This window comes from Balearica regulorum, chromosome 14, assembly GCF_011004875.1.
Source record: "Balearica regulorum gibbericeps isolate bBalReg1 chromosome 14, bBalReg1.pri, whole genome shotgun sequence".
Classification (NCBI taxonomy): Eukaryota; Metazoa; Chordata; class Aves; order Gruiformes; family Gruidae; genus Balearica; species Balearica regulorum.
Window position 1 is genome coordinate 7,466,471 of NC_046197.1, and position 70,826 is coordinate 7,537,296.

At 39.3% G+C, this 70,826-nt stretch overlaps 4 protein-coding genes across 6 annotated transcripts in view; 1 reads left to right on the forward strand and 3 right to left on the reverse strand.

The window, feature by feature from the left end:
- The window catches only part of MAT2B (methionine adenosyltransferase 2 non-catalytic beta subunit), a 12,815-nt gene extending 9,828 nt beyond the window's left edge, over positions 1–2,987 (reverse strand). Inside the window, exon 1 of the mRNA XM_075766659.1 lies at positions 2,801–2,987. Coding sequence (XP_075622774.1) covers positions 2,801–2,863 — 63 coding nt within the window. The 5' untranslated portion in view covers positions 2,864–2,987. The remainder of the gene's footprint in view (positions 1–2,800) is intronic.
- Positions 2,988–7,887: 4,900 nt separating this feature from the next.
- HMMR (hyaluronan mediated motility receptor) lies at positions 7,888–22,530 on the reverse strand. The gene is made up of 18 exons (XM_010306154.2): positions 22,384–22,530; positions 21,096–21,194; positions 20,398–20,474; positions 19,523–19,603; positions 18,585–18,773; positions 18,207–18,293; positions 17,579–17,679; positions 16,309–16,383; positions 15,136–15,314; positions 14,178–14,326; positions 13,650–13,864; positions 12,949–13,065; positions 11,962–12,120; positions 10,143–10,295; positions 9,933–10,032; positions 9,522–9,698; positions 8,831–8,993; positions 7,888–8,052 (listed from the first exon to the last, which is right to left on the reverse strand). The coding sequence occupies exons 1-18, from the start codon at positions 22,463–22,465 to the stop codon at positions 8,033–8,035; spliced, it is 2,223 nt and encodes a 740-aa protein (XP_010304456.2). The 5' UTR covers positions 22,466–22,530; the 3' UTR covers positions 7,888–8,032.
- Positions 22,531–22,614: 84 nt separating this feature from the next.
- On the forward strand, positions 22,615–27,832 carry NUDCD2 (NudC domain containing 2). 2 transcript variants are annotated; one of them, XM_075766663.1, is made up of 4 exons: positions 22,615–22,872; positions 23,643–23,691; positions 24,811–24,962; positions 25,885–26,206. In XM_075766663.1, the coding sequence occupies exons 1-4, from the start codon at positions 22,693–22,695 to the stop codon at positions 25,966–25,968; spliced, it is 465 nt and encodes a 154-aa protein (XP_075622778.1). In that variant the 5' UTR covers positions 22,615–22,692; the 3' UTR covers positions 25,969–26,206. The 2 variants fall into 2 exon arrangements, with proteins under 2 accessions (XP_075622778.1, XP_075622777.1); XM_075766662.1 differs by having other exon boundaries at positions 22,617–22,881; positions 25,885–27,832.
- A 694-nt stretch (positions 27,833–28,526) lies between these two features.
- CCNG1 (cyclin G1) lies at positions 28,527–34,628 on the reverse strand. 2 transcript variants are annotated; one of them, XR_012837773.1, is made up of 8 exons: positions 34,414–34,571; positions 33,416–33,679; positions 32,104–32,357; positions 31,439–31,517; positions 31,258–31,356; positions 30,832–31,026; positions 30,536–30,751; positions 28,527–30,115 (listed from the first exon to the last, which is right to left on the reverse strand). XR_012837773.1 is itself a non-coding variant. In XM_075766661.1 (7 exons), exons 2-6 carry the CDS (start codon positions 33,677–33,679, stop codon positions 30,835–30,837), a joined length of 888 nt encoding a protein of 295 aa, XP_075622776.1. In that variant the 5' UTR covers positions 34,414–34,628; the 3' UTR covers positions 28,527–30,115; positions 30,832–30,834. The 2 variants fall into 2 exon arrangements, 1 of the variants encoding a protein (XP_075622776.1); XM_075766661.1 differs by lacking the exon at positions 30,536–30,751 and having other exon boundaries at positions 34,414–34,628.
- Between the last annotated feature and the right edge of the window lie 36,198 nt (positions 34,629–70,826).

Here is a 70,826-nt window from a genome sequence, read left to right on the forward strand (position 1 = left end):
ATCGCTTCCAAACTACTGTCTGTCACCCTTGAAGTTAAAAAGCTTTTGTTCCATAAGGGTAGATGCAGAAGTGCATTATGGAAACAGCTGGTCCCAAACTAATTGCTTAAAGTTCCCAGCACACTGCATGCATTTTCCTCAACTCTAAATCTTCAGGCAAAGAATGACTGATTCCCACCAGTACAGGATGAAAACGAGTAATTCATATCTGGACAGTTTCCTGAAAATGACCAACTACAGCAAGTGATGTTTTTAAAAGTTACCTTTATCTTTACAGTCAATTTGACCTCAGAACACGAGTTTATTGACAATTTTTAAGGCTGCGCATGTTTCTCTGAAAAGCGTAAGCCAGAACATGCAAGTACTGTTCTCTTTTTTTGTTATGAGTTCTTTATCTTAGCCAAGTCTGGCTAGAGCATCGCAGGACAGATTATCAGCGTTTCTACAGCCAGAGGGTACCCGCTAATAAATATCAGAGACCTGCTGCAGAAAACAGAGTTGAAAGGTTCTTTATTAAAGATAGTCTGTGACATTTTTAAAGCGGCCAACTTTGCATCATTTCTAAAATCTGACATTTTAAAGTATTGTTCATCTAAATTTATTTTGCGTATCGTAAGGAGGATATTACATTAGCAGCACAGCTTCAGCTGAACACAATCACAGCTATACCAAGTTAAGTCCAGTTTGCATCCTGTTCCTCTGTCTGCAAGACTGATTTTAGTCACTTGTTTCTGAGAAACCAAGATAAGCGATAGATGCTTCCCAGAAATTCAACACAAAGCGACTACCAGTTTAAACAGATTTCACCTTGCCAGAAGTTAAACATCCTGGTAATACAAAACCTGCACAGATTCACTCTGTCCCTGTGCGTCGCCTTGCTCCTTGGCAGAACGCCACCCAGCTGCAACAGCGTTTCTGTCTCAGAAACCATGGACAACCGAACCTGTGAGTCCAAAGGACCTCCAAGGTTTAATGGTTCCCCCCACACTGTTCGCAGATGCTCTCACAGACTCGGGGAAGCTGCTGCTGTTGCCTCACAGCTGTCCACAGCAGGCAAGTGAGCACATATTAACTGTACCATATAACTCAGAGTAGCAACCAGATTGTCTTTAAAAGTTAGCAAAGCTAAAGATTTAATTCCTTTTACTTGCTTTGTCTTGCAAGGAATTAATAAATCTATAGCTACTATCTAGGAGTATTGGGGTTCTGAACTTAAACTACATATGGTGTAGTAACTTCTCGTTGACTTTTGTTAATTTACATACTTAAATATGGCTGAAGTATTAATAACATAATGCACCTAAAAGATAAGACTGCTCTTAGTTGTTATCCTAACGAGCTAGAAAGTACGCTTAGAATTTGCAGTAATTTTATAGACAATTACTGTATGTAAAGAATAAAAGACCTTCTAGAATTCAGATGTTATCCTTTTGCCTACAAGTTTTATAAACTTAAATGCAAGTTCTTGTTCAGATTAGCCCATCTGCTAACAAATCTTTTACACAGGTTTCTCAGCTAAGAAGCAATCACGTTCAGTCACCAAACATGCTAAAAGTTCTCTTGGCAACTAACTTTGAATACTACTATTTAAATGCAGGATTTTGAGCTTTATAACAAAGCATCCAATTTCATTTTGCTTTATCTAATGTTCAATACTCACTAAGAATTAATGTAATAAAAAAAATAACGGTACTCAGCAGTCTCATTCACAGAAAAATATGCAAGCAACAGCATCGTAAGATTAGAAAATAGCACTTATGAGAGCTAAGATTACTTTGTAGACACTACCAAAATACAAAATACGAGCATAATTTACAAAAATAGTAAAGCGTGATGCATTTGAAGGTGAAGAACAGGATAAAAAGTACTTTTTAAGTTTTATATAAAAACTGAACTTGACAAAATTACAATGAACTCAAAAATACCAATTTAGAGGAACGCCCACTAAAAACCGGAAGCTACTGGGGTAACACAGATTTGCAGTGTAACAGGATGACAAAAAGGTCAGGAGAGGGGAGCAGGGCGGTCACTACCAGACTGAGCTCCGACAGCACCGGCAGGCGAGAGGAAAGCCAGCAGGGTTCCTACCGTCCCGGGCCGAGAAGCGAGGCCAGATTAACGCTGACAAAAAGCTGTTACGCGTTTACACGTCAGGCGCACCTGCCGCAGTCAGAGGCCGATCCTGTTGAACGTTACTGGTAATAAAAGGCGACAACGGAAAGTAACAAACCTAGCGAGGGAAGGCCAGGTGGAATTGCTGCAGAGTGGCGGTCCCTGTTACAGACAAGGCTTTCCTGTGCAATAGGGCCGCGGGGACTAAGCGGTTTAACGATGAAGCGGGCTTAACAGACAAAACTTCCTGTACACCACGAACGCAGCGTTACGGCGATTAACCTAAAGGCAACGCAGGGGGATGCAAAATTAACCGCGTTTCCAGAGCTCGCGGATAATCCCCCGTAGGGGAAAAGGGAAACCGAAAGAACCGTCCCGCGAAGGCGCTTCTTCCCCTGGCGCCGCGGCCGCCCCGAGGGAAGGCGGGCACGGCAGAGCGGCCGCAGCGGCCCCGCCGCACTGCGCCTCCGCACTTCGCCGCCAGCCCGGCGGGACGCGCCGCCCCGCGCTCGGCACAGGCCCCGCTCGGCGGCACCACCCGGCAGGGGAGGGGCGGCCCGGCCCGGCCCGGGCTGTGCGAGGGCGGGACCGGCCGAGCCCGCCGCGGGGAGCCGGGAGCCCCCCACCAGCCGCCGTCGCGCACTCGGCGAAAACGGCCCCACCGCGGGCTCCCGGCGCCGCCGCTCACCTCCACCAGCTCGCAGCGCCCCGGCACGAAGTGGATCTTGAGCTCCTTCTCCCGGCCGACCATGGCGGTGGCGGCGAGAAGCCCCGGCGGGGCCTGGGCCTGCTCCTGCTCCGCCGCCCGCTGGGGCTCGCCCGGTGCTGCGGGAGGGCGAACGGACGTGCCGTGCGCCGCGCAGCAGGGCGCGCCCTCATTGGGCCGCAGGACCGCGGCCGACGCAGGCGCCCCCCCACCGCCGCCCGCTCATTGGCTGGGGGCGCCAAAGGGGGCGGGGCCCTAACGAGGCTTTAAAGTGACGGCGGCGGCCACAGCACTTAGGGGAAGGCGGCGCGTGCCCGGCGGCGCGGCCCCGCGCGCCTCGGGTGGGCGGGGGGGGGGGGGGGGGACGGACACGACGGGACGAGGCAGCGTCGCCTGCCCCGCGCGGTCGCTGACGGGGAGCGGGCACGTGCCGCTGGGTACCAGCGACGGTCCCTGCCCCGCGCCCTCCACTTACTCTGTTCATCCCCGGCCGGGCGGAGCGCAACGCCGCAGCCCTCGCCCCCAGCCCGACCCCGCGGGCCGCGAGCCCCGCGCTTCCGTCTCCTGCCGCCTCAGACCGCCGGCGGCCGCCGGGTGGATGAAAGGAAGGAGCCGGGCCTGCCCTTCATAAAGTGAAACTTCACCATTGGACTAAACTCCTTTCTGTGGCTGTAAGGGAGAGGGTTAATGTAGCTCTGGCACAGAGACATAGAAATTATTTCTTTTCATAGCAGTGGAAAATGCTGCACATCTTCCTCTGCCTTCAGCTATGGCTTCATACAACAGTGACTGGTGCAGGCCAAGGGGAAGGGGAGCTGCTTACAGTACTGATCCCACAGCCATAAGCTCATGTTTATAACAAAGTTTATTTTTCTAAAAGCAAGTTTTTGAGGTAACACTAATCCGTAGAGAAAGCTTTTTACTGTAATACTTCTGAGCCACACACCGACCATGTGCCAAACCTGGTTTTTAACAGCAGGACTAAAGGTAAGTAGATACATAAGAAGTATTAGCCAAGACTTCTTTACCTACCTTCACACTTATGGCTTCACCTGATACAAATTTATTGCAGCTTGACTTGATTAAACCAGTATTTAATGGGTAATCAAGGCAGAAAACCAGCTGATACCACAGGAATTAACATAAAGAGAAATCAGACAGTCTATTAAAAATTGAATCGAATCATACAGTAAGTGACCTTTGCTTTTGACAAACAACTGACATAGGACAAAAAAAAGTATACACATATAAACCACTTTAGCTAGCTTCTGCCCCATTGGAATGTGGATGCCCTATTTTTCCTGTGTCATAAGCTATGGATTTGTAATTCCCTTCCACTAATGTTAGAATTCTATTAAAAATATCAGTAATTCACAACTTGAAATCCAGAAGAAAAACCTACAAAGGAGTACTGGCCTGTGGGGCAGCAGGAAGGTAACCACTCCGGGCACAGAGTGCCACCCCCCTCCTCCCCACACAGACCGAAAGAGCTCACTGTTCCAAGTGGAAACAGAAGTTTTGCCTCCCAGTCTTAGATTAGAGCAGGAGAAAGACAGAGAAAACATTAACACTGGAGTCTCAAGCTAGAACCATGAATTGGCCTGTAAAATATCTTCACTTTTCATCAACAGTATAACAGTTGGAAAAAACTGTAATTTGTTACCTTCCTAACAGAAGATAATCTACTTTTTCTTAAATATTTACATTGAATGTAAATACTTACATTGAATGCAGTAGCATTCTAGCTTATTTTTTCAATTTTTTTATCATCATTACATTTATTTTGTGAAACACTGATTTAATGGAATAGATAAACCAAAATTTTATTCTAGTCCAGATCAGTCATTTAAGCATAATGCATCGCTGGGTGACTAAATGCACCACTTGTTAAATTAACATTTCAGACTAATTCGCAGAGACTAAAGCATAATTAAGTCTCTCTCCCCTCCTGTTTCCTTTTCCCTGCATTCTGTAATCAAAGTGTGGCAGCAATCTATTAATGCAAATATCCGAACCTTACCTGCTCCATTTCCACCAGCATTTCAGGCATTGCCTCAAACTACAGAAGGAATTATCAGCCTAGGAAATGATTGCAGTTCAACTGCGCATTTCTCCCTTTGTCTGCTTTTGCCTGCAGAGAGCACATGGACTGGAAGAAGCAATAGCTCAGTTGACCTTTGAAACCAACACGCTAATCCAAGCCCTGTATCACTTGTGGCTCTGAATCCTGTTAAGCTTTTGGTTTATTCCCAGTGGTACCATTTAAGCAGCTCAGTATGAACTTAAAATTTGACTGCATAACAGCCAGCAGGAGCAAGTGCAAGCATTGTGCGTATAAGATGTATTCAAAGCTCTGGCACTGCGCTTTATGCGGTTTTCCTTTTATAGCAAACAGGAGGAGGGCTCTAATTAGGTCAGCCAGGTTGAGGATTCTCACAGCTCTTCATTTCACATTTAAACTAAGCACAAACCAGAACTTGCTACAATGCAGTGAGATAGATGATCAGAGAAATATTTTCTTGCTAAATTATATATTTGTTCAATAAAAAAAAGTATGTGCCACAACATGAAAGTAATTGCTTCCTGCAGTGAATACTTAAGTCAGTTCAGATACCAGTATCAAGGTTCCAGTTTTCAATATGCATTTCATATGTGCACAAAACTAGCAAAGCCACTTAGACTAAAATTGGCACAAAGCACTCAGATTTTCCTCTTTACTTCCACTCCCTACTTCTCTCCAGTGTGCTATACATCATTTTTAAAGCTAAACCAAAAATTGACCTTGCTGCAAGGCTAACAATTATTTACAGGAATTTCCCTATTCTTTCTGTCCATGTAAGCATGCTCCTGACAGTCCAGAAAGGATTTAAATTGACACTTAGACAAAACTGCCAATTAAGCTAGAAAGTTTAAAGAATGAAGGCTGTATGAAAAAAGTATGTAGCCATCATAAAAGCGTAGTCCTGTGATATCTGCAGTATTTTGCTTCACCTGGTACATTTTCACCCTTTGACAAACTACCTTGATGCAGGACACATCGAACACCAAAACCGAGGTTCAGTTAAACACATACCTTAACTCAGAGTCCCCATTTCCATGTGTGAGGTTTGTGGAACCTTCTATTAACATTCACTTGCCGTAATCTCTCTTGAAAGAAAACACTCATATACATTTTAAAAAAAACACATTAAACTAAGGGTATCTTTCATTTTTTGGCACAAAGGGTTTTCAGACATTGACATTCTGAAGAGTGATTGTGCCTTTAAAATCCCCATATGATTAGAACAGCACAGAAAGTATGCAGCTTTCAGCAAGCCCACATGGAAGATGAATGCCATCTTGTGAGAAAACCCCAGGTATACCAGCTGTAGAGCGTTACTTGTGCTCTTCCATTTCCAGTTCTTTACAGATTTCTCCTCCACACCCAGTTGCTCTTTCCCCTGCTACTCACTAGATCATGTTCAGTTTAACCAACCCTTCCTGTTGCATCCACTGATAAGGGAATGTACAGGCTGTGTAACACCGTGTTCTCATCAAGTGAGTCAGACTAATGCACACTTGCTCTATAAGTTTGGGTTGGTTTTGGTTTTGTTTTTTTTTTTTTTTACTCCATTTACATCTTTCAGACAAGAAAATTTTTATCCTTTTCTCCATAAGGAGAGAGATCCAGTATTCAATTCTTTCAGCAACTTCCTTATTAAAATATGCCTCTCAGCACTTCATACAAACTGCTAAATTGAACACAAAGTATTTCTCAACTCAAATACCTGAAGTTAATACTCATCCTCCATCTTCAGAAGTTCAAGTAATCCAGCAAATACACAAAGATGACTTTAACAGACAAGACCTAGCAATTTCTTTCCTTGGACTTCACATGCATTTTTGTTATCTCATTTCCCAGGTATTATCAGTTGTCTGTAAGCTTATAACATCCGTATAAATACAATATATTCATCATGCTAAGCTTTGTATACTGTCTCTCTGCCACACCCCTGTGCAGGATATTTGTAGATACAACAAGAACAGAGTTCCACATTTCACTCAAGTTCCAGTATTTACTTTTATATTACGATGAATTCAGAGGAAATGACAGGATAAGGGAATTGCAAGTTGTATGTATTGTACTGTTCAGCTAAAAAATTTCCTATAAGATTACAAAATACATCATCTTTGAGGCAAGACTGACATTGGGCTTTGTTGTGAAGATTTAAGACTAGAACAAAGAACTATAGGTCAATTACACTATGTAATTTGATTTTGTTTTTTATCCCTGGTTCGTGAAGGCCATAGACAAATTCTTTAATTAAAAGTTTTTATTGTGCTAAAGCGTTCCTCATTTTAGATGCAGTTAAACCGATTCTTCCTAGAACTCAAGTCTGTACAATGAACACACATACGGGGGGTATCCTCCCACCCAATTCAGACAAGTTCTGCTGTTATTCCCCTTCACATAGCATCGATCAATTACAACAGCTGCCTACAAAGATATTAGAATTTAAGCGTCTCCAACGAACACAGCATTCATAAAATAGACATTTCTCTTAAGACACTAGTCTTAGCCACAGTATGCAAACATTTAGGCAAATGCAGTCAATTTGAGTTTGACCTGAAAATCCTCTTCTGAAGATCAACAGCTGCAATATGTAGCCCCAGGACTTAAATTAGCACATGCTGAATATAGATCCCACTAATACCAAAACTAACTGTACAGTCCAATTTTCTACACTGGTTCTATATTATGTAGGCCACAGAGGAAAAAGGGGCTCTTGGCAGGATTTCTGTCATTGGTATTGAAACAACCATAACAGCAAAAGTAATTTAACACAAAACTGTAATCGTGAGATCTAATTTCATGAAAGATGCGATCATCCTTATTCTCCAGTGCTTCTTCACCTTTATCTGAACTGAAGCTGCTCTGCCAAAAACAAGGTAAGCAGCTTCAGCATACAAAAAAGTCAAAGAGTGCACACTTGTCAGAGTTCGAGAGTGTAACGATGTTACCAGGAGTCTGGAGCATAGTCACCTAGGGGTTCTCAGTAAGCGTATGACCAAGCAGTTTTTCTAAAAATAGATCAATTTAGACAATTTCTCTAGTACTCCTACTAATTTGCATTATATACAGCATCCAAGTTCACCTTGAACAAGTAGTCCGTTGAAGTCTTCTGTAGTACATTAATTTATTGGTGATTTATTTTTCTTAAGACCAGGAAGAGATTAAATTTTGTTTTTATTACCTGCAATGGAAAAACATTACTAAGTCTGGGGTTTTCACTATTACTCCCACCACATTGAGTAATTATTTGTCTGCTGCAGGGAGGAAGGCACTAGACTCCATATCACAGGTAAGCCAGAAATTCTGACCTTGGAACATACAGTAAAGTGAAGGTCTGGTTGAGATCTATACCCTCCCACACTCTCCTGCAGTGCTTCCCTTCGTGCACCCCTACACTCTTGCCATTTCTTGCTCCACTCCACATCCATCGGCAGGCCTTTTGCATCCTACACCTTTACATCTACAGCAGTCTACAGTCCTGCCAGGTAGCAGCTAAAGAACCAGGGCTCAAACCTCTGGCCACGCCACTTTTACTCTACCACCCGTGCAGGAGACACTGCCTATCACCTGATTAGCTGTAAGGGGAAGGTGTACAACAGGAGAAAAATTGTAGGCAATACACAGTAACAAAACAAAGTTCACATCTTGCAAGATCATGTAAACCAGCTAATTCTCTGTAACCCACACCTTCCTCTTCCCTGCTACCAAACTTTCTGTTGCCTGACCTGACATCCCACCTGCTCAGGTCAGGCTGTAAGAAACTGGGCTGGAAAGCACGATAGCAAACAGTACGCTAGAAGTATCCTGTGGGTGCAGCCTTCCAACATCTGCTGTGGAACACACAAGAGATGCCATTCTCCTTCCTTCAGCAAATGCAGCAGACTATGCAAGACTATCATACCTTCTTTGGTTAAGTTTAAGAGGCACAAGGACATGGTTACATCAATATCTAAGCTTACCTTCTTTTAAAGGAGTTTTTGGAGGAATATTTTCCTTGCTATCATGCTGGAAAGCTTTGGAAGGATCAAAACGCCGAATGCCCTGAATTAGACATAGTTGCTCCTGAAGATCTCTGTTGGTTTGCTTTTCTTTTGCTAGCAACGCACGTAGTTTTGAGAGATCCTAAGGAAAACATAATACTTGGAAGTTAGATTAAGAACAGGAGAAAAGCCTGCTTCATCATTTTCTGAAGTAGCCCCTTTGAGTACTGCCAAACGGACATACACAATTATTGGTGGCATTAACAAACCGAAACCAAAGAGACACAGGTGTAGAGAAACCAGCACCATTGTGTAATTGCTGTATAACACCACTAAGCAGTACAGTAGCCTCAAACTGTCAGGTGCTTCTTTCAGCAGATAGTTTACTAAGTCTAGAATCTCCAAAAGAGGTAAGAAAAAGCAACCAAGCTAAGAGTAGGGGTAGTTATTTACACTGGTGATCCCTCTGTATATACTCAGTTGAAACTAAAACAGATTCTCTTGCTGTTTCTGGAGGCCAGTGGTTTGTTCTAATCTCACTCTTGCATGGAATTTAAGAACCATAGACAGCAAGTCATTTGCAGGATTAGTCTATAAATATTTACAGCAACAAACAAAGGAATCAAGCAAATGAATAACTTAGAGATTTCAAACTTTTCATTTCACAAACCTGCTTCAGGTGGGTATTCTCTTCCTTCAACTTCATAACATGCTTGATTTTTTGCTTCTGGTTCTGGTGGCCAAGTAGTTTAGCATATGCATCGCTTAGTTTAGTCAGCTCTTCTTGGGCTGCACCATGCTCATTTAAGAGAGCGCTCTTCTCTGCTTCAAATGCATCTAGTTGTTGCTGAAATACATATTGAATCTTTTAGAAATCTTTAATTAAACATAGCTTTTTACTGAATTAAAAATCTACAAAGACAGACTAATTTGGGAAGGAGAAGAGCTAGTTCAAGGGAGAGTAACTTAGGAAACTGTTGCAGGATAAATGACTTAGAACAGGCAATAGAACGCAGAACTTGAATCAACTGCACAAGTCTTAAGTTAACAGATACTAATAAATATCTACTTCATAACACACCTGAAAAGGCTTAGTTTTGTTATGTAAATCTTCATATAGATTACGCCAAGTCTTTATCTCTTCTTTTAAGCTAGAGGTCACATCTTCATTTATGGTTTTCCTAGAAAGCAAGAAGTGGAGTTTCATTATGTTCATTGTTAGCTCTCAGCACTTATTCACACCAAAACTTTAATGTACTATAATATGCAGGTTTAGTTTGAGAAAAGTCACCTTGATCTTTCCACTTCAAGTTTTCTTTTCAGATCTTCAGTTTCCTCTTCCAGTTTTTCCTGAAGTTTAGTCATCTGTGCAAGGCAAGACTCTTTTGTTCTCTCTGTTTCTGCTTCTTTTAGTGCAAGCTTTGTCTGGACTTCTAAAAGCATCCTGGGGAAAATACCATCCATCCTTAATGAACCCTTAATTATTTTTTTTTTATACTAGTCTAAATCTGAAAACACAAATATCCATGATTGAAAAGCTGTTAGAAGAATCAAAATAAAGGTTTGCACAAAGCATGCTACAAGACAAGAACAACAATGCAGAAAGCAATCAAGTCCAAGAGGTACATGGTTTTCAACTCCTCCTATGGGGAAAGCAAGCAGTGCTTTTGAAGCAATGAAAGACCATGTATTTCCTGTTCATGGCTGTTTAATGCCAGCAGCTTTTAGTGGAAGACACTTTAGTAGTTAGACTTTACATGCAGAGGTTTACTCAAGCAGAAACTAGTCAAGACTGTTCAGGGTGGATGTACTCAGGAGTTCAAAAACTCTACACCTAAAGCATCACCTTCCCTCTCCAGCCTCAGTTGCTTCTTTTATCACCTAGGTGGAGATTAAGAATCTCTTCCCTGCCAGCAAATCAAAGAGGAAATAACTCTTCAGTTATTTTTCTTTTACCAGCTCTAGTGGAAGCTAGCGACAATATTAAGCAGGGGGGGAGGAAAGAAAGGGCAACATTTTAAGCAGCACAGGTGTTTTGAAATAAGCTGGGGAAAGCTGTAATTGTCCTTTGGACAATGTTAATACACCAGCTACGGGTCAAAAAGACAGCAGAAGGCGTACAAACCTCTACAGAAGCATTTTATAAATCAGCAAAGAGAGAATTAGGAAAATCAGAAATGCCCAGTTCAGTTTGGCCAAAACAGCATTTTCGTGCAGTTGAGTAAGTCTGTTATCCACATGGAAAAAGATTAGAGCATAGTTGTTGACCCAAATCTAGCTTCAACTTCAGAAGCTTGCTGGGAACCACATTAAAAGAAGCAGGGAAGGAAATCTTCCAGCACACACACACTGTGTTCCATAACACAACTCATGTACAGGCAGTTACCACAGTTGCCTCATACAGGTGGTTGTACGCTAGGACCTTTTAAGGCCAAACTCCCCTACTTCCTCAAATAGTCAGTTACTTGCCCACAGCAAGGGACTTTCTCATGCTCTGTGCCGTGAGCTAGATGGAGAACATACACCATTAAGCTGCTGTTAGCCAGTCAGAAAAACATGTCCTCAGCTAGTAGCTTAAGACAACTTCTTGGGTGTTACTACTTATCAGCTGCATTGTGGTGCTTCATATTAGGCAGAGAGAGGAACTTTGTTTACCTCACTGCAGTGTGGTAATTCATGGATGGTTAATTGGCATCTGCTTGTGAGCAGAATTTGAGGTGACGCGTTATTCAGAGTGGTAGAGGGTGAGCTTTGTGTTAAGTATTTATTTGTCTGCCCGTGTGGATCATATTTGTGGAACAGTCACTGTAACTGATATTTCTGACAAAGACTATTTTCCAACATAATTCAGTTAAGTATTTTCCTTTTCCTAAATGTTCCACATAAAGGGAAAAGTCAAAGCAATTGAATTAACAGATCCGTTTTCTAATGGATATAAACTTAATTTTTGCCTGTCAATATTTTCAACACTCTGCACTGGGAAAAAGAAGAAGCTTAATTTTACACTAAATACCAATTTTATTTGGTAGAGCACTATGTTAAGTTCTAGTTAAGAAGGCAAGCCTTAGCAGGCATTCTTTAGCTTAAGAAAAAGTTTGTCTGTCTAGTACCTTGCACATTCTTCTTTTGCTTTATTTTTAGTGTATTCTGCTTCCTGAAGCAGCTGTAGATTATCTTGACCTATTTTTTTTAGGTTGACAACTTCTTCTTGCAGAGAGGTGTTCTCCAGTTTAAGACTGCACATTTCTTCAGTTATTGTCTTCTTGTAGCTAGTATTACAATGCAAATAAGAAAAATCTTGTTACTTTAGACAATACACAGATTGACATGTTCATGCCTTACAAGAGCAACACAAGTTCGCGTTAACAAGTGTAAGAGATGTTATGATCTGGACGCACGGCAGTGTTCTGACACTGGTAAATCCAAAGTTTAAAAAAAACCCCAAAACATTTCCATAAAGCCATAAGCAGTAACACTACAACAAGTTCTGCCATACAAATATTTTTTGCATATTGGTAGATATTTTAAACACAAAAGACCTACTATATCTGAAGCTTATTTTAAACACCAAAAGACCTACTATATCTGAAGCTTGCATTGGCAAATATCCCACTTGATCCTTTATGGGTGCCTCGCATACTTTGCGATAATAGTATCACTTTTTACATACTTCCACAACCTGAATATTTTGAGAAGAAAGATCTGCAAGAACTGTAGGAAGATAATCTCAACTCAGTACAAGTTTTGAGCCTAAATAAGAAGTCTTTTTGCAAGGGATTTTAGTGCAAAGATATCATCACTAGTTACAGCTCTCATTGAGATTCAAGGGCACTTGAGTATTCCAATTGGTTACACTTCAGAAGAAGAAACATTCAGTTTCCTGAACTAGATAGTGGGTATGTCATTACACTTGACTAGTACTCTAAAGGAATACACCAACTTCTTAATGTCATCAAATACTCCATCCCAAAATCCTCTTCTCTAATACTGTACCAACATGCATATACAGTGTTAAGTACCAAGGCACAGGAATATGCAGCATTTCATTGTAATCTTATTGATAATCCCTGTCCTAGAACTTAATGAAACTTAAATACCTTTCAAACTCAGCAACAGTCTGCCCGAGTTTACGCAATGTATTGGTATGCTCTTCTTGGATTTGCAAAACAGCATTGCTATGCACTTCATTGATTTGCTCCAACTCAGCATTCTTCCTGAAATAAAAATTCAGCGTTCCACAGTGGAGATAAGTACATCTCAACACGTTACCAAATGCTGTTATCAGTTACAGAAAGCTTACAATGGCAGCAATAAATTAATTGTGATAAACCAGTAACTTCAAGTATTAAAGTACAATCTTCATAGCAGATTTAACTAAGCATTTCCCCCAGTCTTATTTTCCAAGATAGCTACAGAAGAGATTGAACATCTAATAGTAAACTTCCAATACATGAATGGAACAAACAACTTGCTTGAAAATCTTTCCTAGTCATTGCCCTCTCCAGGACAGAAACATCCAATACAACATGCCTGTGGCTTACCCTTCACAGCAACATCATATTACTACAGTACTGGCATTTCAAGCAAGTCTCAGCACACTGATTAAACAGTTTTATTAAGATGATATTAAAGTGATACAAGTCACTCAGCTGGATTAGGTCTAATCAACCAACAACCAGCAAGAAACAAATTTAGATCAGGTCTCCTGAAAATCTGAATTAGGCTCAGAAGCTTTGTTTATGCTGATTTAACATTTTTCCTTTCAAAGCTTTAGAATAAGACAATTTATTTCACAAACCCTTTCAACTTTACTTCCATCTGTGCAAGTTCAAGAGCTTGAGATTTGATTTCTTGTTCCAACCGCTTCACCAACTTTTCAGCTTTCTTCTCCTTAGCATGTAATTTATTCAGCTCATTCATTGTGTCACTCAGTTCTTCTTCAAGAAGACGTCTCTCACTTGTTATCTCATCTTGAAACTCTAGTAACTTCTGGTGCATTGATGCAGATGACTCCTGCATGCCAGAGTACCAGATTTTAAAACTACCAGTACTTTTCTAGAGGTTAAAACACTAATTTGCAGTGTTCAAATTTTAAAGCACAAGAATAAGGTCAAATCTACAGGAAGATCCAAAATACCCATCATACCAGCTATGATTGAGAGCTATTAGACCACACACAATTTCTGCTGGCCAGCACCCACTTGTACATTCCACAGATTAGACCATTATTAATATAGTCATCTCATGTATAACCAAAATCAGAACTGTCAGTGCCAGCCACTGGGATTAGAGTCTATTTTTAGACTAATTTATAGTCTGTATTTACCTTCTCTTGCTGCAGCTGAGACACCATCTCCTCATGTTTCTGAAGCAGTTTTTGGTGTTCTTGTTCTTTTAAGCTAATTTTTTTTTTCAGGTCTTCTATTTCAGCATTCATACTTATGAATTTTCCGCTGCTCTCAGACAACTCTTTCTCTGCATAGAGGAATCAGCAATAACACAAATTCCCTTCTCTGTCTTGAAAGAATTACAAGATCTATTCTTCATAGTACTTCCATTCTAGCTTTAAAGTTTGAGAAGGGGAAAAAAACTGAACAAGAAGCCCAAAACAAAACCACATCTTTAACCCATCTAGAAACTCCTCAAAATTGGCTTAAAGTACACCACTTTAAAAAAATTTTAACAGTGGGAATCTTTGGATCAAGCAATTAGCCTTCATCAGAACAGCAGTATGGCTGGGGAAAAAACAATTAAATTATTTCCCCAAAGCTTCTTCCACATAATACCAGCACATAAAAGCCAAGCAGTTACACAGAGAACTGAGTACCCGTGTCAGGCTGCAAGGTTGCTCATTTTGGTGGAGAGGAGGGGGAAGAGGTGAAGAAGGATTCCTAGACACATTCCCAATACCTCAATGAACTTGTGCACAAGCTGCTAACAGTGGATTGAGGCAATATCATACTGCTTCTCAATGAAGAGTGAGAAACAAGTCATTTATGTTCAGCTTTCAGATTAAAGCCATTCCTACTATGCAAGCAATTTTCCTTTCTGTACTGTCTACCTTAGTTACCCTCCATGGAAATAGAAATTTAAGACTTAATAGATGTCAGATTCAGGGTAGTTTCCATACTCTTCGAAACATGCCCAGCTGTTTTCAGCTGGAGCTCAGAGACATGACTTAACTTGGAATAAACCAATCTGAATTGATATTTTAGAACCTGAGAACCTGTAAGACATGTCAGTGATCCTACATGTGTGAAGAGCATACAAGCACTACCAGTTACCTTTTTCTTGTTCAAGCATTTGACACCTTTCATTAAGTTCTTCTATCAGTTTAAATGATTCTTCCTCTTTTATTTTGAGGGTATCCCTCAGGATCCTGATATCTTGGTCTTTCTTTATCAGTGTCTTCTCCATCTGGGCAACATCTAGTTTGTATTTCTCAACTGTTTCTGCAACAGTGCTGTAGGAGAAGATTCAGGTATTTGTTACCACTGAATTTTGTTTGCATGCTTACACTTCAGCACAAAAAGAAGAATGCATAGGACTGTTGTTTCCAACAGGAAAGTTGCCTTCACCTACTTTGGCAGACACAAGTTTTTCCGCATTAAGACAGGTGAACTAAAATTAAAAGCAATTTAAACATTGAGATGTTTTGTTTTAAAAGAAACTTATACAATCACACAAATAAAAAAGGTTTGATAAAAACAGAATTAATCACTATAATTGATTTACAGGTGACTGCTACATGCAGGGGTTTTTTTACAAAGCTGAGTTTTGACAGAAGAGCACAAACATTAATAAACCAGATTTTACAAGAATAAGTAGAATCTTATCATATATATAGTCAGTTAATGAAGAATCTCTTAATGAGTAAATTGACAGTGGTGGTGGAGGACAAAGAGTGAACTAGTTTAAACACTTTTGTATTTTCACAATGTTCTGAACTAGGGACACAATACTGTGAAGACTGATTAGTTTCAATCAGTTACAAACCACTGGATTTGAGCATCAGACTGATGCTCACACCTACTTAATTCATCACAACTCTTAAATGCAAATTAGAGTATTGCAAAGTTCACTGGAAGCCAAGATTGAGGTGGGCTTTTTTTCCCCCCTGTACTGTACATTGCTCCTACTTTACAGGAAAAGGAATTATCTTCATTTATGTACAAATAACTCAGGCTAAAAACATGATTTCAGGACCCTGATTCTCTGTAGTATCACTTAGCCCAGAAAAGAACAGAGCCATTTAGAAAGACCGTTAAAATAATATCTTACGACTCCTTTCCATTCTTTCCACTGTATGGAAAAATATCCGATTTCTTCCCCCCCAGCTCTATTTTAAGACTGTTAAATAGGATAGTTGCCAAGGTTGTACTTCACCAGTCATAAGCGAGGGTTACTCTTACTGCCTTTTAACTTACCCAGTTCAATTCAAGAACATTTGTTGTTACCTGAGCTCTGTAATATATTCCAGGAGTTTTTCAGTGTCAGACTTTTCTTCAACTTTCTCTCTCTCAGTAGCAGACCTAAAACAAGGAATTTTTCACGATGGCTGTATTTAAACAAATCAGAACTACGTGTAAACTATTTGTTTACAAATAAGCAAGTAGAAGTAACCATTGCATCACAACTTGGTAGTAATACATACTTTTCATAATCCAGTTTGGCTGACAAACTGGTATTGGCTCTAAGAGGTGATTCTACCTTATTTTGATACTTGTTCCATATGGTCGTCTTATTTGTAGTAAAGATGCCAAGCCATGTTCTGCCACAAGCTAGAACAGCTGCATTAACTCGACAAATTATCATTGCCTCCCTTTGTGAACTGCACTACTTGCATTATTTGCTTTGTGTATTTTAACTCTAAATTAAGTATAACAACTCTGCTAGTATTTGAGCACTTGGATGTTAAGTAAATGCAGAAAGCATAAGGATGCTGCAGCGCCGATCATGCAAAATTGACATAAAATATACCTTACAAGCTCATCCTTCTTAAGTTGCCATCCTCAGAAATAGCCTATATGTTAGTACACTGTTCCTGTACAGCAAATGACATTAGTTGGGCAGAACAGAAAGTGTAGAATTGGAATTCACTCTCTTCCTACATACAGCTGTTTCACCCAAGACACTTTGCAGTTGCCTTTCTTCAGAGAATGAAGCAACTTTGAGGCACCACAACTGCTCTTCTATACACAGCGCTGGTGAACACACCTGTCTTCATTGAATCTGTGTCAACTGCCCAGCTACTGAATTTGGATCTCAACTCCAGGTCCAATGCTTTTTCATTCTTGCTTATCCCTAACTTACTAGTGTAACGGGCCAGACACTGAAGTAACCAATCTGCATAAATGTCTTGCTCCAAGATGAACAACAATTCTGTTCAAGATATATCTTCCCTCTCCACCCTACATCCAAGAAAACTCTACCCATACCACATTGGAAGACAAAGGGTTGAGATGGTATGATTTGTCTTTTAGAAAAAGGTTAGATACACTAGAGGAACAGTATTTTGTATGTTTATTTTATAATACTACAGCAGTTCCTAAAACTTCATTCCATCAGATTTATTCCAGGTCACAAACACTAATAATTTCTGTTCCCTGTAGGGACACAGCCTGTATTTTTCCTGAACTACATGGTTACTATAAGGTATAAATATGTAGGCACAGCTAGATGATAAAATGTCATTCATCTAAGTAAATACCCTTCCTTACTACTTACAGTTTTTCTTCTAACTGCGCTACTTTTCCTTCTGAATGCTCAAGATTCCTTTGCACTTCCTGCAGCTTCATTTCCATGTTTTCCTGCTTTGCAAGTGCAGTCTTAAAAAAAAAAAAGATACAAATATTACCACCAAAATAAGATTTAATAAGAAAAATTCATTGTCTAAGAGACAGGGGTTAATGGAAATTAACTCATAATTACAATTTAATGATAGCACTTGTTACTAAGCTAAATGTGATTCAAAGTATTCCTCTGTAAAGACATTAGTCATTTGTTAAAACAACCACCACCCCTCCCCAAAACACACAAATGTTTAAGAGCTTCAAACTATGCTTAGAACCACTACTGTTCAAAGCAATTAATAGTCTGACCAGCAGGTTATTATTTTAACAAAGGTATTTCTAGGCTTCCTTACTTGAACTCACGTTTACTCTGCACATCAACAGCAAAATCAAGAACATTCATTGTTTGATCTTTCTTTCTCTATTTTCACTCTACATAAAGTAGAGGAAACTACCAAGTTGAGGACAGAAACAAAACATGATCTGCAGTTCCGTTCTAAGCTCTTCATTGTCTGTTATGAACAGCTCAGAATTACTATCCTATGCAGTGCAAGTGGCCTTACCTTTTCCTTAGCATCTCTCTTGTTTCTGAGCTTCATTAACTCCACGCATAGGCTGCTCATTTTCTTCTGCATACCATCTTCAGACAGCTTAGAGATGAATATAAAACCACTAAGCACAACTCCTTCATATGAATTACTCTTCCCACAACCTTTTAAGTGTCCCACTGCCACCCACAACACTGATCTCTACCTGTCCTTGCAACGGATGTTAGCAAGGAAAGAAGCACACAAGCTCCCAAACCAGACACACTCCATCCCTGTGTCAATGAAGGGGCATGGGGGATGTGAAAACAGATGCTCATCAGCAATTAGATTTTTCTCTTGCCCCGGGAACTTAATAGCAGCAAAAGCAAAGCAAATATACATTTGTCCAAATACCTTTGACTTTAGTAGTTCATTGGTTCTTGTTAGGTCCAGAAGCTGTTTTTTCAGGCATGCAACATTTGCCAAAAGAGATGTTTTCTCCTGAACTGCAGCACTCAGCTTTGCTTCAATTTTAACAAAATCCTCATCCAGAGCCTGAAGTTTTTTGTCCTGCTCTCCACGCTCTCTCACTAATGCACGAATCTAAAACCGAAAAGGTATTTTCTTTATTTCCTACTATTCTTCTTCTTCAATAACGTCATTAGTTTATGCCTGTGGTTTTCTTGGAGAGGCTAAGTATCCAAACTGTATTAACTTTCATTCAGAATATATATCTTCAACTCTGTCATTCACAGGAAAGCAGATAACAGAATCACCACAATTCTCTATCATTACACACCACAGATTCACAGTCCTAGCATTTCATCTGACTTATTTTATGTTACAGAGCCTGTACAACATGTTAAAGCTAGAACAGTCTTAGCTTCAACTTGCAACAGACAGCAACTCTCCTCTTTGGCTGTGGAATAGAAAGACAGAATGTGACATTTGAGACACATGAAGCATAGTTAGTACTCAGAAGTGTACTGATAAGGAAAAGCTAGCTGCCTCAAACTTTAATGTTACATCAATTATTAAGCAAAAATCTCAGCAAAGAGTGATTAAATAGAACCTTTTCAGGGTAGAGAAACTAGGACTTGGTTCTCTTTTTAAGAAGAAACAAATTGGATGCATAGCTGTTGACAATCACTTGGAATTAATATAATTCCATTAACAAACTCAGTGTTTCCTACATACCATAACATCTGATAATCTCTGCTCTGCACAGAGCTGTTTGCAAACTACTTGTATGCTGTGTTATGCAAAAGAGGCTAATTTTGCCAGCTTGTATTTTTTTATTAAGGTAAGTGGGAAACATATTACAGGATTGCACTCACATAATGTATTCATACCTCCTTCTCCAGTATCTTCTGTTTCTTTTTCTCTTTCATAAGGATAAGATCTTTTTTAGGCTTCAGAGATCTATTAGCTGGCTTTTGAAAACAGATATATTAGAAATATTTAAACTGATCTCTAGCTGCATACTGTTTAATAACACAGTTAAATATAAGAGCGGATGCCTTCATATAGACAATACTATTAAAGACACGCACACGAAAAAAAAGCAAACATCTCTCTCCCACACATAAAGATGACAAGTATCACGTTATGATGGGTTTTACCATTGTACTTGTCATAAGCATTTCTCTGAATGGACAGCTCATAACCACTGTGACAGGAAGGAGATTAAGAAAGTTTGAGACATTAGCACCACCTAAACTCCATAAAAAAACCCACTTTAATCTCTTCACCACGAGTTTGTTTGCAGAAGTCATCCTACATCATGAGTAGTAGTAAACTAAATTAGTAAGTCACAGTTATAGTTTTTCAACGCATGCTACACTGAGAAGCTATATATACAATAGTATCCCCTCTTTGTTTCTTCCACCACTAGGTTTCTGCTCTGCCTTGTCCACTGTATGAAAACAGAAACATGATCATCTTAAAGATAAGCAGCCGCACCATAATTATATTGCGAGCAAGAGGCAAAATAACCCAACATTGTAACAAAGACAACAAGCCACTCTGTGGTCTCAAGTAATCATCACATTATTCCCAAAGACACTGGAATTTCATTTTTCCTTCTTAGTTACAGGCACAATAATATGTTTCATAGTTTACTCAGGTAGACTAATAGCAATTGTATAAACAGGCTATATGATTTAACTAGTCATAACGAGGTTTAGCTGGAATTTAACAGTGCTACAGAACCACAGAAGCGTCTTACTGTTGATCCAAGAGATGCAAGTCTCCTTCCAGTTACAGGGGTAGGTGCACTCATCTCACTGTTCAGATTTGTCTCACCTGCAGAAGGATGCAGAAAAGCATGGTGAAGGAAGACAGCGTGCATGCATGCGGTGAGGGAAATTTAACCAAACTAAACAAAGTTAATTGGCTTTTTATACAAGACAGAATGTCACCTGATTATTAGGCTATCCACTTCACAACCCAATGCCAGATGCTTTCTTACTGCAACCAGGTAGTTCAGTATTAGTCATCTGAGCCCTTGACAGAGTTTAGAGAGACTACCAGATGACAGACAGTTTTGCAAATTCAGCTTCTGACAAGCTTCCCCCCCACCATCCAGACCTATGCTGTCAGTTTTCCAACTAAGGGATGCTTTATATCTGAAAAAACCATGAAAATATCATCCAAAACAAGGTTAATAAAGTAGTTAAATCATTTATTTGATCTTCAGAGGTCCCCCTAATTAGAAGTCACATATAAAACTATTCTTGGCAGATTCAGTTAGAGGTGTTTTTTACAGCTGCTATCCCCTTGAGCTGGAAGGTAGGCAGCGAGCCCGTGCACCAGAAAACAAATTTCTAAACCAGAACAGAGCAGTAACAGCACGTAAGCATTAACAGCAGTAGCATTCAAAGATATTATACCGTTGTGTTCCATGCAACTTATAGGACTACTTACTCTTCTGTTTTCTAACCCGTTGACATGTTTCAGAGGGCAGAGAACTTTTCAGTGCATCTGAAGATTTAACATCATAGGATCCTCGCAGAGGGGTACATACTAGAAATAAGATTTGCAGAACAGCAGAGAACTATTAAGGTAAACCATAGAGTTTTCAATTTCATTGAGTTGGGGCTGGTAACCCATCTAAGTTAAGGCTGCTTTAAAAAAGAAAAAACCTCAAAAACAACCAACAACTGGAATCTCAGTTCTCCTCATCCTCCCCATACACATGAAGAAAACATACAGAGCACATGGTTGGAGAAAGGCTTGGTTTATTACACCACTAATAAAACTAGAAACTGATTTACATATACAATATTGCAAGGCATCTTATTACTGATAGCAGTGGATTAACTTCCATAAATAAAACCTCCAAACAGTCAGAAGAACTTAATGCTAATTAGTGAAAAAGCCAGTCTAAAGTGTTAAAGGACAAAAAGCAAACTTAACTGGTTTGTGGGTTTTTTTTTAAAACATCATATTCAAATTTAGAAGAGACTACTTAAATGTTATCGAATGCCAAACTCCTCCTCCAAAAAGTGAGGTTACTTAAATTTGTATAAAATTTAAAAACAAACAAACAAACAATTTTAAGGGAAATAGCAGACCAAAACAAGATGGCTACAAGTTCTTCATACAATTATCATTATAGTCAGGTAATCTTAAGCCCAGTAAACACTTATCTACTTACTTCAGCTTTCTGCAAATGAGAGCCATTTCATTTAATATAGAAACAGGTGACAGCAGCAGAGGGGCATTCAGCTACAGCCAAAAACTCATTGTGAGAAACTTTTACATTAGGAAATACTCTCACAGTAGCAGTACTTCAGTTGTGACTAGTTCTGTACGTTTCTCTTGTATTTTTGTATCACAGAAAACTAGCAAATAGTAGTCTGTCATTGGTTTATTTACCGTATACATACATAAATATTCACTGCTATATTTAGTAGCCATTTACCTACGACCGGGATTCGAGTCGAAATCAGATTTTTTTTTTTCCTTCCAAAGGAAACAGCCGCAAAGGCTTGGACAAGAGGTCCTCCAACACACCGTTACAGGCAGCTCCCCTCACAGGGCGACTATAAGCAAGAGGACTAGGACACCGAGGTAGTCCCTCTTCAGTCAGACACGAATCCCTCTTCCTTCAGACACCACTACCGAGAGCTAAGGCTAAGGCTCTCCCTCTCCCCCGCCACCCGCTCCCAGCCGAAGAGAGGAGACCACCAGGAGACCGCCACGCACATACCGGAGCTCTCGTTGAAGCGCCGGAGCGGAGCCCTGGAGAAGGCCATGACGGCAGCCCAGGCGTAACGCGGCCTCCTCAGCATTCAAAGGGACCAACGGCCCCCACCACGCGCCCCGGGTAGCCAATCACCTCCTCCCGTTCGAGGCTCGCTCAGCCAATCAGCGCCCCTCGAACGGAGCACGCGCACCCCCGTCCCAGCGATACGCTCGGGGGCGGGAGCATAGCCAGGGCCGAGCTGTGCGCGTGCGCAGGGCGTGCCGCTGGCGGCCGGGCGGTGAGGCGGCCTGAGGCGCGGGGCTGGCGGGTCCCATGTCGGCTCCTTTCGAGGAGCGGAGCGGGGTGGTGCCCTGCGGGACGCCCTGGGGCCGCTGGTATCAGACCTTGGAGGAGGTGTTCATCGAGGTGCAGGTGCCGCCGGGCACCCTGGCTAAGGACGTCCGCTGCAGCCTGCAGAGCCGGCACATCGCGCTCTCCGTGCGGGGCCAGGAGGTGCTGCAGGTACCGGCCGCCCCGGCGGTGGCGGGGCGCGGCCCGGGGGGTGGCGGGGCAGTCGGCGGCGCCGCGGTGCGAGGGCGGGGATGGCCGCAGGGAGCTCCGCTGCGTCCCGAGGGGGTTAAAATACCTTTCTGTCGTGGTGCGCTTTCTTTTTTTTTCTTCTTTAAACATCTGGATTTCGATAAACTAAAAGTGAAAATTATTAGAAGCAGTTTTGTCGAACCACACGATCTTGTAAAGACTACAGGAAAAATGAAGACAACCAATTCACGTGGCTTTGCGTTCTTCTGTTACAGGGATTTGGGCAGTGTTTAAGTGCATAGCCTCCCTCCCTGCCGAGAGCCAAAAAACTCACGTCAAAAGCAGATTTACTTTCACATTGGTAATGAACAGTTCCTCGTAGCGTTGTGTATATCCGTTGCATCATAGCTGTACATTACCCTTGGCAGAAACGCTGGCATTTTCATGGCAAGTCTGTTAAAAATGGCATTACCATCTGAGAAAAACAAGCTCTTTCAGTGAATTAAGATACCGAAACAGTAACAGGTATTTTTACTGTATTAAATGTTTCAATAAAACAAACAACCAAAACAGTTGTGTAACAAAAATAATTGATTGTTTGTGTGCAAGTCTATACTTATAGGGCCAGATAGTCCTATTCATTTTCAGTAGAAGATAAGTTGGGAGTAAAATTTCACTATTCAATATGAACTGGATACTGAACAGGTTTTCCTGTTTTGTAATATTGTATGTGTCTTTTGCAGGGTAAACTTTTTGACTCTACAGTAACTGATGAAGGAACGTGGACGTTAGGTAATAACCTACATCTGAAATGACATTATGAGAGCAGTAGAACTTCTCAAAATATGCTGCAGAAGAGTTTACCCCCTTGTTTTTAATGGGAAAGATTACTTTCTTCCCTGTATGTAGCTTTGTAAAAAACTAATTATTGCCAGGTGAAGGAACTGAGGTAGTACAAAAGCTAAAGCTAAACAATTAGGGTACAGTTACATGGTCTGTATCTCTCCATAATTGTTACTTTTCTGTTTGTGTTTTTTTTTTTTTTCTCTATATTTTCGGGATGGGTGACAAAACCTATAGTCCAAGAGCATCAAAAAGCAATCTAAAAATCACACTAAGGTACCTACAGATAATAAGCAAAAAAAAAATCTTCTCTGATCATTACATCATAAATATTGTAAAGTGTTCAGAATATTTTGGCTTTTGGCAATCACATTTGTGGACTGTGCCTCCCACTTAATGTTTTCCTATGATGGATTTTGTTTTTAATATTTTTTCTAAATATTGATTAATAATTTAGTAACCTAAACATTGTGCAGTGAAGCCTACTCTTTTCCAGTATACAAATAATCTTCAAAATACACTTTATAATGCTATATTTATTGAATTAAGTAGAACTGAGCATCCTATGTAGTCACTTTGAAATGTACTTCCAACATATTGTCTATAGGCATACTGTCTGTGTTTAAATAAATTGCTTATACCTCCATATGTTGCTAAAACATAGGTCTGGCTTTTATTGATAATAACTCTCTGTAAAGCCTGACCTTGAATCCTTTGTTATTGCCTTAGCTGAGCTATATATATTAATAGATTAAATCTTCTTTCTGTTATGAACCTCTCTAAAAGGTTAGTTTATATTTGCAACAGAAGTACTTAGGAACTGTGGTTTAATCCCTTCAGCTTTTTACAGGCCAGAAAAGGGAGAGGTGGCAGTATAGGCTATCTTTGCTTCAGCCTTTCTGTTTCTTGTTAATATTTATTTATTTATCAATAACCCTGTGGCATTGACATTAAGAATTTAAATTACTTCACCAAAAAAATCCTGTGCTTGTTAATGGTGAATTCACCAAAACAACAACAAAGGACTGAGTTTAATAGTTGGTTTATGTCTCTGTTTTCATTCAACAGAAGATAGGAAGCTGATACGAATTGTTCTAATGAAGACAAATCGAGATGCTGGAAACTGTTGGACATCTCTGTTAGAAAATGAATACGCCGCTGATCCTTGGGTACAGGACCAGATGCAAAGGAAACTTACACTGGAACGATTCCAAAGAGAGGCAAGTTAAAGGACCATAATTATTCCTTGTATTTTGTGTTTACACACAGAGGTTATGGCCATGAAAGCTGAGCAAAATTGTTCTGCTGTCCATTGCCATAGAAACATATACTGTAGTTCAATATATTTAGAATGCTCACGAGGCTTTATCAGTGTTATTCTGTCTCTAGTCTGTCTGAAGGTTTTGTGAAAAGGTGAGTTTAGGAGGGGGTATTGCTGTTTTAGGGTTTGTTGCATAATACAGCCTTTCACTTAATAGAAATAGTGTATAGCCTCACTTATCATCTAGAATTATGACATAGCCATATTTACAACAAACTTCTAACATCAAGCTCTATTGAATATGTGTGTTTAGAACATCAAATGAGGTAGTCAGCTGGAAAATATTTTTCTTGCCCTTTTACTAAAATTGCCCAAATTGTTTTGAGACACCTTTAGCACGCAACTATTCCTATGCTCGTCTGCAGAGTTTTACAATTACAACTTATTACTTATCAGCTGAATCAGCACACTACATACTGCCACAAAGAACATAATTTTTATAAAACTTTTTATCCAGCATGGCAGGTACTTCTATTTTAAAATAGTAATTTCAAGGGACACCAGAAGCCAGAAATTTTTCTTAAACTTTCCTTAATATTTCTTTACTGGGGGATCTAACTGCTTGCGAATTTGAGAAGAGGATTACAAAGTCACTTCAGCAGTAGGCAACCAAACTATGACAATTCAAGGTGTACTTGATACATTTTCCAAGAATTTCAGTGCCATGACAAATGGGTGACAAGTTGATTGTTATATGTCCTTGTTACAATAGTAGAATATTAACAGAAACAGTTTTGGCCTTTTTTTTTTTTTTGGTTGGTTGGGGATTTTTTTTAACCATTTTTATTAAGAATAACCTATTAAACTTTTATCTCCATCAGAACCCTGGATTTGACTTCAGCGGGGCAGAAATTTCTGGAAATTATAGCAAAGGAGGACCAGACTTTTCTAGTCTTGAACAGTAAACTGGTTTTATCTGTGTTCCTTGAGAGGAATTACAAATTACCCTTCAGGACTGGAATCATGTAACTGGTGAAGACTTCAGTGATCTCTTCAACGGATTGTCGTCAAGTAATTATTTCAGTGAAGAGAAAGAAGATCTCTTCCAGTAGAATGAAGACAAAGTCTTACCAGCTGATTTATAAGCTGAGGGACAAACTATAGAGAAAGGTGTACACAAATAAGTAACATCTTTAAGCAGAATGTTTGGTTTGGGTTTCTTTTTTAGAGACACCATAGTAAACTAGTCAGTTATAAATACACTACTTGACTTTATGCAAGAATATATTATTCACCATTGAAGAACAGATGTTATAAGCAAGGTATTTAATATTTTCTCTTAACTTGCAACAAGAAGGATATTAGGATGGCTACAGTTACACTTTCCCTCTGTAGCAGCCCGAACTGATAAATGTCACTGCAAAAAAGAGATTTAAATAAACTACTATATCTTACCTCAAACAAGGTTTTACAATCCACTGTGCTGTCAAATATAGCACTAATGATTAATACATGCTACCAGGTAAGCGATACTAGAAAATTGAAAGGTCAGGTGAAAGTGTGGATATAAATAATTTTATCTGTTAATGTAATATAGCCTATCAGTATAAATATTTAAGATTTTGGAAGTAAGAGAATATAATGACTTTTGAAAGGAATGGGAAGTCCTAAGCAGGAAATGGTATCTTGCATCTATTCATTACCAACATATAGCACAAGTTGTTGATAGTGTATCTGAGAAACTCTAGATTTTTGTAGATTGTTTTAAATTTAATAGCCACATTTTAAACTTAGCTTGCATGATATATTTTGCATGTGCCAATCATGTATCAGGAATTTTCTACTCATTGTTAAGGATGCAGCTGAAAAGCACTTCAGCCGCAGCATTAGACAGGATGAATGCTGTGTCAAACAGACCAACAGAGGGAGAACACGTGATTGCCAAATCCTATTGTTTTCTGAACTCTGAAACTACTGCCTATGCTACAGTCCTAAGCAGAAGTGTCACTGGAGATAAATTTCCAGCAGCTGTCCATCATACTGCTGAGCTTTATTTCTACAACTGCATCATTAGTTCAGTTAGCATATGGCAAAAAAAAAAAAGCAATAGTTGAGGAAGAATGCTTTCACTATGATTACATCCAGTGCTTTCTTGTTGTACGAGCAAGCAAGCATTAATACTCCTCAAGTAATCACATGTGCTCTTCCTACCCGTGTCATTTTTACATAAAGTCAAGTCCATACATTGTGCTTGGGTTTCAGAACCTGCCTCACTATCCAAAGCATAGTGTGGTATCAAATGCTACTTTGTGGCTTTGAAGTTTTGTACCTTTACCATGATCCTAGTATAGAAGGTGGATGGTATAGTTAAGAAATGAGTGAGACTGCTGCAGAAGTAACTAAAGACACAGGGAAGAGGAAAAATGGTTAATGTTGCATCAAAATGCTAGAATACTATCCAGTGTAGTAGTACTTTTTTGTTACAGCAGTTGGTTTGTACAGGATTCTAAGTCTTTTGCTTATAGCAGTTTAGAATGGCATGTGGCAATTCAGTGCATGAATTTACATTTACTATATGCATTTTCAAAGCTAAACTTTATTCCCCTATTTTCTGCTTTATGAAGTAGCATGAGTCATCATACAGCCAAGTCCAATGGAAAGAGGACAACTGTGAAGTATGTATCCAGGCATGAAGGCTCTGAATTGTTTTAAGAGGAAAAGTTTGAACTACTTGGTTCGCTACTTCTGTTGTCTACTCTAAGTTACAGACCTCCAATTTTGGAAGAATCTAGATGACAATAAAGAGATTGATGCTATGACTTTCCTTAATTACTATCTACTCAGTTCTCGGGCTATAGTTTAACAAATGGTGGTTTGTGTTCCATCTCGCAAGTCTCAGTGGGACTCACTCCATTGCTTCTTAGACAAACAGTACTCCGTATTTGACAGATACATAAGCATCTGGTTCAAGATCAGCTCGGAGTAATGCCACGAGGTTGCTCTCTTTATCAAAAGGACTACAGCTGCCTTGAGTCAGGCACAGAAATGTATAGCTAAACTTATCCCTAGTCAAACTGGGATGCTCAGATCAGTGCAAAAACTCCAATCTTGGGATTAGAAATTTAAGTGCCAGATTCTTTTAAGTGAACATTGTCCTTTTATTTACTGCAATGTATAGAAACAGATGATAGATACTATTAGATAAATAATGGAAGAGGGTTGAAGTCAAACTTGAACAGTCTAAGCTACTTAAGTCAGTCTTTTCAATCTTGACATTTTCACATTTCAAAGGATTTAGAGTAATTGAGGGCAAAGCTGAAATAATTTTAATGAAGTACCTTAAGTTTTTCCTGGTGGTTCTCTAGCCTTTCCTTTTTTTTCACCTCTTAAAAAAAATTTTGAGGAAAATTTCCATCATCTCTTACCTCCTGCCTGTTAGTTTTCCATGTACTATTCAGATAAAGTCACTTTATAGGCTTCCTACTAAGATGTTTTATAACAAATAGGAAAAAAAGTTACTCAGTTAAACACATTTCAATGTTTAATTGAAAGGTACATATCTTAATATTGAGACATGACAACACCATTAGAATTGCACATTGCATCTTCTCCGTCTCTCCCAGCAGGCTGACCGTACCTTTGTGAGAATCACTTGTATGCTTTTCAGAGGCCAGCACAATGCAGATAGCACTGGCAGATGCAAAACCCAATTACGTGTTACACAGATGCAATTGTTCCCTTGAGTTCACGAGAATGCTTGATTTGTCCAGTACAGAGCTTTGGTATGAATTCTTCTGTGAAAAGTTTAACTAGTTTGAGATAGGTAAGGAAAGATTTTCCCCTCAGCTATTCCTGTGAAGGGGAAGGAGTTGGTTGGCTAACATCTAAGCCCACGCTCTATTCAGAACATTCTGATCTCTCCTTCTCCACTCAGTCAGTCAGTTATGGCAATCAGTAACAGCCTATCACTAACAGCCTCTGCTCCACAGTGATGCAGAAGAGGTCATTAGCAACATTTCCCCAACACTTCTTTTCATCTTACATACAATAATACATTCTTACTATTCACTTCCTTGTTAGCACTAGAAGCACAATACGCCTCAAGTACTGATCTGGTCTTCTGAAAAACCAGTTGTATTTAACAAAGCTTACCATTAAAGAGATCAGAGCTGAAGCAATCTTCAGTGTTTCTCAACTAGATTGCTCCTATGTACAGGCCAAGATGGGGCTTTAGCCCTGCTCCTAATGGACCTGTTCAGCATCAGCATTTACCTGCCGTACAGTGAAACTGTGGAAAACCAGTGTCCAGTTTGGGGGAGGTGACCCAGTACTTTCCCTCAGCCTTCATTAGGTATCATGAAGTTTTTACGCTCTATGAAATAATTCGTAATGTTAGTAAACTATACACCTCTTACAAAATACTAAAGTTATTGATGCTGTGTTAGTGAGCAGCTTTTACAAGGCAATGAAATAAGGTTTCTCTTTTCTCCTGCTCTAGCTACCTGACACGTCCAGTGGGTATCACATAGCCTAGTTTTTAATGTGTGTCTATGGTAGACGGCCGGTGTCCTGCCCAGCAGGAACATGCAGACACACGACACTGCCCAAACAGCGCGTCAGATGGCCTGACAGGCATTTGCTATTGTCATCAACATTGAGCGGGATTAGTCTTTAGTTTGATTGAGACACTGCAACACTGTGCTACTACTGCACATGAGGTTTTCCTAGTGTCACGTAATCTTAGTAAAGTGAACCAGATTTTTAAAATTAAATATATATAATTCTGCATCTGCAGTTACAGTGAACCAAGGTGAGACTACACAACCCGCTCTACAAACTATAATGTGTTAAAATTCCTTGCATCGATATTGTGGTGTTTCACAGAACAGTAAACAGTCTAACAAGTAAGACTGAAAACTGATACTGAATATTGTAATCATCATGAGAAGAACTTATTTGCTGGAAGGATCTTTAGTCTGAAGTGTTACATATTCTCTCCATGAGTAGAGTTCTTCATTAGTAAGATCATGTTTCAGACTTTGTCTCTCAACTATTATTCATGTGTCTTTTGATAAGGTCATAGAATGGTTCTCTCCTCATTTTATTGTACTCCTGTAAAAAAATAAAAATACCAGTCAGCTGAAGGGCTTTCTACAAGAGCCAAACAAAGCATCAGATTTTAATATAGCAAGACAATAGCAAGACGGGTGTTATAGAAAACATGTAGCTTTTGGAATTAAAGTCTAGATAAGGAAGTAGTTCACAATTTCTACAGAGTAAAAAACCAGTAATATGAATAACTGAATTACAGTTTTTAGACTTTACTAAATGGGCAGTTATACAAGTATAACTTCTTTATAAGTATATACTTTATACAAGTATGTATATACTTTATAAGTATACAAGTATAACTTCTTCTATAAGTGGTTTAAGGGAACGATTACAAGGAACTCATTCTAACAGGCAACTGTTTCCTCTTAGCTGATTCTTTTTAGGATAGGAGCAAGCCAAGTTTTTTCTCTGCCTTTTTACCAGTTTTACTCTACATTTTAGTTTGAATGAAGTCCCAATGTCTGTAGAACACTTTTCTGCTCCCACAGCACACCAGAGGATCAGTTCTTTCTCCAGCGTTCATATATTAGGTTGCTACTTCTTTAGGTACAGCACTGGCTCAAGCATGAACATGAGAATAAACCAGCCTCTATGACAGGCCTACTACGTTTATGTTACACATCTTCAAGACGTTACCTATATGGAATAAAAAACTTTGAGGTAGTTAATAGCTAATTACTTCTACATTATCAGAAGTTGATTTTAGAAGGAGTTACCTATTATGAGCTGGTCTCTGGGATAGTAGGAAGGTGCGTTATTCTGTAGTAGCTATGTTTAAGCTGCCGTGCTGTACGTCCAGACACAATCCATTTTAATTTCTGGACATTTGGTTTGGAACATTTGCTTGAGGAATATTCTGTAAGGCACTTTAACACCAGTTCCTTCCAGAAGGTCAAATCTCTGCTGTTTATCTAAATAGGAAGACAGAATCTCATATGTTAATAACTTACTAAATCCTTATTTCATATATGTACTTTCAACTTCTTCATATAAGATAGAAAGCCAAAGGGGAAAAAAAACAACACCCAAACAACAAAGCCCCAGAAGAAACCAGTATGCCAATGGGCTTCTCCCTTCCCCACTGCGTAGGCCCTTGAATGCATTTTTCTTCCTTCCTCCCCTTAAACATTATCTATACATACCTTGGAATGCAACTGCAGAAATTCCAATGCCTCTGTCAACTCCATTAGTTTTTGTTCTTCTATTTCTAGTGCCATAATAGACAGTGCCAAGACAGAAGGCTGGAGAGAGAGAAAACATTTTTAAACACTGCTTTGTTAACATTCAGTAGTCTCATCGTCTTTGAGAATTCAAGACGCTTACCTTGGCTTTAGAAAACATGATTCTGCAGTGACATGCCTTAAGCTGGGTCTCAAGTCTCTCAAAATTAAGGTATTTTCTCCTGTAATAAAAACAGATGAGTGAATGTAGAAGAACGCAAACTTGATCGAGGTGGCACCACCCTGGGAACTCAGAGAAGCAGCGAGAATGTTCGTTATCTAAACAAAGGCCTCATTTGTCCCAGAACTTCTAGGGTTACACTAAAACAGCTGTTCAGTTTTGGACATCCTAGTGCCAAAAATAAATCTTGTGTTACTTTGGGGAGAGTTGCTTTGTCAAATACGCTTACCAACTAGGAATTTTAACACTTACTATCAAAAGGAATCTCTTTCTAAGCCAGATTTTGAAATCTTTGCAATGAGGCAATACTTAGTGCAGCATAAGCAGAGATTTATTATACCATCATTATTGAGCAAGTTTGGTTTTTGGCTCAGAGACCAATACTCTTTAGATAACTTTATGCAAACAAAATTTAAAATTAAAATAATAAAGCACAGATATTCACATTTATGATATTTATCAATAACGGGGAAAGTTTGTTGGTTAAGTATAGAAAGGCAAATACTCGAGTAATTTCCCTGCTTACTTCTCTACGTAGGCTTCCTGATCATATGCACTCATAGCAAAATAAGTATTAGATATTTTACCTTTCACAGCTTAAATTCTCATGAATGAGTGAATGATACAGTTGTAGAAATTGGAAGGCTGTTGTGGCTTTGACTTTCCAACATAGCTTCTCTAATATGATTTTCTCCATTCTCATCATATCAGAAACAGTGAACCTGTACTGGCTTATTCGAATTAAGTCAGTGGCTAAGGGAACGTTTCTCTCTTCTTCTGATGCCTTCACAGCCAAGTAAAAGCAGCTGAGTCCAACACAGCCCAAGTGTTTAGGCTGTACCTAAAGAAAAGTAAATTGTTGTTACTTTCAAAGAGGAAGGCCTTTGATCAGTCATTTCAACACGTAAGTACCAAACTATGTAGGCATCAGTGTATTTTAGGAAAAAAATTATGGGGGGGTAGGGGATGTGTGTTCTGGTTTTTTGAAGATTGAGAAATCAGTCTTTCATGCACTTACATTCATATTTTTAATTAACTAAAGGCGAAGACCATTACACACTAGAAGTTCTGCCTCATTCATCTAAAAGGCAAGATTGCAGAACAATATATTTTGACTGAGGCATAACTGATTTCTTAATGAGGTTCTACAATAGTCTAATCACAAGCTTTTAGGACTTAAAGTTGTACATATTGGTTTATGCAAAAAAAAAAATGGGGTTTTTACTTTTTTCTATGTATACACACACATATATATCTATACATATATAGAAATATATAAACTGAGTATTTTATTCCATAGACATTACAGTCCCTATTTTTACTGCTTTTACTAGCTCCATCTAGCTTTCTCATTTTTGTTTTAACACACAAGGAAAACAAACTTTTGTTCTTGACCAAATAGTATAGTGGTAATCCTGTCTTGTTAGACAATTAACAACTACCCAGGTCAGCATGACACATATGCATGGTAGAAGGAAGTGCTAGCTAAACGTTTTACCAGATTCTGAGTGCTGAACAGCATCAAGCCTCTTGATATACGTAAGGCTTACAGGTAGTTTGAAACAGCAGTAAAAGAAGCAATTTAAGGTGTTTTTGTATATGTGCAACAGGCAAGACAATCTGTCTTGATCTAACCCATTAGTATAGCCTGCATTTCCAAGCCTATAGGCATCCTCAGGTTGAAACTGATGCCCTCCTTCTTCTCCAGAGGAAACAGCTTTCTTAACAATACTAAAATCTGAACAGGGAAAGACATTTTTTTGCTCTTGCACCATCAGAATCTCTGGAAGGAGCTTAACCTTTAGCCATCTAAGCCCAAGATGTTCTAACTTATAATAGGAACAAGGTTGCAATAAGCAGAAGCTAATGACTGAGAGCTTATAGTTTAAAAAGCCTTACCTTCATTTTTGACAAGAATCTATCTAAGAAATTCACAGCTAGTGAAAACGTCTCTGTATGGAAGCCAAAGAACTGAGTTAAGCTGAGGAGATCTTTCACTTCAAAGTCTCGCAGCCTTGCAGTCATTCGGAGGCCATTATCATGAGCAGATTCAATTAGTCTCAGGCCAGCAGCCTTTGGCTGGCATCTTAACTCCTGTTCCAATAGGGCTGTGAGCTGGTACAGCAGTTCCTGAGCTTCAGTAGTTACAAGCGTTTCAATCATCTGTAAGGAGAAACAAATATAAGTGTATGAAACAGCTAAAAGGGGAAAAACTTACAAAGTTACCGTTGTCTCTAAAGAAAAGGTAGAAACTGTCTTTTCTCTGTACATAGGTGAACTGCTCATTTGTGAGTCTAAGTACTTTTGCCAGTAAGCAACACGTCTGGAACACTCGGAACAGACACGCCAGCTCGGGCACGTAGAGCTGCATCAGGCAGCGAAGCTCGCCCTGCACAGAGCAAGCTGGGCCTGACCAGGCCGGTCAGGTGGGAGATAGGGTGGGTGCAGTCACCCTTCTGCTCACCATAAGACTATTTTTCAGCTCAAACTTCAGAGTTACCCCGCCCACCTCAGGGACCGGGCGACACCACAACTGAGCCAGCACCAGGCCAGAGCGTTTCAGGCCCCGGGTAACCCCACGTACAGGGGCACGCAGCTGTGCCCGCACCCCCCACGCCCCGCAGCGAGCTCCCCCCTCCCGGCAGGGCCCCGCCGCCGCAGCTGGGCCGGGGGGCGGGAGGGCGGCAGGGCCCAGCGGGGCCGCGCACCGCGCACGCGCCGCCTCCCCAGGACATGCCCGGGCCTGCCCTTCGCCGCCTCAGGGGCTCCGCTGGCGGGCGAGCGGCCTGCCAGCTCCGTCGGCGGGACAGAGGGACCACGGCCGCCCACCGACAGGCCCGAGAGGGCGCAGAGGAGCCCAAACCCCTCGCTGGCGGGGCCCGACCCCGCGCCCTTACCTTGTCCGTGTCGTCCCGCTCCCTTCTCTCGCGGGGAGGGCCCCAAGCCGATGTGACTTGCAATGCCGAGGGATCACTCTAAAGCACTGCCCGGTTCCTCGAGCACTAGCGACCACCGGCAGGGCGCCATACAGCCACCGCCCCGCAGACAGCCCACCAGTCCCGTTCCACACCGCCCTGGGCTCCGCTCCGCCTAGCCCTGGGGGCGGGGCTGAGGTGGTGATAGACTTCTGGGCAGTCCAATCACGGGGCGTGGATGGGGAGGGGGCGGAGCGCCGTCGCTAGCTGATAGGCAGGGCCGGCGCCGTGGCGGCCTCTGGTGGCGCTTCTGCACAGCACCATCTGCCACGTCCCGGCGCCGCCTAGCCGCGAAGGCGGGTGAGCGTCGCTCTTTAGCTCCCAGGCCGCTAGGCGGGCTGCAGAGCACGAGGGACCGTGTCCTCGCGGAGTTCCCGCGCTCCCGCAGCGTTCTCCGCTGAGCGTGAGGGCTGCAGTGCCGTTCCCCTGTGGTAACGGCCGCGGTAAGGTCCGGTCTGGCCCCGCCACCCCCCCGCCTGAGGCGGCCGCTCGTTAGAAAGCTGAGAGCTTGCCGGCCGTGCCCCCAAGCCCTTGTCCAAGTGATTTTAAAATGCTTTTTACAGCTTCTTGCTGGGTTTTCAGGTCAGGGGAGTTGAAACTGTTTTCCTGGTGGGAGCTGGCTGTGTCATTGCTCCTGCATCTTACAAAGCTGAAATGTTTAGGTATAAAACAGGATTTTTTTTCTTAACACTTTCCAGTTGCTCAGAAATATTTTTGTATATTCATGGAAGGTCAAGGCTAATAGAAGGACCCAATCAATCTCTTGCTTAAAACAGCTGAACTGGCAAGCTTTGTTTGGGATTCAGGCAGCTGTTTACAAGCACACCTGCCTTCATCTTCCTTGTTTGTATGTGTTTGGTCAAGGGAAATAACAAATATTTTTTTCTGCTCAGAAAACTGGCAGGAGTTACATAAGGTTATGTTAAGGTGAACATGTTGCTGGTGAACATGTTGCTTGTGAACGTTGATTCTAGTTTGTTGTAGGTGTCAAGTCATGTATAAACTTACTTTGTTTGAGATGAGTAGTTATGTTACAAGATCTGGAAAAGATACGATATTGTTGAAAAACAAAACAGAGTTTAAATCTATTCCAGGAGCAGAAAATATTCCACTTCTGAACTGACTTTAGGCAAGTAAAGGGAGTTGCTTACTGTAGAGAGCTTCTGTTTAGGGCATGCTCCAGGCCACAGAGTTATTCATTTATTTCATACATGTTCATTATCTGTTATTTTATCAAAAGTGAATACCAGCTTCTTATAAAGGCTGAGAAATGGCTGAAGGAGGTAATTTGCAGACCCATAATGGATGCTATGTCTTTCACATGGGTTAAAGGTGCTTAAATATTTGCTTTTTTAAAACTGTTGTGTTGTTTCTCCTTCAGTCTAAAATGTTCAAGGTATTTTGTGATGATTACTATGAATTGGTTGAAAGGCTTAAATTTCTCTTAAGGAGTGAAGTGATATTTTCTGTAGTACAAGGTTTTCAGAAAGGCAAATATTTTAGCTATATTTGATCTTCTGACTCCTCAAAGAAAGCATCTGTTTACATGTGACTAATAAATGAGGTGATATGCAGGCCTAAACTTTTTTTTTTTCCATTAAATACATAGATATTGGAGATACATGCATCTTGCAGGTGGGAGGAAGTTCTCTGAATCTCAAAAGGGCTTGAAAGAGTTCAAATCCAGATGGGCTTTATGGTTTTTGGAATTTGTCTGGGGAAGTCCAAGATTTCAGTACAGCCTCAGGGATAACTATCCTGAGAAGGATGCTTTTTTTCAGTGAAGTCTATCAGCTTGCCTGTTGTTCAAAAATTTTCGTGAAAGGAAAGTTGAATGATTTATTTAGCCTTTAGGCACCACTCCTAGCTAGCTTTACTGATAGTCTGCAACTAAATGCACAAGTCAAAGAAGTCATCCTATGCACTTTGAGACAGTGTTTTTCTGTCTCTACATTTTCTGTTTATGAAGGTGTTTGTTTTGCATTTGCTGTAAGCATTATTTCTAAAGTGCTTTATGCCTTTTTTTAAAAAATGGAGGGAGGATGAGTTACACTTTAATTGGTGGCAAATTGCAAGCAGCCAACACCTGTTCCAGGCAGTATTTTACCCTCCACTATAGCACAATGCTTTCTTTATAATACTCATAACATTAGAGCTTGTCATATCTGCCAGGAGTAGAGGGCAAGATGAGTTTAAAGCCCTTTGGGTTAAATTAGCATAATATTTGTGAGACAAAAAGAAAGGGCATGTATCTAGTCACACAAGACAGTTTAGCTGATGTGATAGATAATACTGCAATTGTTCAGAACAGGGTACTTCTGTTAGCTAGGGGTATGTCTAATATAGTTGCACCCAACAATGAACTATGATCTGGTGGTGCATAAATTCTGATCCCTTCTACTTGAACAGCATCGTGGATTTGCTGTCAAAGGTAGGTCTTTGCACTATAGCTATGAGAAACAGCAGTTGTTTTCATAGTCTTTATATGTCCTGGAGTAATGCTGTGGAATTGCTTTCACCTTAAAGCAGACTGTGTGTAAAATAAAGATTAGTTATAAGTTATATTTTTATTCAGCAAAAATTGATCATTTCTGTAGGTTTTTTACTGTTTAGAAACATTGGCTAAATACTACCAAGAGTAAGACTCACCAAAGTAACAGTTAGCCTGAGTTCCTCTAAATAAGGTGATCCAAACTCAATATTAAACGCACTTTGTACATCCTCCCCTTTTCTGTGTTAATGGCTGTTTTTACCAGTATTCATTGGTCTACTGTCATACAAGGAGAGGAAGATGAAGGAGCAGCTTTCCTAGGAAGCCTCTGCAATTGTGTTCCTTCATTTGAAGGAGTGTGAATGTAAAACAGAGGGACTGCTTCATGCATTAATGAGCTTTATCATCTTATTTACTCAATATATGCATCAAAAGCTGTATTCATTGTACTTTCTTCCATTTTACTTCTCATTGATTTATTATGGGTTTCATTTTCCCTATGACTTACCTTTGGAAATTAATCAAAGTTGGTTTTATTAGAAGAATCTTTGTACTTCATAAGGCTGAAACAAATGACAAGAAAGGCAAGACCAGAAAGAAGCATGGTTAGAGATGCAGAGATTAAGGAAAATGTGTTTTGCATAGTAAGTGTTTGGATTTCTAGAAGGCTCAGAGGAAGTCAGCATGAGGGAACTTGAGGGAGTCCTTGGGTGTGAAGGTGGAATGACCAAATAGTGTGTCTGTCTTTCCCTTCTAAAGCACCATTCACTTTCATAGAATGTAATTGTTAGGTTTCCACTTGCTGTCTGTTTAACTTTCTTCCCCAGACCTTTGCTAGTTATTGGTAGAGTGAATGCATGTCAAAACAACTGGTTTGACCCTCATTATAATGACCTTGGTTTGTATGTCTATTAGACAAGAAAAAGTAATCTGCTCAAACATGAGGGTGGAAGCATCAATCCCAAATCTCATGCTGCAGCTCTTCTGAAAGAAAATGGTTTTCTGTGCTACGAACTCCTAACTATAAATCAGTCTGTTGCTACTCTATGAGATTCCTGTATAATTGCCCATGAATGCAAACTCAAGTACTTAAAGTATTCACAGATGCAGAACATCAGAAATAAAGATTATAGTAAATCACATCTCATGAATATGCATATTTTTGTTGCCAGTAAATAATCTCAGTTATCTAAATTAAAATTCAAAATTATATATTGCAAAGGAAGCATTCTCTTTTTTTTTAAGAGTTGGAAAACATTTGTGGTAGTCTTCCTGTCATTACTATGCACATAATAATCATGTGAAGCAAATGATACTTCTTTTTATGCTGCTTGTTTTAAATAGCTTTTGTTTCTTAAATTGCTGTTAAAAATAGACTGAGAACTCTAAAAAGCAGAGGGCCACGGAGGTGGTTGAAAGCCACTGATAGCAGACAAAGCCACTGGCCTATTTTGTATTCTTGCAATAAGGATTCTGGACTGAAGTGACAATAAGGAAAACCAATTCATGTCAATTTATGTAACGTACAGGTTTTGATTTAAAATCATTCCTAGGGCTTAGACACTTAGCAAGTGGAAGCCCAAAACACCTTCATTGGTGTGTGTTGTTAATATCCCTGGTGCAGAGTCTAGGCTGCTGTTAGCCACTTGGGCAGCAGCTGTGAGAAGAGGCTTGCTCTAAGGTGCCAGACATTGTGCTGAAGTGGCTGAAGTGAGTGCACACACTCCATCTGCTCTGCAGTCTGCTGTGTGTAGGTAGAAGACTCTTCAAGAGGGTGGCAGCAAACAGCGAGGGCACCAGTAACTTCTGAAATGTCGCAGCTGTTCCCTAGTAGCTCTGGCAGATATGAGATAGAGGATTAAGACTGGATAGCTAAAGGTGTTACATCCTCTCCTCTAGATGTCTGTTCTACTGCTTTGGTGGTTGTCATTCCTGAGGCAAGAACATACAATTTTCTTGTGAATCAGTCTGGTGGCTGAAGGCACACTGATCACAGTGCATAGGGCTGTGCCAAGCTGAAGAGTGTGCTGGTCCTGAGACTGCTGCAGGGATTGGTGGCGATCCTGCCGTAGAAGCAGAGTGGATACTTGCAGAAGTGACAACTTCACCTCTTTTCTATGTAACCTATGTGTGTATGTCTTTCAGAAGTCTGTGTAAGTGTGTTTAATCCCTCCTGCCAGAGTCAGAGAGCATGAGTAGGTCTTAATTCCCTGGACCAGCCTCACCTGGGACTCCAACTCAGGGCTCCAGGAGACTCACTTAAGCTTAGAGCTATGGCCTGGGAAGGACTCTGGTCAGCCCTCTCCCCTGGTTGTCCGGACTTGTTGATTGGACTTCCCAGATTGACCTTGCCTTGTCACCTCTCATTTGTCTGGTAATCATGGGACTGTCAGTGCAGCCCATGGCTGTCACCAGCCGGGTCTTTAAAACTTTTGTCTCATTCTGTAGAAAAATCCTGTGTCCTTTCCACTTTGTCTAGAAATGCCTTGTATTAAAAGGAAAAATGCTATATGTGTCTTTCTGTAAATAGTATCATTGTAAACAAAAGAGCTTTATTCTAAAGCAGGTTTTCATGGGAAAGTCTTAGTTCTTTTTACCACATAGTTTTCTCATTATTCTTCTGCTGTATTTGTTACATAACATTCATAATCCCCCTGATGTGTTTATATACGATTTAGAAAAATGCTTCTATAAGGATACTTGCTGAAATGAATAGTGTTTCCTTTTCTATGAGCTGTTCTGGACAAAATCAAGAGTTTATGGTTACTAAGCAGAGGACAGATCCTATAATTAAGTCTTTTGGAGACTATAAACCTGTTATCAGTTAGAAGAATTTCTACTGTAGCAGAAATATGATTATTTTGTGATGGGTTACAAACAGATATTGACTTGCCTGAACAACACTGTAACATGGTTGTCTTAATTGGAGAAATGTGTGTATGCAGTCTGAGTCCTTGAGAGTGGGAAATACTATTTATTGTTTTTCCCCCTCTGTGGAAAGAGACCTGTGTATCTAATATCACCCTCTTTTCCAGAAAACTGCTAAAGTTAATACTGCCTTTCTACACTTCATTATGTAACATTTTATGACGGTAGTATCAGAGTTGAGATAAAACTTCTTGAAACTATTTTTGCTGGGATTTCACTAAACAAAAGATTACTGTAAGAGCCAGAAAAGTTTCTCCCCTGCCCCTTCATATACAGTACACCTTTGTGTTTGACATACAATTCAGACGCACACAAGGAGAATCAGGATTTTGATTACAGTTGTCAGTAGTTACATTGTGCTTGTTCTCTTATTGTAATAATTGTCTTGAGTTAGTTCATTAACATAATTGTAAAGAAGTGCACATGAGAGAGAAAGGGAAATACAAGGCAAGAAGTAAAGCTTCCCAAGTAAATGTGAGGCCCTGCAAGAGATTTGCTTTGTCTGGTATTGCTCCTTTACTGAAGCTCATTGCATCAAATATGTCAGAGCAGAGAGTAAAGATCGCTTGGATGGATTTGAGTACGGGTGCTTGTGAATACAGCCTGAGAGGATGAGACAAGTCTCTAAGCCATTTGGACCTGCTTTAGGGAAAGTCTGTTCAAAATTTAAAGTCCAGTACAGGCATGGGAGAACTGTGGGATTCTAGTTTCAAAGGCCTCATTTAAGCTCACAGAGATCCCAATTCTAACAGGTGTTTATGCATCTAACTCCCACTGTCCTTAATGTAAAGGATTTAGATGCCTAAACTTCATTGGAGAAGAAGCGTCATGAAGATCAGAGGAAGCATCAGTTAGCCTTGACATTAGTGCATTGAGTGATTTGACTGAAACTTTGATGAAATTATTTCAAAAGTTTCTTGTGACTTTTGCTTTCCATTGCATTCTTCAGCTTTTAAACAGAAAGAACTCTACAGGCCAACAGGAAAGGGAATGTGCTCTGCATTTCCTTGCTATCAATCAGACACTTTGTTAGACTGAATATGGAGATTGTAACACTTTCCATAAATATCAAAACCTGGAATGGATCTAGAAGTTGTAAAAAAACCTTTTACTTGATGTTCTTATACTGATCTTAGTAAAATGTCTGTTTCGTGTTTTTTCTCCTCTTATTTTCTTAATAAAGAAAACTTAAAAGGTAATATCAGGGTATCTACTTCAAACTGGAAAACTTATTACTGCCTACTTATGTGAAATTGCCAAGCTAAGCAGAATATTGCCGGTTTCTCCACCTTGATTGCAAGGATAATGCACAAAATCCTGTTTTGGATAGGGATAATAGCAGTCCATTAGGTTTTTTATTAGTGCATTGGAATAACAAGTAATCTAAATGCCCCAGTCTCTTGTATATATCTGATATCAGATTTGTATGCTTGCTTATGTTTATTATGATCTCTTTGAATTGTTTTTGTGATGCATTGATTTTAAAACCAATCTCCTTTTACCCCAAAGGTATTTAAATTGAAATTCATTCAGGAAAATTCTTTGCTGTTTCACACCTCTTTCCCCTAGCCTTTGTTAAAACAGTCAACAAGCATCATAAAGAGGACTAGCGTGTAGTTAGCTGTCCTAGAAGAAAAGGGCATGGGATATGAAACCTTAGATGCTGTGGTGGCAATTTAGAAAATAGCAGCAGTCCTAAGCTCTTTGTGATCACCTTTTCTTTGCCCTTAACTTTCAGGTAGGTATTTCCTCCCACTTTGAGAAGATTCAGGACTGCTTTTCTAGGAAGAGTAGTGTCAGCTGGATTCAGAGCACAGAGTAATTTCCTGAATAGACAGGGAAAGCTGACACCAAGGACTTCTGATTACTAATAAGCCTGCAAAAGGTGTGTGTGTGTTTTTGTTAATCACCCTGTGAGGAGCAGCCTGGGGACAGTGTCAGTTTGCTTCAGAGAGATTTGTTTGAAATACTTCAGTCATTACAAGGCAGTACAAAGTCATGTTTTGTGCTTCAACTTATTTTTGCTTGCAAACTGAATATTTCCAGTGGTTGTGTGGGCACTCCACAGTTGCTCTAGGCTTACTGATAATGAGCTGATTGTTCCACACTACCCTGGAACATCAGTTTGTGAACACTATTAGCTGCATCTTGACATCGCAGAAGTATGTAGTTTGTCATTTTTGTTAAGAAAAAAATAGTAATTGGATTTGGAAGCATTTTACAAAAAAATTACTTCTCAATAAATCCCAAATGAATGCAACTTAAAAGACTGAGAGCCCAGGGGCTTAAAAATGATTGAAAATAGTTTGCTAAGACCAATACTTGGGGTCTTTTGTTCCATGCTTGGTTGATGAACCCAAAGAGATGGACTGAACAAGTATTTTTGGTTTTTTGAGTGGTAGATCACTGATGTATTGTGTGGTAATTCGAAATAAACAAAAATACACAGAAAAGCTTGTGGGGAGGGGAAGTTACTGGTTGGAGGCATTGTCCCTGCCACACCCTCCAAAAGCAAGGTAACACCCTGGCAGCTCTGTTAAGGCAAATTCACCTTTATTGGTTTCGTGTCACAAAGATTAGGTGCTCTCTGTGAAGTTCTGGAATTGAATACATTGTAATGTGTGGTTAGGTTTCCTACCTTTCACTCATCTTCTCAGTTCTGAGTTGATCTTCCTCCCCACCCCCAAGATCTGATCTCACGGCCAATTTTTTTAAGTAATTAGTGCCTTGATTTCACTGTAGAGTAATATTTGCAGCTTAAGCTTTTTCCTCTGACTTTAGTGCCATCCAGTCTAAAGAGCTGTTAACTCAGTTGTATTTGTAAATAAATGAACTCTATGGTGAAGTTATTTTAATCTTTTTTGATTGAGAAATGTAACTGTATCATGATTCTAATGCAAATTCCTTTTTACTGTTTTTAAAATTATGGGACTGAGAGCGTGTTTCCACACTGATGTGTTGGCTGTTGTCCCTGGTTGCACATGAATGGCCTCTCTTGGCTGAGCTTTAGCACTTACATGGCAAGTTAGACTGGAGAGCAAATTCAGTTGTAACCTATTCTTTTTTTGAAGTCATTGGATTAAAATGACAGAAGAACATATCTTTAAGGGCTGAGACCTATCAATGTCTTAGTTTGATGGAAAGGAAGAAGCCTCTCAAGCTAGGCCAATACCCATACCTTCCTGAAGACTGTCCTCCAATAAATCTTGCTGCTGTTTTTTCTCAGAAGTAGAGCTCTGTCACACTCTGCGAAGTGTCCCATAAATAATCTGAGTATACAGAAGATTGCTTCACGTCAGATAGGAATAACTCATTCTCCCAATGTCCCAGTAAAGAGCGATTTGTCTTTTTTTAAGAGGAAATAGTTGAATTCCTGTTATCTGTAATGGGATTTCAAGATAAGAGGGTATATTAACTGATTGTAATTTCTAGTGCGCTTTACCAAATGAACAAGTGAAGTAGTTTAAGTAGTAGTTTAAACAACCAAGAGTTAAATATCTCTTTTTCCAAACAACAGTGTTAGAGTGCAGCAGCTTGTAAGTCAGTTAGTATCCATGCTATTGTGGGAACTCTGTGGTTAGTACACAGCTTGGAATATGAAGAATCAGGATATCTCAGTTCGTGTGCAGAGCTACATCCTTCTTTTCAAAAGCTGTTTTAGGAGAAAAATGGACTAGTTTTCACAAAGGCAGAGCTGTGATTAAAGGACAGTCTGCTTCCCTGATGGACCCTTTTGGTTTAGTAGAGGAGATCTTCAGATAACCTAATGAAGGGAATTTTGTTCTTGCACTGGGAAACCATAGCAACCTGCTGCTTTAGAATGTGTGGTATATAATCTGTCTGTCCTTCAGATAGTATTTTGTGGTCCAGAAATAGTCATCATTTCCTAATGTGTGAATGTAAAATGTCAGACAAATGTAGCTGGAGTGACAGTGTTGTCTCTGAGGTAAACATGAGCCTGTTGTTCTGCTTGTTTGATACTGCACATTTGGAAAGCAGGTTCCAGAGGAGGGCAAAGGTAGTCTCTTTCTTTTGTTTTTACTTTTAAATAAATTAATACAGACATACTCTGAAAATCGGTGATTGAAAGAGCTTGTCTCAGTCCCCTTAGTGCCAACCTTATCCTGCCCTCCAACCCGTATGTGTCCCTACTTATTTTTGGCACAGTTTTCTTAAATGACAGTGTTTGGAGTGCAGAGCTTTTTGGTCATTGGTCTCTTTGGTCATTTGGTCTCATTGGTCATTTTGTTCCGGCTCAAATAACTGTAGAAGTACTTGGTAATTATGTATTGGGGTTGTCTGGAAAGGGATAATTTCCTCAGCTTTCTTGTGAAGAGGACCAAATGAGTAGTGCATTGAAGGAATAAATGGCAACTATTTAATCATAATACTAGGGAGTGATTTAGGGACTGATTTAGACTAAACACCTTGTATTTCCTTTAAAATATTTTCATGACTCCAGCTTCTTTAGGAGTACTTAGAAATCAACTTTAATAGCTCTGAATGCTCTTTATGAATGTACATTTTGTGGAATAGAACAATTGCAAGTGTTCTTCTCTATATCAAATGTTAACAGCCAAAATGTATTGTTTTAAATGCAAAATTATTTTGATAGAGCTGTAATCTACTTTGACTTAAGAGGAGACCGGAGCAGTATTTGTACAGTGATTCTTCTGTTGATCATTCTACTGTTTCTGTGCCATAGTGGGCCAAGGCTCACTGTAGATTTCTTCTGCGCCTTTTTATCTGGCTCCTTATTGTTTGACACATCAATTTCTTTAAAACGATGGTTAACTAAATTTTTCTTATCACTTATGCCTCTCTTTCTCCGCATTTTCTAACATTTTTTTTAAGAATCTTGTCAGTTCAATAGCAGTTTTTATCCCCCCCCGAAGGTTTATTTTTCATCCACTTTTGAGAAAATATGCCTTCATGAACAACAGTGGAGCATATTTAAACTATTCCCACTAATTTTTGTTCTAATACCTCTTTTATGTGATCTGAATCCAACTTGTTTCCAGCTTTTGAAATTTTTTTGATTGTATGTTTGTTACTTGCACTTGTACATAAATGGATTTGGCACTGAAATAGCTTGTGATCACTTGTGTCTAAGCAAATGCTGTAGGTTTCTTTTGTTTTTGTTTTAGTGCACTGGCAGGTTTTTCTCTGTTTTGTTCAGGGATCTCATAGAAATCCCTCTTGTTGGAAGAGAATACTTCAAGTTGAAAGAAAATATAAATAAGTGTACATTTGCTCAGATCTATAATATCAAAACTAATAATAAAAATTATTGCATGGAAAACTAGTATTTTAAGAAAGAGGAATGTCAGATTCTGAGTTCACCCGAATGAGGGCAGTAGTGGCCCATGATTTGTATAGTCCTTATTCATGTTTAATATAACACTCATTAAAGACTGTTAGCTTCAGTATATTTATATTAGGTGTTTCAGTGAATGTGTTGTGGAATTACTTTTATAAATTCAGAGCTGAGAAACACCAGAAAAGACTGTGAAGGGAGATATTTTTGCAAAGAAGACTTTCAACTTAACCTCCCACTAGAATGATTTTTCGAGTTGCAAAGAAAAGCAAGACAACGTGCTGAAGGGAAGAAAATGCTATCACTTGACAAGTAGAGCTGACAAATCTACATTTAAAGTTTTCTAGGGTTTTAGGAGATGGTCAAGTTTTACAGCAATTAAGTTTAATTTTTACCAAATGATTCTTTTCTATACACAATGTTTAATTGTAGAGTTCAGTTCAATACCCACCAAGGCTATTTATATGTCCTTCTGTGTTATCCTCATGTGGTTGCTTTGCAGCAGCAGTTATGGAAGTATTAGATGAATAATTACACCTCCCTCTGCCTTAACATGAGACCTGTCATGTTTTCTTAATTGGCTTTCAGTATCGAGTAACATTAGATTTGTGAAAGATCGATATATGCTGGTGTCGGTGCCTTAATGAGTGTCATCTTCTGAAGCATGACTTCTCTACCAATTGAGGACCTTTTGATATGGTATCTAGTGACATGAGTTTGGGGCCAGTTAATATAGCATCAAAGATGAGATTATTACTGGACAGGTATCTTGCTGAGGTGGCACAAAGACTGTCCTCATGGATTGAATTAAAAAAACATGTAATTTGGTATTACGGTTTTAAGAAACTGTTGAAAAAATGTTCAATCTGCTTTTGTTTGTTCTCTGTGTCTGCTCAGCTTTACATAAGTTTGTGCTTGTGGTCTGCTGAGTCTGGAAACTCTGCAATTGCAAGCCAATAATCATGCTGAACAGTGAATCAAGGTCTTTCTGCAGAAGACTCCATAGATCTATTAAATGAGGTGGAAAGCGTAACTCCATGCAAGCACAGCTACTGCTGACTTGTCAATGGTGGGCTTGTATTTAGATGTCTGCTAACACCACCGCAGACTATGAGAGTTTCCTGAAGGCTTTGCTAAAGCAGTGTGAAAGATAGACAATCTGCCACATATGCATTGGAAACAGGAAGGACTGGCTGGTTCCTTTCAGGCTGGTATATATGTGCATTGTTAGGACAGAGTGGTCGGTGACGGGAACACGGGAATCTTTTCTTAAAAAGTAGACAGGGAAAACACCCCTCCCCGAGCTTTGTGGCTGTCTGGAGAATCTGTGCTTCATTAAGCACGTTAGCTGTAAATTGTCAAGCTAGCTGAAATAGAACCTAAATTCATTAGTTAAATATTTACCCACTCCCACTGGATGTTTGTTATATTGTAACATAGTGTGGTTTTCAGGTTAAAACTGTGAAATACAATTTCTCCTTATCTTGGCTTTGTAAGCCTTTCCTAGCAGGATATACACCAAACTAGCAGCTGCTCTGAATCTAGCACAAGTATAGGTCCAAGGAACTGCAACAAACATGGAGAAACTAGGAAAGCTAAACTCTTGTGCACGCTTGAGTTGTTTTTCTTTGAATTTGAGTGAGAAGTAGTGGTTGGTCAGCTCACTGGAGGTTTGGCTATATCTTTCTTGTGTATTACCAGGATTAAGGTAGTGTTTTGCTTGCGAACCTTCTATTTAACATTTACCATGAGGTTTGTGAATATGTCTAATGGCCAGTAAGCCTTGTACCATGTTCCATGTTTGTGGGAGGGAAGCTTGCATTTTTGAGCTTTGACAGGTTATCTGTGTGCTGTGGATTCAGAAACAAGGGGCAATACTCTTTCTTGTCATTTTGGTTGCTTTTCATTATCTCTGGGAAGCACAATTTGCAAATTAAAAGGCTGTTAATCAAATGTCTGCTCTAAATGGAGTTTTCCATAAGGTTAAATTTCCATGACATTATCTATCTCAACAAAATTACTGTTGCTTCTATCAGTTTCTTTTGTGTCACTTCTCCCTTTTCAATTTGTTCCTTCCTTCTTGTAAACGAGCTTATACATTATGCATCTAGAAGCTATTTTCCTGGCGTTCCCATTCAGAATAACTTGAAATATATGGCAATCAATGCTGCTCAGGAAAACTGTCATATTTGTGTTCCCAGACATCTTGGAAGGTTAAAACCCTGTAGCTGGCTCAAAGGTGATACAGCATTCACTGTAATGGATTGCACAGAAAATCAATAGGAAAGAACCATTGTTTGAAAATGTGATTTCAAGCTAATGTCAGATTAAAAAATATATATCAATAAAGCCTCTTGTATTGGCTGGTGACATGAGAACACATGGTTTATACAGCTACTCTGTGTATTCAGTTTCATTTTGCTTTCAGAATAATGAGTGTCTTTAGATTTCTGCTTCTCTAGCCTCTGCTTTTCTTGCATCAGATTTAATTTTATTGTAGCATGGAACGTTTTTCAGATTGACAGAAGGAGAGCTGTAGAGGTTGTCTTCATAATCATTGCCATGAGATAAAGGCCTGCAGCATGTTGGAAGGAGTTTTTGCTTTTCTTCCCTTCTGTCCCTACCCATTGAGTGACCCAATTCCCACTGAGGAAAAAAAAAAAAAAATTACAGAAGAGATGAATTACCAATAACTGTTTTTTTTTTTTTATCCCAGTAGATAAACAGATAAAATATGTTTCCAGCTTGTCTTGTAGAAAAAAGAATTAATTTCATTAGGAAGTATTTTGAAACTTTAAAGAGCAAGGAAGGCAAGATTAACAGTCACTTCCATAAACTTGGTAGCAACTAATGTCTCATAATTTATCTAAGAAAGGAATAAGGTGAAAGAAAAACTAGCTAATAGAAATAATATGAGGGATTTTAATGAATGTCATCCACAGATAACCTAACCTGTAATTTCTTGGGTCCTATAGAGCTAACTGCCTGTTACTGGCAGGACTAAGTAGCCAAGGCGGTGCACTATCAGACACCTTTGCCTCTCCTGGTCCAAGACCACTTTTCAACCTCTTGCTTATACCTGCCATTTCCAGTGCTTGTCATGCTGATAAATCTGCATCAAGAGTCACTTTGCATGGTAGTGCAGGCCCGCCCTGCTTCCGGGAATGCAACAAGGATTTCTACATTGCCAAAGATTTTCAGCTCTGCCTTTTTATTTCCTTTCACCCAAAGCTTTACTCATAATCAGTATTGCTGCTTGTCTGCTAGCAGCAGCAGCAGTGTGTCAGTGCACAGATGGCACATGGTTTGTAACCAGGGAAATTGGCCATAGATGATGGAGAGTTTACTGAAATGAAACTATTTTGGACACTTGTATTCAATTTTCCTGTGCATGGAAAGTTATGAACATCCCAGGAACTGGCCAGGAACTATGATACTTATGTCTGCAATCCCATCCTTCTAGTAGTAGCTGTAGTCATCCCTGTACCAGGCATTGACTAGATGTAATGCAAGAATTCCCATCTTGAATAGCTGGTAACTAGTCAAAACTTAACTATGGGTGAAGTAAAATAGCAGGGTTTTTTTGGTGAATTCTGAAATCTTCATTCAGTATGTTTCATCAGAAATATACTTTGCTTTTTTTTTTTTTTAAACCAATGTTTCTCCTTAGCAATCCTTGTACCTGCAGTTTACAGATTTTCATAATTAATGCAGTGAGTCACTCTCACTTGGTACATCTCTGAGACAGCACTGAAAGCGAGTAGATTTTATGAAGTACACCAGAGACCTTCTACACTATAACTCATTGCAGCATTTAGTTTGTACTTAAAAAGGCTATTCTTAATGGGCAGGACAAAAGGATTTAGAAAGTAAGATGTAGATGGGTTTTTGAGTTTGGGGGTTTTTGCCTTTAAAATAAAACTCTTTGAAAAGAGAACTGTTGATATGTTTGGAAAATCTGAAGTGATTTCCCCATGTCATAGAAATCACATATTTACAACGTGGTTATTGAAACTATTTTTCCTTGTAGGTCTAGAGAACTGAACTCCCTGATTTTCCTCCTACCCCTTAGAAATTGTTCATTGAGGCTTTGGAATACTTTAACCCTTTAAAAACAAAAAACCCAAACCCCACAAAACAACAACAAAAAAATTCCAACAAAAAAAACCCCCAAACCAACCCAAAAAACCCCACCCAACACAAAAAACACCAATCAAACAACATAAAAAAAAGCCCTGAATCACAACCAACACAGCTTTGTATGGTGCCTTTCGTGTTCTAGATGGTCTCCTACATGGTTTTATGTACATTGTCATGTAATAAAAATAATATTTTAAGGAAAAACCTGACACAGTAGTCACTGTATTGTGGATATATGCAAACTGAATACTGCAGAAGTACCTTTTAAGTGCTTAAGTGCCTTTTAATGGAAATAAGAATTTCAACAGAAGGCAACCACCTCTGAATGGAGAAGAAAAGGTAAGTCATGACATGTTTTACCCATAAGCCAGGGAAAAAAAAAAGGTTTTGTAGCAAGCCGTTCAGAACTATATTGGCTTTTATGGTCAGTGTGTTGAAATTCCCATCTCCCCATTCATAATATGATTTAGTTTATACAAAAGAACTTAAGTGGATGTATAATTATTTTTTTGAAACCTCTGGTAGAAACCAGTAAATGTGAACTGTCCTGCAAGCCTAGAGTCTGCACTTAATTTTCTTGAGTGTTTTGTAAAAGTGTTTTCAGTCACCGTGCTTCTTGGGGGCTGTCTTCCATGTTAAAATAGTTTTATGTTTCTGTGACTTCTGGAAGACAATTATGTGACCAGTATAAAATTCTTTTCAATGCTAAGGACTTGCTTTTTCAGATGTGTGTTGCTAAGCATTCACAAGACAGCTGAAGTCAACACAGATCCACCGTGTCTGAAACTTAAGCCCTGAGGCCCAATAAACCTTTTGCTGAAATTGGTAAAAAGGCTGGTAGCAGTGGGAGCTGGACTGAGGACAAAAAGTCTTTTGAGGCAAAAGTCAGAGTAGGATTATCATGAAATATTGGGTTCCTGGCCAGCTCCAGTGCTGGCTATTGTCCAGAGTTAGTCTGTGCTTGCCTGCCCACCTTCTGTGCCTCTGTTGCTTTGCTCTGTTTCTTTGAACAAGCATTTTAGCACTTTCAAATGTAACATTTGAGAGCTCCCTCTGGCACAACCTCTGTAGAGTGCACATGTAGCAATGTTTTGTTTGTGTCTTTTTGATGTTCTGTGAAAGATGATAAAACTTCAGTGTGCTGTTTGTCAGTTTAAAAACTGTGGACTTCATAGGATTTATTTCCTGAGAGACAGAAGCAGACAGGCCCTTGCTACAAAGTGAGTGAATATAAAATCACATGGAAACTGTTTTGCACGTGTTCCCCTCTGCAGTTATTCCAGGTCTCTCTTCGATGTCCTGTTCAGCATATTGTGTCTGAGCTGGGCTTTCTGGTTAGTGTTCAAAAGAAGTAATTACAGGACATGAACCCAAGAGACTTCTCGGTACTGTTGGACGGACCTTTGAGCAGATGCATCCCCTTATGCCTCTTTTGAATGCAAAGCAGTATGGCAAGGGGTTTTGATGCAGGCAGTAAACATTCCAGTGAAACTTTGGGGTTCTTTTAAATAGAAAATGGCTCCCATTTCATACCCCAGGGAGCTGAGTTGCAATGGGACCCCAGTCACTTGTAGGCACAAAGGGGTTTTTTTTTTGTTTTGTTTTTTAATGTTTTTGTTTTGTTTTTAAAGATCAGTGTTTGACTACAGTATCTGATCTGGGTACTTCCAGAGCTCAAAACCATAATAGCTGTATAACTTTGAACCACAAATGAAGGCATATTTGGCCTGTCCAAACTGATTGTTAGTTTTGGTTCGTTCTGCTTATTTAGTGATGTTTAAACTTTTAAATCTATACTTCTTTATAATTTTGTCAGCTATCAAAAATAAGCTGCCAGGCTCTTATGTTTCACTCTTCAGTGTGAAAATGCATTATGCTCAGATCCGTGTGCTGAATTATTAGGCAGTTGTGCAAAGGCATGCTAATAACTGCATCTTGAGCTACTTGAGTGAAATAAGGGTATTACTGAAGCTATATGGAGTAACAAGAGCAAAAAAAAAAAAAAATAAATCTGCCTTTGTGAAACTGAGTGCATAACTGGTGAGATCCAGTTAAGAAACTCTTGACAAAATAATTCGTCTTAGGACAGGCTTATTTCAACAAAAGTTTGATTTGAAAAGGTCAAGATGTTGCTTTTGGTCACAACTCAAAGGAGAGACCCCTGCCATCAGTGGCTCATATGCTCTGCTTCATACTTATATTTATGGGGAACTTGGGTGGAACCCTAGGCTATCTGGCCACTTTTAAAGCAGAGGTTTGAGTGGGTCTTTTCTACATCTGTGGTGATAAACCAGAAGAATGTACTAATACTGGGTCCTTCTGGATTTTCAGAACCAAATTCCATTACTGTTTTTGAAAATGTCTCAACTATAATGATATGGAGTCTGTTGGCCAAATATAGATGTGAAAAACTCTACCCCTTGACCGCTGTATTATGTGTGAATATCAGATGTTAGGCAGTACTGCCTCCGGGTACTTCAGCACCTAATAATGGATCCAGAGTACCAGAGAAAGACTGGGAGGTGTGCTATCGCTCCTCTATTCTTTTCTCCCTTTCTGATAAGCTTCTTGATTACCAGAAGTAAACGTAAGAGCTAGTGCTGCTTTAAAACATTAATTCCCATTCATCTCTTTCCTAAATCTGGTTGTGTACTCTCCAACTAGTGGGAGATACCAAAACAGAAAATGTGTTCCTTGTGGATTCTTCATTATTGGTTTGGCTTCTGGATCTTGTGGAATTCAGTGATCATAGGGATAATGTATCTGCAAAGGACATACAGTTTGTTTAGGATCTTGCTCATGTTTGTTAAAGGACTGTGTAGTCCTCCTAAAGGTATTCCAAGTGCCTGAATTACTTGTTCTGCTTTGTTCAGCACTTTGCGGCCTGGAAACATGAGTAAAGCTATTAGAAGAAATTGCCATACAAATGGCATAGTCACTGAGATGAAAGCGAGGACAACAAAGAATAGTGTAAGGTGGGATGTGGGTGGGGGAAGCATGAAAATAATATTCATCATACTCAGCTCAACTGAGATAAGTGTTTATGTGCTCTAGACAAAAGAAAGTCAAATATACTGATTTAAATGGTGTTAATGATAGAACCATAGGTTGATCAAATTCTGCTTTGAGTTTGCAGTGGACTATAAATATGCATGTAATTACTAAACTGAGCATCATAAGCCACTGAACTGCATAAACTCTACTTGTCTGTAGCTTTTCTTGACCATGTAGTAGATCTTAATGTTCAGACATAGTACCCTGCAATATTTTGAGCTCTGCCAAAAATTATGTAATCAATTTCCTTCTAATCACAGAAAAAGGAGGTTTTAATGTGCTGGCTTCCTCTCTCTAGTATTGGAGTCGTTAACAAATTAGACCTGTATTTCAGATACTGTAGAGTAAGACAAAGAAATTATTTTAAGCCTTCCAACAGCTTCTGCTTAAAAATCAGAATATGATGCCAAGTGGCATCTTGTGTCATTTGCTGCCAAATATCATTTTGCCTCATAGAATTTGAATCCACTCAAGTGGTGAGAAAGCAAAATTAAAAATCAGCCTACTGCTGTTACTTAGAAGCTTTCAAGTATACTTGGAAAACTGAGATAAATGGAAACCTTTACTGAAATATCAAATTAAAAATAGGGATTATCGCAATCATTTAAAAGCTCATTTAAAATAAACTATCTGCAGTAGGGATTCCTGTTCCATAGTAGACTTGAAAAGTTCAGTTCACACGATTTCTGGTGAAGTTTTTGTGCTTTTGTTTTTGAAGAATGGGTATGATTGTGCAATAGTCTTGCGTGTTTATAAATACAGTAATATAGACTGGAGAGCTGGGTACAACCGTAACATGTTTTCTTTGTTTACATCTAAATCCAGGTGAACAGATTAAACTCCTTTAGAAATACTATGTAGGTACTCCAAAACCTCCCCAAATTAACTCGTGTTAGGTAAGAGTAAATATTCTATTGCTGCAAATACACAAAACTGATTCTTTAATGAATGATGTTATATTCATCGAATCGTAGAATGGTTTGAGCAGGAAGCAACCTTGAAGATCACCTAGTTCCAACCCTCCTGCCATGAGCAGAGACACCCTCCACTAGACCAAGTTGCCCAAAGCCCCATCCAACCTGGCCTTGAACACTGCCAGGGATGGGGCACCCACAGCTTCTCTGGGCAACGTGCTCCAGTGCCTCACTACCCTCATGGAGAAGAATTTCTTCCTAATATCTACTCTAAATCTCCCCTCCTTCATCTTAAAGCCATTACCCCTTGTCCTGTCACTGCATGCCCTTGTAAACAGTCCCTCTCCAGCTTTCCTGTAGGCCCCTTTAAGTATTGGAAGGCTGCTATAGGGTCTCCCTGGAGCCTTCTCTTCTCCAGGCTGAACAAGCCCAACTCTCTCAGCCTGTCCTCCTAGGAGAGGTGTTCCAGCCCTCTGATCATCTTCATGACCCTCCTCTGGACTCTCTCCAACAGCTCGATGTCTGTCTTATGTTGGGAACCCAAGAGCTGGATGCAGTACCCCAGGTGGGGTCTCACAAGAGCGGAGTGAAAAAGTGAAAATTGGGAGGTATGTAACACTACCAGCAGTAACCATTGCTGTCCTGCTGTGCATGAGATGGATGTCTTATTTTGATATATAAACTGGTCAGTTGAGCAGTTAGTGTATGCCAAAGGATTTGGAGAGTTTACCTTTGGGGGAAGTGGGGCAGGGGCAGAATGCCATGTTAACTTCCCCACACAGCACAAGAAAACTTTCAATTAACAGGAAGTACAACACTTGATGCTTTTGTGCTGCTTGATCAGTGGAATGTCTTTGGTACTAACATATGGAGTTATCAGACCTCAATGTTTAAAACAGAAGAGCTCTTACTGAAGCCAAAAATGGTATTTGGTTCAGTTCATGTTAGGAAAATGTGGTATTTTCCAGAACAGAATTCCTTGCAGAAGGAGGCTATGTCTTTTTTAAAAGCTATGAGTTCTTAAAAGGCATGAGAATTTGAAAAGTAATCTACTTCATTGACTAGCTCTGCTTGCTAGAAAATAAAAAAAAATAAAGCTTACAACTTGTTCCCAGAAAGTTACATAAACTTATGGCTTATAGTTGTGTTACATGGAGACAGAGCACATTATTTCACAATACAAAAAGAGGTGCTAGTGTGCATGAGGAAATGTATTCAGAAGATGCTTCTAGCCGAAACAGTCTACAGATAGCCCAAAGTGTGGCTAAAGCTCAGATCAAAAGGGAGTAGCCATTTAGTAAAAAGCTGATGTTAGAATCAGGTACGTGGTTTCTCTGAACACCTCCTACCACTGCACAGTTCAAAAGCCTTTCTGCTTTTCTTAAAACTGAAGGTTGAAATGCTTATTCCACTGGTGCCCTTGATTTCTTCATTCATTATTTCTATTTTTGCTCTTCCTTCTCTTATGCAGATCTGTATGGTTCACTAAATGACTTCACCTTTGTCAATCTGTGAACCAGTATTAGAAACAACCTTTAAAAAAAAAATTCTAAGTATTATATACAAGTAATTTAGAAAATACTTCTAATGCTGGTTAAAACTGAATTACATTTTTCAAAAAAATTATTAGTTTGTCAGTCAATACAAAATTTTGATGAAAGCAAAAGTAATTGCTTTAACATTTGAGGTAGACATCACAGTTTTTCAGCACTTAGAATCATAGGGAAATTAGTAATTCTTTGGTTTTCCTTGTGAAATATGTCATATATGAATGTTGTTGCAGTGGGGTGGCTTGCTAGGTTCTCATTTGTTTTCAAATTGGTATGCCAGTTGCTTCTGTAATACTGTGTTTTTCTTTTGATTTGTATGGCTACTTCATTTATATGCTACATCTTTTCCCAAAAGACCGCTATGATATGATGAGTGGTGCATCAGGAGTATGTAGATTAAATGCCATTGGAAAATGACCATGTGGGATTTTTTTTTTTTTGAGAATAGTGATAATTAGATTTCAGGCAAAGTTTCATTTCCTGCTCATGCCACATATAGCAGTATTAAGTGTTTTCATGCTCCATCACTCCTTTTTTTATTAACTTCCTATTTAGAGTAGGGTTTTGGAAAATATTTTATCTTAATAAGAATAACCTATCAAGAAAGCCAGCAGACTTCACATTATCACACTCTCTATACAGGAGTTTATCTTTTTGCTGCCACTACTGCATTCCACAAGTGGATTGATTTTAATGGTTGCTTTTTGACTGACAAAGGCAGAGGGGGAACCAGTGGCCTGTCACACAAATGACAGGATTAGAACCAACTGAATAGACACACAACAGGTTAAAGATCTTTTGGGAGAAATGTGCTGTACATGGCACCTCTGATCAACATTAGCATTCTCTCTCTGTTGCAGAGACTCTTTAAAATGCCATTTGCATTGATGATAGTATAATTGACATGGGTCCCCAAGGAGCTATAGGGGTTGTAGGAAGCTCAAATCTCAGGAAAAGTCATCTGTTCTTGGGACTTATATATAGTCTGAGGTCTTGTCGGTAGCAGGACTTGCATTCTTGTATGCTATCATTCTAATAATAAAGGTCCATCAGTATAACGGCTTTTCTCAAGTTCCCAGCAGTATTTTTGTTAAATCTAATTGAACATTAACTTGCTAATTAGCATTAATGCTTCATTCTATTGGGTAATTGTCTACATAGTTTTGTTTTGAATGGCTTTTCTGGAAGATGTAGTGTAATAAACTTTTACAATGAAATTAATAACTTATAGAAGATTTCATTATTTCAGCAGTAAAAGTAGTAGGATGTGTGATTAAAAAAAAAAAATCTATATTTGCCTTCTAGAGCTATGAAGGCTAGGTAGTAAGGCAAGTGTACAAATTAATGCCTAATAACTACAGAAATAAGTAACTTAAAACACTAAAAGGGATTTGGAAAGGAATTGATAAAAATAAGATGACTCTTGGGACCTATGCATACTCAGAAACTATGAGAAGATTCTCATATGAGCATATTAAAATGTGGTTAGAAGGTACATTATTGAACCTCTGTGGGTAAGTGCAGTGGGAAACAAAACTGATATGCCTGTAAAAGTTAATACCTGACACTATATCAGTAAGCACTTCTTTTTTAGGCTTGTGTATCTCATGCAGAAGATAGCTGAGGGAGCAAAAGTTGGTTGCTTACCTAGGAACTGAATACATAATTTGTATGTCCATATATGTATTTAGTGAAAAGATCATTGTAGTGAAAACAGTGCCAGAAAGAGTAGGAGATGTGTTAATTTAATAAATCTGTAAAGTGTAAGTGTGATTACTTTGGAAATAAAAGGTTTCATTTGACTTCAGTAAAAGATATAGGTTGAAATTTTGATCTGATATATAAGTGCAAATTTGCAGTAATTTCACTGAAGACTTAATAAACTACACTGAATCAACCTAAAAATTAAATTAGATTTTGTCAGTCCAGATTTATTCTTTTAACCTACAATTTAGGTGAAGTCCACTGCTCTGAAAGGAGGTACAGTATGTAAATTAAGCTCTTTGAGGCAAATATTTGGCATACTGGTAATCTTGGAACTCAAAAGAGAAATTGCAAGAGTGAATGATTTTGCATGCTTATTTTATGCAAAGGGTGAAATGCAATTCGTGAGCATTGAAGTATTACTGTTAAAATTTCCAGCTCTTCTTTATTGGCAAGAGGTTTGAAAAACAGTTACTAATTACGTTTACAAAGCATTTGTCTTAAGTATGCTTAAGACATAAACCAACTACATTACACATCAAATTGTGGAAGGGAGGGGTAAAAAAAATCTCTATGTGAATTTTTTTGATGCAAGTTTTCTCATCATTTTGCCTTGAATTTCAAGTATTTTATGCTAATACTATCAGGTAATGAATTATTGAAGGCTTAGAACTGGCTATAGAGGGCAAACTGTAGAGATAGAGGATTTTTCTTTTCTTGAAAGCGTAAATATATGAGGAAGTACGAAGACAACATTACAGCAATGTGGAAAGAAAAGCAGCCAAATTTGGACTAATTTGTATTAAGGTGTATGAACTTCAAGACACAAAGTCCATGACAAACTCATTCTCATAGGCTTTTTTTTTTAACAATCAAAAGAAAAATGATAGTTCTTTTTTACACTTCTAATAGTGATTGATGCACCATTAGAAAAGAAAATTGAGGATAGAGGCATAACATAAGCAGTTCAAGCACTTCACAAAGGTTGCATCATCACATATATATGACAAAAGGCCAAACTGACTATGAAGTTAAGCCACCTCACTACTAATTCCCTTTTCTCTCATACATATTTGCACTGTACCATTATTAATCTTCAGTTTTATGTGTCATTTCCCATCAGGTGAAGACATCTACAGAAACACCAGCATGGTGTTTAAAATGATGTAATGTTGGTGCTTCCAGTCTAAATAGTTTTTCTCATTTAAATATTTTTGAACCAATTTATATGCCAGCATACATAAAGGCGATACTTGAGATTGGAAAGTTTGATTCTGCTTGTTTGTACTTAAAAATACAGAGATGTTAAAAAGGATGTCTGCTTATAACCTGTAATCTTTGGACTTCTGAATCACACAAAAAATGTGGATGGTCACAACCCAGTGCAATGTGCTCACTCCCCATTTTTGTTCAAGTAACTGCTGGCATTTGCAGTTGTAATTTTTTTCTCTCACTTTGCCTTGAGTTTTCAAGTTGCTGGTGCTGAAAAGAATGACCCTCAGACCATTATTAATCACAAAACATTTACCAACAGTAGCATCTTTGTACCTTGATCAAATTCTAGCTCCGGTAATTTCCTTTTCCTTGCCTCAGGTATCCATATAATTTCCTGGATTGATATTTTTCATGTCTCTTCTTGTTGCCTGTTGAACAGTTGCTGTATTCCACCCTAGCTGACGAATGTATTTCAGCAGGGGATGAAGTGTTCCTGACATTTCTCACAGCAATCTGAAAGGTTATAAGTACCTTTAGGAATTTTTAGAATTGATGTTCTGTAAATGCCTAAGAAATTATTATTCAAAGTTTAGGCTTCTTCCAAAGGTGGTGTTGGTGGTGAATTCAGTCATATAACTGGTATATCTTAAGCATAGAAATTGCTTACCAATTTACATTCTAAAAAACATTCCCATGTTACTGAAGTTATGTCTTCAGTATTCCTGCATGCTAGTATGGAAAAAAAAACAAACCCCTTTTTGCTGTCTTTATGCCCCTTTGGACAGAAATTCTCTGATCATTTTTCTTTTCATTTTCTTTGTATGGGCACCTGTTTTAAATTATACCTGATCTTTAGTAGCTTTGTCATTGGAACTGCTATGAATTTGTTTTTATCAAATTGTGTAATGGCTCTTGATTTTAAAAAAAAAAACAAGACAAAACCACCCCAAACAAAAAATAAGAACCCCCCCAAAAAACTCCCAAACAAACCCTAACAAACAACAAAACCACACATGCATGCCCCAAAATGCCCAGCCAATCAACCAAATGCTTTCACTAATTTCCTTCTATGGCTGTGTGACTAGAACCTGCATGCTATTGATACTGAGGGCTAACCTCTTGTGTTTGTGCAATACAGGTTCTGTAGTTGTTTTTCCTCGGGAAAGAGGAAATTCTGAAAACATTAAACTGAGTATTTTCAGGCTTGGCTTTTGTAACAGTCTGATGACAAAATTGATGCTTTCCAGGCCAAGGATATTTTCTCCAGGATAGGAAGTATTTGCAAAGTAGGAATTCTGGGTTTCTCAGAGCATACTATGATAAAATGTATTAAAGATGTGAGAGGTGTTTAAATTCATAACTGGTTGGAGTGTCTTCAGAGACTTCACTTGAATTTTATGGGGTCCCTTTTGTCCACAAGTACTAGGGAGAAACTTGGATTAATTGTTTGCCCTGACCACATGAATTTTGTATGTTTAATATGTAGCTCAGCTAGTAACTGTGGTTCATGCAATTTTCTTGGACAAAACTAGAGGATATAGTTTACTCTTGTTGCAATAGGAAGAAAAATGAAATCACATTACTTTAAATTGAAAAGAAGGTATAAGCATCCACATCAATAGTCATAGTTTTCTTTTTCAATCCAAACTCCATGCTCCATGTAAGGAGCAGTGAATGTGAACTCTCAAATTCTGGCCTCTCTTTATTTGTTATGACAGAAAGTTGGGATGCACTTGAGAGAGCAACCCTCATCTCAGTAAATGAGGATCAGGGCTCCTAGCTGAACAGCTTACAGATTCACTTTAGCTGAAGTAATTTCATGTTACAGACAAATGTGAGAAAATGTTTGTTCCTTTATTGTGGTTACTGTTCCACATCTTATTAGAGAGGAGTTCTATATTCTTTCCTACTAGACTCTAATTTCCAGTCTTTTCTCCTTCAAAAGCAAGCCTATGCAAGTCACTTGTCAATTGATTTGCAAGGTTGAGCAAAGGAAAAATTCAATCTCTTGGTGTTTTTCTTTTCTTTTTGTTTTGTTCATTTAGATTGCTGCAGGCCAACCCTGATCTAGAAATGACAAGTTAGTTTGCCTCTGTCCTTATTGCAAAATTGAGAGTAAGGTTTCATTGGGCTTGATAGTCACTATGTTAATGATTCAAAGCTAGTTACCGTTTTCTTCAGAGTGATCCTAGATATACTGGACTATGTCTGTCAGGTGTGGAGGAGCTTCTCTGTTTCACTTGGTGACTGAGCTGAAAAAAAGTTTAAAATACTTTTTTTTAAGTGGTCTTTATCCTTGATTTTTCCCATTCAATTAAATTGATTGAATTAATTACTGCCTTGCGCAAACAGTAAATAGCATTTCTGTTACATAGCATTGGTACATATTGTGTTCAGAAGAGTTGGAGGGACACAATGGATTAAGTTTTGCCAGATAGTAACATTGGAACAAAGTATTTCCCTCAATTTAAAAGGAAATAAGCATGTAAGGGCTGCTCATCAGGTGAAAGTGAGAGTTGTAAGTTCAGCACCTCAGCTGTTTTCAGTTCCAGATGGGAACACTTAATGAACTGAATGCAGAACCAGGAGCTTGTGTTTTTCAGCTTTGACACTGACTCAAGGCAGCCATATGGCTTTGCTTAACTTTGGTTTCTTACTTGACCCTTCTCTCCTGCTCCACCTCACCTCTTATCTTCAGTGACAATTCTAGGCTTTCCAAAATCTCAAATTCACAATATAATGGCAGAGGCATCACAACTGGATTGTGTCCAAATAAATTTCACTTGTGAACAACTTCTTCAAAAAGAAGGCAGGCAGGATATGGATAATACCTCCCTCCTGCGTACGTAGGAAGTTGTGATTCTTTGTTCCATCCCCTAACAGATAGTTGTGCACCAGCAATCAACTGTGCTATTTTTGATATCTGATGGAGCTCATAGATGTCAAATACTGTACTGCTGCCCATGCCATCCGTATAGATGCTGTTCAAGGATGCCAAAAGTATGCAGCATGCACTGAAAGCTGTACCAAGCTGTGGCTTGGTGATGTCTGAGAAGAGTAGCTGCTTGTAATAGAACTGCAGTTGCCTGCATGCTGACCTAAAATCAACATCAGTTTTCTGAATGCTGTCTATAAACTTAACTTTGGCACCTGGTAGTAGCTGTTTCTGGCTCTGTCTTGATGTGTCAGAATTATTATTATAGTTGGATGACAGGACTGTTACTTCTCAGGAAGACAAACAAGTCTGCTGTGCTGCACTAGTAAATGAGCATGGTTAAAAGAAAACTGGGCCTGGATTCTTCCTTGAAACTTGACTTTTCTTTTTAGCTTGTGAAAACAGAAATGCAATGAACAGAGTATTGCTAAGCCCCTTGGTGAAAATGCGGATGTCTTGACACTGGAATACATGTCAATCCAGAGAGAGCAAGCATGTCCTTTGTTGCCAAGTTGCTAATTATTCACGGAAAAGATTAAAGCTGAGCATGGCTTTCCCAAATGACTTCATATTATATTCTGAATTAAAAATACATTAAATAGCTATGCTGATGTGGTAGAAAGGATCTTTGTTAGTACAAGGCTACAAGATTGTCATGGTATTTAGATTAATAGAATCTGGGAGAACAGGTAGAATGATTGCAAGAAAATATACTGTGGCAAAGCAAATGTTCTCATGATGTCTATCACCTGTGCTCTGTCATAGAAAGACTGGCTTATTGCTGACCATTATTCCTCCCCTTTCTTGGAAGGTGTAGTAGACTTTGATACTTGGGAGTAATTTGTATGTGTAGCTAGGGTTACTCTGCAGTTCTAGCCATGTAGCTGAGGTCAGTTTGACTCAGAACTAGTTAAGGTAATTCAGATTTGTTATCTTGCAGTGCCAGAAAGCATTCATTATGATCAAACCTGATGTTATGAGCAAAAGTTTTGGTTGAATATTATCTTAGGAAGACATCTGTGCCTTTGGGACCTTGTTATATATTATGCAAGTTGTCTAGAAAATGTTGCTGTAAGTGTCCTGATTGTATAGCTTTTTTTCTGAATTCTGTGTATTACAATTTTCTTCTTTTATATAGTGAAAGCTGATGTATCTTGAAAACAGTATGTTTTTTTGTAAGAAGGCAGAAGTAATGTGGTATTATTATAATGTAACATAGTAGTATTATAATTTGTTTATTGTCCCACTCTGCACTTGTGTGGCCCCACCTCGAGTACTGTGTGCAGTTTTGGGCACCTCAATATAAGAAGGACATCAGACTATTAGAGTGTGTCCAGAGGAGGGCAATCAAGAAGCTGAAAGGTCTCAAGGGCAAGACTTAGGAGGAGTGGCTGATATCACTTGGCTTGTTCAGCTTGGAGAAGAGTAGGCTGAGAGGTGCCCTCATTGCAGTCTACAACTGCCTCAAGGGGGACTACGGAGTGGGAGGTGCTGACCTCCTCTCTGGTGACCAGCGATAGGACACATGGAAATGGAATGAAGCTGCATCAGAGGAAGTTCAGATTAGACATTAGGAAAAGGCTCTTCACTATAAGGGTGGTCGGTCACAGGAACAGGCTCCCCAGGGAAGTGGTCATGGCATCAAATCTATCAGAGTTCAGGGACCATCTGAATGATGCTCTTGAGTATATGGTTTAGCTTTAGGTAGTCCAGTGAGGAGCAGGGAGTTGGACTTGATGATCCTTATGCGTCCCCTCTAACTTCAGAGATTCTGTGGTTCTACAGAAGGACAATTTAAAGAAACAGTATAGCAGAGAACAGTGAGACCAATCTGAACTGCGAAGCAATTTATACAACTGTCAATACAAGCAGATGTTCTCATTCCATAGCTGCCTCACTTTTCTATATCCAGTTTCAGCAAGGTCCTGTGGTTCAAGCTGTTTTCTCTCGAAGAGGTCACTGTCCCTGCTCAGACAGTTTTTCTCCATCATTTCCTTAAACAGCTTGTAAAATTAATGTTGGGTTCTTTAAGAAAGCTACCTGAAATGGTCTACTTTATTCACAGGGTGATTTAAAGATGTTTGTTATCAGAAGCAATGCAATAACTGGGTCTTTTGACAGCCTCTCAAAGTTATGACTGAAGGGTGCACATCTCTAAGTGGTCTTCCCATCCACCTGCTGGTTAGCAATCTCCATTCATATATTTTTGATATGATCATTCCACAGAAGTTTTGTGCTTTTTATTATTCATTCTGCTGTGACATTTATAGCTATTTTATAACCACCCTTTGAAAACATGCATAGTGTTCTACGTCTCTCAAAGATTAGGTGCCTTTTAAAATCTTTACCTGTTAATTCAGACTTCTGTTTAGACACACACTTTTCTGAAGGACAGAGTAACTGTTATCACCTGGTATTAATGCATTCCCTTTGCTTTGTGTTGGGGCTTACCTATGATGCTCATCTAGCACATTCTTTTCCAAGTTAAAAGGGCAGCATGGCCTACTCACTTGTTTGTCTCCTTTTGCTAACTCTGGAAATTGATTGTGGTATGAAGAGAATACGTGATTCCATTTGATATCTTCTGTACTGATGTGAATGTCAGTCCTTACGGGCCCACAGCTAATCTCATTGTGTGTGAGTAATAAGGAGAAAACCCTGCCAGCTGAGTCTGCTTTTCCAAAACAATCATGCTCTGAATCTCTTGGTGAAGGGTGTAAAAACCAGAGATCCATCAGTAGAATTCCTTAGAATCTCTAGTGGGCAAATTCCTGCCTTACTTTCACACTGTAGGGCCAACACATGTCCTTATCTCTTCATATTTTGATGCTGATATTCAGTATCAAGGTGATCAGTTGTATACCACATTACAAATCTAACAAATAGTGAACTGTAAAGAAAAACAAACTTCTACTCGGACTGTGGCCTTGAAGGCAAAGTGTTGTCTACATTAACATGTTATTCACAAGATATTTTAAATTCCAGAATTCTGAATGATTAGTGGGACTCCTGGGGTCTAACTAAAATCCCTCCAAAAAGATCTTGATAGCTACATAGGTAGTTTTAAAATATGGTGATTTAAACTATTATCAGTATTGTTAAGTCATTTCATAACAGTGGTATTTTGTACTAAGTATTTGGCCTCCTAGAGTATGACAAATCATAGGCTGCTCTTTATTCAAACTTCTGAGATGTGACAGGTAACACTTGGTGATTTTTACTTATGGGATATAGTATTTCCTTAGTCTCCCTTCTGGGTCTTATTGGGAGACTGATGTGAAATTCTTAGATGGAAATACATTTACTGAATATTTATTTCCTAGAAACATGAACTGAGCAGGAAGATCAATACATTTCAAGAAAAATAGTGATGATCAGAAGTCTTGGATGTGAAGAGGAAGAGGCAGCTGGCTACCTGGGAGGAAGGGTGATTTGATTGCTTGGTCTTGTGTTGTGTCTCTTCCCTCCCCCCCCCCCCAATATTCTGCAGTCTGAGATATAGGGAGCAGATGTCATAGGAAAAGAGAGAGGCCAAGCAAGCTAATGCTGAGGGAAAATAAAAACAATTTGCAGGGAGAGGTGGGTGCGATCTTCTCTTGGGACCACAACGTTCATAAATCTGTGTCATGCATCCTTTATGAATAAGGCAACAGAGGCCTTTCACAGATTCAATATTCATGGAAATGCTTTACTAGTTGTATCTAACTGCTGTAGCCCTTGATCCCTACCCATTATTTCCAGCTATGGCTCTTGAGAAGAGAACGAAGGTCCTTGCTATTCTAAAAGAAAACTAGAAAGGCGGCAGGGGGGAGAATAGAGGATTTTTGCTTCCTTCCTGGCAAAAGGAGAAAAGTATAAATTAATTTGCTGCTTATGCATTATTATGTAAGATAAAATTACAGAAAATATTTGGGCACTACCTAGTGTGAAAGGAATACTGACTGAAGGTGGTGCTTTTGTCAAAGTATTATTGTGTAGTCAGTGTCTCATCCTGTGCTTCTATCATTCCTGGATATTTTATAGAGACTTTTTCTGATTAACACCAGGATATAAAAGACTAGTTTAAGTTGCTGTAATGGTTAAGTATTAACCACAGGTTTTAATGGTTGACTAGAGCTTATTAGTTCTATTTTATAGCATGAAACATAAGCTGCTAACTAGAGGCTGTGCTGGAAGGCTACAGCTGATGTACACATAAAATTGTGAGCTATTCTGTTAGTCTCAAACAATGTGGAGAATGTATTGCCTTTGACCTTGGACAGAAACATCTATTTATGGTGAGTACGAGGAAAATCTGGTCCTAGGTAATACTTGGGCATAAGCAGAGGCATTTTAACCCAACCTATTTGCAAACTCTTGCTTACTTTGCCCTCTACAGAAGACACACTGCTAATGTTTGCTTCCCCTCTCCTTGTAACATGACCTGCTCGCCATTGAAAACTCACAGCATGTAGAAGAATGAACTTGTTAAAGGTGCAAGGATTGCAATTCAGAGATTGATCTTTATTCTTCCTTTTCAGTCAACTCTCTTCCCACCCCCCAATGTTTCTTGCCTCTTGTGATTTTCTCAATACCTCTGAGCATCATATCACTTCTCAAAAAAGGGTAATATTTCTCTAGTTTGAGAGATCAAGCGAAGTATCATGACTTCTCTCTTCCAGTTTATCAGGGCTCTGTGCTGTCACTAGTTTGGACAATCTGCCATTATGTCTGTGGGATGGATTTTCTGCTCACTACTACTTCATTCCATTGTTTGTGCATCTCCAACTCTGATCAGGCTTGCCTTCTAATAATTTGTTCTGTGATCTCTGTTTGCAATTGCTAGCAGCAATCACTCAATAATTCTCATTTCACCTTGTTTCTGCTTGGTTCATTTGATTAGTGTTCGTGTTTTCTGCTTTGAGCAGTAGATGCTGGCTGGGGAAGGAAAGGAATAAGTTAGTCTTCCTTCAGCCAGAAATAAAGAACAACAATGGCCGATAATACGGAGCTCACTTAAGGTAACTTCTTGCAACCTGCTTTCACAATAATTTCTCTTGATATCGTCACTGCTCAGTTCATGCTTTTCTGCTTTAAGAAAGGCTGCTATTCAGTTGGTAAGGCTCCTTTTCCTATTGCTTTCAAAGATAGATCTTCCCTGCATTTATTTCTTGACCTACCATGGGCTTTTAGATGTGATCTTGAAAAGGGATCAGCATCACCATTTATTTCAGCTGAAGCTTTGTGTGTTCAGCAAGCCCTGTCTCTATCATGTTCTTCTTAGTGTTTATTTCTGTTTGAAAATGAGCAATCTGTCAGAATAAGTGTAATGTAGGATGAGATTCACTGAGTCTTCACTGAGCTTTTCACTTTCTTACTAGCCACTAGCAGGCTGGTCAGTGTATCCAGAAAAAAATTGCCCCAGTTTAACTTCACCAAGTTAAACCAATGCAAATTCCCCCAAAAACTTACATTTGCAGGTCTTTATCCCTCATTAAAGTGGCTCAATCTAAACTGGTTAAAGTATTATGTTAAATACACTTGAATTTGTGCTGTTTTATTTAAAATCATATTGACTGTATTACACTCGGGTCGCTGGTCTGTGGTACTTGATTGCCTGCTGACCAAATCCAGCATGATGGTTTCAGTATTTCGGGTAAGCTAATGAAATCTCTAATGGTTGTTTGGACGTTTAAAAACCAGAGTGAAAAAGGAACTGGAAAATGGACCTAGTTAAATGTTGCTTTGTCCCATTCTTCTTGACTTCAGAAAGATGTGTAATGTGCTTGGTGAATTGTTGCAATGTGATAGTGACCATAAATTCTTTTCAGGATAGTGAGATTTAAATATCTTTAAACTTTTAAAAAACCCTATTTCCTGGAAGCACTTACCTTGCGTGTAGACATTCCACTTAGAATGTACGTTCTATATAAAGTGCATTGTCCCTTATGAAGATGCTTTCATTTATTTGCCAAGCTTCTGGATTTCTAATGAGGTAGTGTCCTGGTTTCAACTAGGATAGAGTTAATTTTTTTCCTAGTAGCTGATATAGTGCTGTGTTGTGGGTTTGGGATGAAAATTGTCTTGATAATACACTCATGTTTTGGTTGTTGCTAAGCAATGTTTATCAAATCAAGGACTTTTCAGCGTCTCATCCTGCCCCACCAGTGGGGATGCTGGCAGTGCACAAGAAGCTGGGAGGGGCCACGGCCAGGACAGCTGGCCCAAACTGGCCAAAGGGATATTCCATACCATATGGCATCATGCTTAGTACATAAACTTGGTGAAGCTGACTGGGGGTGTGATTGCTGCTCAGGGACAGGCTAGGCATTGGTCAACAGGTGGTGAGCAATTGTACTCTGCATCACTTGTTCTGTATATTTTTATCGTTATTATAACTTTCTCTTCCTTTGCTGTCCTATTCATCTGTTCTATCTCAACTCACAAGTTTTACTGTCGTTTTTGATTCTCGTCCCCATCCCACTGCGGGATGGAAGGGAGTGAGCGAGCAGCTGCATGGTACTGAGTTACTGGCTAGGGTTAAACTATAACAGGTAGCTAGATATTTTTGTGCATGTTATTGACCTTTCTTCATAAGGAGGAGAAATACAGAAAATACTCTTCTCCAGAAAGTCACTGTACCATTGTAAGTCTAGAAACACCAGCTGTTGGTTTGGTTTTTGCTTCAGACTGAGATTAAAATTGCTTGCTGCCTTACCAGTGTACTTGTTTATCTTCTCATGGATGGATCCTGTTAAATGTGGTTAGTCTAGTTTTGAAACTGACATCTGTGGTGCCTTTTTTTTAGAGAACGTTGGTATCCCTGTCACCAAAATTCGGGAATAAAAGAAAACTCCTTAACACCAATTTAGCATTAAGAAGCAGGCATTTCCTTTTATTGCAGTGCTGGGTGTCTAATCAGGCACACCTAATGCTGGTTCTTTTGCCATATTTATACACAAATGTGACAAAAATTACAAAGTGGTACACTCACCATTACAATAATTGGTTCATATTTCTTTGTCTAGTATGCAAACTAGAATGCATGCTCAGTTCCTTTCTTTGCCTCTATCTTTTGAGTAGCTGGTATAATTTGGGTAGGGGGCTTATGGGTTGGTGGTCATGGGTACCCTGACCCAAGTTACCCTTCCCCTAGTTTCGCAATACTTCGGTGTTGGTAATTGTTCACTATATGCCTCAGGGAGATAAGGATGCTCCTGGAGGCAATTAGTGTCCTCCCTTTCTGAAAAGTATGTATATAAGGACCTTGAAGTATCTTGTAGCTCGTCCTTTTTTATCATGATGTGTAGCAGGTGCCCATTCTAAGAATCGTTAGCCTTCTACCTAAAGTAACTATGGATAGTTTCTTATCACATATAAGTAGGCCTTTGTTACAGGCCTATATTTTTGGCTACATTCCTGTAATGCTTGATTTTCTTGAGCCCCAGTATCTGCTCTGAGCTGTGACTTAATGTAGCCCTTTGTCTTAAAGATTAGAATTGCCTCCATCAAGGGCTTTTCGTCCAGCTTGTTTGGTCCCTGAAGCAGAAAAGTGTTCAGCATTTAACTATTCCTTATGCATGATGTGTGTAGAATTGACTATTTTCACTCCTACATGCCTCCTACTAAGTTGCATAGTGGTCATCTCTTTGCCAACTTTTTCTACAGTGTCTTACTGAGAAAAGTGTAACAGCAAAAAGATGTTTTCAAACTTATGTCTACTTGAAGTAAACAGAGCATCTATGAAGCAAATATCTGGTGCTTTTTCACTCTTCTCAATAATGTTATGTGGAATTGGCATTCACTGTGGGTGCACTGGGATACAGGTTTTTGTCTGCAGGCATGCTGATTGTTTGTTTAAAAAATCGTTTCAGTTCAAGATAACAGTAGTAATAAAAAATTTTTTTCCCTCTGAAAATCAGTGTGGACCCAGTTGATTTTATGATGATCTTGCCTTCTGTATGAGAGTCCTGGTGGACATGTTCTCAGCTTCTGTTTTATTACCAAAATATGAGCAAGGAAAGTAAAACTATAAAAAAATTAAGACAAGAGCATATCAGAATCTCCTAGAGCTATAAGAAAATGATAAGAGCTGGGGCATGAATATGTAGAAGAATTTACTGAAAATGTAATAATTTTTATCATGTCTGTTTAATCTCTTTGTGCCACAGCACATAGCCCTTAACTTGAGAACTGTAAATTAATGTTCTAAGTCAAAGTATTGAGACAAAACAAAAAAAGCCTGAATTTGTATGGGAAATGCAACCTGTTTCATGCTTATTTTTCTTCAATTTCAGGCTGTTATCTGAGTGGAGTCGTTCTGGTTCCCGAGGCCTGTAGGTGGCAATCTGGCGCTATATTGGAGAAGCAATTCCTAACCCTTCCAAACGACAGGTAGGAATGTGTGGGTTAGGGGGAAGGGACAGGGCATGGCAGCAAATGAAATGAGGGGGGTTTTTTTGGTTTGTTGTGGGGTTTTGGGTTGTTTTTCTTTTTTTTTACTTGAGCGTTTAAGACTTCCTTCCCTCAATATTTCCTCACAACTTTTCAATCCCCAGACTTAGTGCAGCAGTTAGCATGTGAGGAAGTGAGGCAGTAGCCGTGCAGCAGTAAGAGCAACATGTCTTATCGAGCCCAAGAAAGCAACGCTGCAGCAGTGATGCTCTGTTCCTGCCTGAGCACCCAAACCTTCCCTCCAGTAGCTTCTCAGGGCTTGAGTGGGATCAGTAAAGGAGTCTTAACTTGTTTTTTTTCCATCATGAAGCATGATGGAAAATGTTCAAGAAGTTTGGAAACCAATTTGGCACAACACAACAGCTCTGCCAAATACATAAATGGATCCATAGGAGGACAGTTGAGGAGGAAGTGGGCCATCCCAGTTCTTGAGTTTTACGATTTTTCATCTTCCAACCATTATCAGTAGGACCTAAAATAGTAAAGGTCTGGAATTTAGAGTATGCTTTGGAAAATGTAATAATTTTCTGGATGAAGCTGAGAAAAGGAAAACTTTTGGTGACCAGTTTTTAAGAGAAGCAAGACTGAACTGGCATTTTAACACAAGTTATTTCCTGCCTATATTATTTTATAATAAAATAGACCTTGCTGGCTTTTCTCAACTACTGAAGTTGTATAAGTAATCTCGTGGGGTAGGGTGGGTTTTGGGGGTTTTTTGGTGGGTTTTTTTTTTTTATATTAAGGGGTTACACTAGTATTAAAATCTCAGCAACTATGATTGGATCTAAAGACTACATAGAATCTAAAACTTGATATCTGTGGATAACTTTTTCTCTCCCAATCACTTCAGGGGAGGGACCCCTCAAAACCCCCAAAATCTGTGTTTTAAATTCATGCTCTGCAGGATGCATGTTTGCTTCACACTGCATATTTCAGCAGAACACTCAAATACACTAGGGAAGGTGGAGAGAAAACCCGTGACGGGAAACTGCAGAACAGTAACTCCCTTCAATTCAGTACAGAGAATGCAATCTGTGTTGCTGCAGGGAAATGAGTGAGTTCAGAGCTCAGATTAAGGAAAGCAGTCCTGTCTCGATGTAAATCATACAGTAAAATATCATCAGCCCTACTCTCATATCAGTAATTCACTTAAAGAATTTCAAAACCTGAATGCCATAAGCATGTGACTGACTTCATTTTGAGATAAAATGTGGGTGTAATTCTGGAATGAAATCAGCATCTAATAATCTGATCACTTGCACCATTAATCTTTAGTTGAACTAATCAAAGCAAAAGGAACCTGACAGTATGGACCTACAGTGGTTTAAGCCAATTCTAATTTTGTGTGGTTGCAGGTCCACTTTCCCTGCCAAATGGTTCTTTTTGTATTTGATGTGCATATGACCACAGGGTAAACTGGCTTAACTGATCTAGTTCAAGACTTTCAGTTTTGTCTCTACTGATTAGTTTTCAGCTGATCAGCTCTCAGAGCTTCTTGTTGCCCAGTCAACACAAATGTCAACTTTATTGAGAGAGGAAGAGGGGAGCAGTTTTGTTAAATTGACTGTTATGGAAATGCACCCTACTCTTTCCTCTCATGTGTTACAGTAACACAAGTGATAACCTATGGTCACTTAGTTTTAAACTTAGATAA

Bases quoted from the DNA above. Each gene is read 5' to 3' on its own strand.
- HMMR (XM_010306154.2), bottom strand. From the start codon at position 22,465: ATGCTGAGGAGGCCGCGTTACGCCTGGGCTGCCGTCATGGCCTTCTCC. The intron at 19,604-20,397 runs GTAAGACGCTTC...TGTTTTCAAAAG, and splicing joins TTGCATCTCTTGGATCAACA to CCAGCTAATAGATCTCTGAA. The intron at 18,774-19,522 runs GTATGAATACAT...TTTCGGTTTTAG, and splicing joins AGAAGATACTGGAGAAGGAG to ATTCGTGCATTAGTGAGAGA.
- NUDCD2 (XM_075766662.1), top strand. From the start codon at position 22,693: ATGTCGGCTCCTTTCGAGGAGCGGAGCGGGGTGGTGCCCTGCGGGACG. The intron at 22,882-23,642 runs GTACCGGCCGCC...TGTCTTTTGCAG, and splicing joins GGGGCCAGGAGGTGCTGCAG to GGTAAACTTTTTGACTCTAC. The intron at 24,963-25,884 runs GCAAGTTAAAGG...TATCTCCATCAG, and splicing joins TGGAACGATTCCAAAGAGAG to AACCCTGGATTTGACTTCAG.
- CCNG1 (XM_075766661.1), bottom strand. From the start codon at position 33,679: ATGATTGAAACGCTTGTAACTACTGAAGCTCAGGAACTGCTGTACCAG. The intron at 31,518-32,103 runs GTAAAATATCTA...TTTTTATTACAG, and splicing joins GAGAATTTAAGCTGTGAAAG to GAGAAAATACCTTAATTTTG. The intron at 31,027-31,257 runs GTATGTATAGAT...CTTCCTATTTAG, and splicing joins TTCTGCAGTTGCATTCCAAG to ATAAACAGCAGAGATTTGAC.